At 35.6% G+C, this 72,089-nt stretch overlaps 1 protein-coding gene across 1 annotated transcript; it reads right to left on the bottom strand.

The window, feature by feature from the left end:
- Window positions 1-46,800: 46,800 nt before the first annotated feature.
- Window positions 46,801-69,277, bottom strand: LOC149572863 (putative protein phosphatase 2C 58). The gene is made up of 5 exons (XM_089813938.1): window positions 68,913-69,277; window positions 64,590-64,841; window positions 48,300-48,576; window positions 47,989-48,143; window positions 46,801-47,524 (listed from the first exon to the last, which is right to left on the bottom strand). The coding sequence occupies exons 1-5, from the start codon at window positions 68,985-68,987 to the stop codon at window positions 47,384-47,386; spliced, it is 900 nt and encodes a 299-aa protein (XP_089670064.1). The 5' UTR covers window positions 68,988-69,277; the 3' UTR covers window positions 46,801-47,383.
- Between the last annotated feature and the right edge of the window lie 2,812 nt (window positions 69,278-72,089).

Below are 72,089 nucleotides of genomic sequence, written 5' to 3'. Positions count from 1 at the left end.
TGTAGATCGTCTGCCACCTGCAGATCTTAGATAGTTTGTTGGATCGAGGATGCCTCCTATGATTCCTACACATGCACCTATTGCAGATAGAGTCGTCATTGCTTCCCAGAGGGAAGCAATTGACACTATTGGGCACATTGCATCTGCGGTGGCTAGTATCACATCAGATTCTATTGGTCATTATCTTCATAGTCGACGTCCTCATCCACTTGGTCAACCATCTTCACAAGCATCTAGTAGCACTTCAAGTGCCTCCTCTGATGATGCATATAGAGTTGTTGGGCTACCACTTCCAAGCGATATTCGTGGTCTTTCAGGACAGCAGACACATATGGATATGGCACTGTATTTTTTGGAGGATATGTTGCACTTTATTAGCTATATTTTTGATACACAGAGGATTCTAGTACACGTGGTGATGGATGTTGTTAGACAGCATCAGAGCCCCAACACAGTTCCATAGACACAGGTCGTCACACCAATGATAGATGATACACCTGTGCGTAGCTCACAGCATTCGGCACCAGACTCACGACACTCTACATATGACTTGAGCATACGAGTTGGAGATGTCCATATCACAGCTGAGGGCCTTGATGATTTTGGTGAGCAGTTGCGAGGCCTATCTGAGATTGATACTAGTTCGACCCTGGGTATTTCATCATACATGGACCTGTTATTCGGACTTGGCAGCACTGATTCTACACCAAATGTACCCAGGTAGTTACACAGTCTACTTCACTCCAATTTACTAGCAGTTGTACATGGAGTTTCAGGCTCAGGTGCATCAGTAGATGATATGATGGAGTCTGCTGATCATCCTCCACCTTCAGAGACCTAGGTACATATATAATTTATTTTTAATTTTAAATATATATGAAATTAAAAAATATGTTCATTTATTGAAAAATTTAGTTCAGATATATATATGTAGATATTTAATTTAATCTTTAACTCGTAATAAATCATGTAGGCACAGGTCGCTGAGCACATGGTTACACATACTGTTAGTTCAGGTCATCATATACATGAGAGAGATGATTCTATTGAGGCACCTGGTAGTGCTCAGGTACTTGAGTTTTAAATAGTTTGTTTAAAGTTATTTAAATATTTTGAAAACTAGATATATATATATATATATATATATATATATATATATGCAAATTTGTATTTAATTTGAATGTATATGTACATGATGCACGTATGTATATATATATTTTAAAGATAGAACTCTAACACATGTATGTATATATGTATATATATATTTGCAGGGCTTGGTTGATGCGCCTCAGCAAGAGGATGTATAGGAGACTCGATCAGAGGGTCGTTCTGTTCGTATGCGTCTTGAGGGGTCCTTCTAGTAGTAGATCATATTTATATATTTTTTGATGCATATATATTGGAGGTCCAGTTTACATGTACACGTGTATTTCAGTTCCTTGATGACATGCATGTACTTTCACTATTTATTTGATTATTGAGTATTTCAGTGTTAGATATCATCACATGTACGTATATATGACTTTTTATATTTTGCTACATACGTATATTTATTCGATATTTACAGTTTGCATTTCAAATACATAGAGATATATTAGATTTGTAGATGTTTATTCTTGAGACGTGTATATGTGTACATATGTGTATTTTTTTGTGTTATAGCTATAGAACATGATCTTGAGACACGTGTGTACATGTATATCAATTATCAATTAGTAAGAAGTTAGAAAGATACATATTTCTTAAATTATCAATTACTAACGTGCTAAAGATAAATATTAGTTTTATGTGGATAAAAATATGTTAATTAGGTAAGCCAATACATTATTTTAGAGAACTTTTACAAAATATAATATTAAAAAAACATATTAATTTAAACTTTAAGAGTACATGACTGTAGATGTAATAAAGTAACATTAAAATATATACTTTTTTAATAAACTAACCTAAAGGATAACTATGAACTTATAATCTTACAATTTTAAAAACACATACTTTAATTTTCACTTATGAAATTCAATCTAGTTTGAAAAAAAGTTGATAAATGAATTTAAATTATTAAATTCATCCATGGTACAATTAATTTAAATTATTAAATTATATAATTTTTTAATAAACTAAATTTGATAATTAAGAACTTATGATCGTACAATTAAAAACACATTTTATTCAAGATGAAATTCAATAGTTTGAAAAAAAGTTGATATTTAAGAATTGTAACGTAGATAATGAAATTGTGTAAGTTCAAAATTGTAACATATATAATGAAAGTGTTGAAGTATGAAAAATAGATAAAGGGTATGCAAGACAAGCAAGCAATGTTTGAAGTATGTGATGCAATCCCTAATTTGTGTCCCAAGGAACTAATTGGTTTTGGAGTTCCTGGGAAACCTATTGGCCAGCATTCAAAGGAAATCAATGTGTTCATGCAAGGGCCACCTTTCTTCTACTATGAGAATGATGCTTTTGCATCGAAGGATATTTGGAAGACAATATCTGAACAATTTAATAGTGTTGAACCAAAGTTGGTGGACTCAATGTTCTTTTCAACTTCTAGAAGAGCAAGAGGTATGTGCATAACCTTCCAATAGAAAAGTGATTTCAAGCAGAACCTCTCCCCCCATGACTATTCAGGAAGCACTTCCGCAAATAAAAAAGTATTGGCCTTCATGGGATCAGATGACAAAAAAAAATTTCATAGACTCAAGACGATGTGGCATTGTCCTTATTGATCAACTGAGAGTTATGATTCAAAATGCATGAGGGCAACTGCAAGATAGTGCGCAGAAATATATACTTCAAAAGTGTGAAGAGTGGAATTTGGTATGGGTGGGGCCAGGTTACCTCGTCCCTCTAGAGCTCCATGAGATAGAGCTTATATTAAAATTTGATAGAGATCACACTCGTGGAACTTCTTGTCCGACTAACTGCTTGTGTTGTTTGGGTAATTCATTCCAAACAGATATAGTTGCATATCATTTATCAGTCTTGAAAGCATTATATCCTGATGGCGTCAGAGTACTTTCTCTATTTTCTGGTATTGGTGGAGTAGAAGTTTCTCTTCATTGATTTGGAATACATTTAAGTTGTGTTGTATCTGTTTTAAATTATGAGTTTCCTTGCATTTTGATGGAAGTGAGAGAAATAATGCACTCAAAAGCCTCAGCTAATAATTTTTCCTGATCAATGTGTAGGCTCATTTTTTTTGTAAATAACTCAATGTTAATAGACTACTTGAAAAATGGAAAAGGATTTTAACCAGAACAGAATGTTCTCTACTAATTTTAAATTATCAAATCAAAGGATTACATACCCTAACTAAGAATAGTAATTTTTTTTGTTTTCAAATTAATTTTATAAAGGTCTACAATCAGAAAAAAAAATTTTTTTTAATGAGAGTTCAATTTTCAGTTGTCCAACGAATTTCTTTGAACTGACTCTAAAGTGGTTTTTCGTGGTTATCGTAATAATAATGTTTCTGATCTTCTTTAATGGATGGTTTTTAATTATAACTTTTGGAGGACCTTCGTGGGCTTAGAAAGTATGTGTTCTATTTTACAATGATACAAAATCACCATATTTATTGTTTGCAACTACTTGAATTTCCTTGGAACTTTTTAAGGTGTAGTATTATTAAATTCATCCATGGTACAATTAATTTAAATTATTAAATTATATAATTTTTTAATAAATTAATGAAAATTAAGAACTTATGATCGTACAATTAATCTAAACACATTTAATTCAAGATGAAATTCAATAGTTTGAAAAGAAGTTGATATTTAAGAATTGTAACATAGATAATGAAATTGTGTAAGTTCGAACTAACTTCTAGCCTATTTATATTGAGTTGTTAAATTATTAAATTCATCCATAGTACAATTAATATTATAGTTTTTAAATAAACTAATGATAACTGAAACTCAGATATTCAGATTAAAAACACAATTTCACCAAAGTTGATATTCACAATTTCACCATAGTACAATTGAAAACACATTTCACCAAAGTTGATATTCAGATTATTATAAAATAAATCTCAAAGGTCTAATCAACCATGATGTACACTTATAACATGCAATATTTTTTCATGATCTTCGTTGTCTAGTCTCCACTTGTGACGTACACGCTTAAGTTTGACTAGATGCAGACAAAGCCCTGTAGCAACAACTAGGTGGTTGTATTGTAAAACTTTGTTGTCAGGTTGATAATCAACAAAGTGTATTCCATGTTGGACTATTTTCTCTTGCTTCAAATATGTTCCCTCTATCACAACAGAACCTGTACCACAAATTTAAGTGTTTTAAAATTTGACAGATATGAAGTTACCTAGATATATATATTTATTTAAATATATATGTGCATGTACATGTATATGTATAATTTACCTATGGGGAACAACATTCCATCACTTTCTTCAGGGTCATATAACTTTTTCCTCTCTGTAGTACATCGCAATAAATAATAACTGACACATTCATGATTTCCAGGCTCAGCAATCACTGCAAAGACATCTCCTGCATAACAAGTATACATGAATGCATGTATACAATATATATAAGATAGTTGAAATTGATAATTAAATAAAAATTTGAGATTAATTTTTATGATACTCACCCACTTTTACCAATCCAGAGATATGATTATAATCATCAGAAATCAATGGAATATCATCAAAATTTTCATCTTCTTTATCAAATGTATCGGTAACATCAAGTGGTACTGAAATCCATGCACCTGTATATCCATGTGTCTGATTGATGCATTCTTCATAGTTTTCATCAATGCAACTGTCACAAAAACATGAGTATTCTCTTGTCTTCAATGTCCAATTGCAATTATCTGTACTCATGACTGAATGTAAGGAACGTGTCTTTTCTATCCTCTTGCAACCATGCATGTTTTTTCTATTGACACCTGAAAGTTCGTTAAATTGAAAATATAGAAAAATTAAATTTTAACTTCAACGAATTCAAAAATAAAACTTAACAATAAAATTTTATAATTTAATTGCATAAAAGTTAAACAAACGTACACATCCATACCTGTTATCTCCCAAGAGACTCTATATGGTGCCTGTCGACTCATTGTTCATGATGTCCCGACCTCATCTAATGAAAAATGAGTCTTACACCATTCAACAACATCATGTGCATCATTTACACGAACTCCCTGATAATTCATTTGATACTTTCGCAAAGCACGTTTGATGCAAGCTCCAGCACCATCATGTTCACCTTTTCCATGGCCACTCTCAAAGAAATTCCATATGTGTTTTGTATTCTCATTGCGATGATATCTACACAATGCATAAAATGGTCTAGATGATTTAAACTATGCGGCACATCCATCAGACCAAACATAATGTTTATCAACATTTATGTTTCTTTCTTTCAAATAAGAAAAGAACATATTGAAGCAATGTTCTACATAGTGAATGTCATGTTCTTTATCATCACTTATATAAAAATGATATTCCTTTATAATTACTCGTGCTTGAACTGCACTCTGAACACCATCCAAATCTAACTGTGCATGTCTATAAAAAACATGTACCATAATAGTGACCTACTTATTAAAGTAATAATCTGATTGAATTGCTTTATGATGAACAAATGAATAGTTCTCTGCAAAATCAACAACTGATACAATTGTTCCAAGTGGAAAATTATCTCTCAGAGTTTGAAACTGTTGTGCTTGCCACTTTGCAAAAAATGCATGACAAATATAAGGTTGAATCAATTTCTTAAATCTGTCCATAAATGTTAGAACAGGAAACTCCTCTTCAACATATTCCAACCTTTTTGTTTCTTTCCCCAACTTTGTTTCATTCTTGACATACTTGTAACTTTTGCAATTTAATATTTTTGTTACATCAATATTTTTAGTTTTCAAAGGAAATAGAGCCAATTCACAACATGTTTCACATAATCCTTTGATGCAATTTATTTTACCAGTTGGATCATCTATGTTGTCACACAAAATGGATGATATAAACTCACTTCTCCTACTAGGAGGAGCAGCATGAAAACCATATGTTTCTTCTATAAACTTTCGAAATACCTAATAGTGGAGATCACACTCAATATGATGATGACAACAACAAGTTTCAAACACTTTGTTTGACCTCACAAAGTATGGCTTCAATTTTTCAAACAATGTTTGCCCAACTTTTACATTAGGATGTTCATTACAAAACGACACATATAACTCGTGCTGTGTTGTGTCCAACCAATGTTTTGTATGATGTTCATATTGACCAGGTGCAATCTTATGCCTGATAACATCTCTACTATTTGATGAAGGATGAGTGTTATCAATCCAAAATGATATGACTAAATTTTTTAATAACTCTTCAATTCTATCAGAACGAGGTGCTCTACACATGATTGCCTAGTTGCCCTCCATAGTACTGTCATCCACAATTAATCTTCTCTTAACATATTGTCTCATTGTTTTCCTACTAAAACCCATTTCAGACAAAATTGAAGATATTTGTCTATTTTGAGACATATTTTTACTTACAACAGACATCAACATCACTTTTCTTGCTAGAGACTTATCTTTAGTTCAAGAGTGTTTTCCTATGTTTCTCAAACCTTGTTTAACATTTTCAATCAAATCAGTTTGCATGCTAGAAAATCTTCTCTTCTTTGATGTAGTGTTTACACCTAACAATTTCAATTCCTCTTGCAACTTTTTTTGTGTAAGCAAAAGTGAAAGCAACTGAGCTTGTTCAAGTGTTTCAGTATTATCAAATTGAGTCATAATTTCTCTTATCTTCTTCTTCACTGACCTTCTCTTGGAAAAACTTAATGGTTGAACACTAGCTACAAGTTTTCTCAATTTATCTACATCCATTTTAAGTAAATGATCTAAATTCTTATGAGAAATACCATACTTTACAGATTGGACAATATTTAAGAGTTCATTCATACCAGTTCCTGCACCTGATCTCGACCCTTCTCTGATTTCTGTTACTAGAATTTCTATAGGGACCGATCTTGAGCCTTTTCCAACATCCATTGTTTGAGATTCAACAGGGAAAGATTCTGACCCTTCTCCGACTTCTGTTATTTGAACCTTTGTAGGGACTGATCTTGAACCTTCTTCAACATTCATTGTTTGAGATTTTGTAGGGAGTGTTCCTGACCTCTCTCCCATATGCACTACTTCTACTTCTGTTGAGCCTTCTTCAACATTTCCTTCACCTTGTTTAATTCGATGATAACATGCCACAGTCTTCTGAATATTTCTTTGTTCTGCTTCATCAGATCTTTTTCTTGCATATTTGTTCTGCCTTCCTTTCTTGTTTCCCATTATAAAATAAATAATAATAATAATTTATCCCTTGCCTCAAGATAAATTTTGCACAATAACCAGATAAAAAAATTATTGTATAGATTTGTCTATCATTGTTGGTACTTTTAAATTGTTTGATAGAAATCAATAGAATGTAGTCATCTGCAACAAAGCATAAATATTCTTCATTATAATATGACTAAAATTTGTGAGTCGCATTCTTTACAAGTGGCAATGCAACAAATCCTTCTTAAGCCATCATTGAATCACAAACAAATAACTTGGTATGAATACTAGAATGTTTCTCCTAAAAAATAAATTGCTTTTCATTTTATGAAAATATATCAATCTATTTTTTCAAGAATAAATTGTTGCATAAAAGAAAATGGCATCGGCTATCAAAAGAAGCAAACATAATGTTATAAATCCTCTCTTTCGTTTGTAGCTCTCATGTCCTTCTTTCTTCTCCAAATGATGTAGCTCCAAATGATGTGAGTCCTAAAATCAAGTCTTAACGTCCTTTTGGGATATTTAGGAATTGGTGGTATCTCGTCAAACAAGGGATTAACATTAATGTGTTCAAATGTACCTTAGATGATTTCGATGGTTGATTCTTGATGAGACCTTATAGGTGCCATTATTGCATTTGATAACTCCAAAGGTTGTGTCCTAGTGAGTGTTGGCATGATACCTCAAAATGCAGATGCAGTGGAGGGAAACTTAAATGAACTTTATGCCTCTCAAGTGCGTACCTAGACTACCAACTGCGCACTTGAAGTGTGCAGTTGATAAAAAAAGGTTGCAGTTGGTAAAATAGAGTTGCAGGGTGCCTAAAATGCAAATTTTGAGTGTTTTGAATAATTTAGAGTGTTTCCTAAGGTCTTGGGATGCAATGCAAGGTGTGAAAGTTCAGATTAGGGTTCTTGAACCTAGAATGAAACACCTAATTACCAAGTGCACCCTAAAACTACCAACTGTGCCCTGAAACTACCAACTTTGCCCATGAAGTGCAGTTGGTAAAAGAGGTCAAAACTTGATGATTAAGATGTGGGTATGCAAGATATGAGTGTTTTTGAGATTTTTAAGTGTTTAGAGATGTTATGCAATGTGAGGAAATGCTAAATGACATAGGGTTTTGATATGCAAAGTGCAAATGTCCTAGGGATGTTATGCAAGTGCAAATGCAAGGTGTCGTTTTGAAGGTATCCAAGATGAAGATTATGATATGCAAAATGAAAGTTAGGGTTATGTTTTGGACTTGGTAAAGATGCTAAAGGTAGGTGTACGCAAAGTGGACTATGCAAGGGATGGTTTCCTAGGGTTGATAATGACGTTTAGGCAATGTAAAATGAGGATAGGTGATCAAGAAGACAAATTGGTTGATGAACAATTTGATAGGGTTTGATAGTGAAAATGATGTTAGGGTTTGCACAATGCAATATGAGGGGGATATACCACTAGGGTAAGTCAAAAATGACATTTAGGAATATGATTATGCTAATGATAGAGGTATACATAAAGTTTTTTGAACTTAGGTGAAATCTTGACAAGGTTTTGACAATGTTTGATGTTTTGACAAGGTTTTGCAAGTTTCCAAGGTGTAAATTTGAATGTTAGCTTTTATCTTGATTATGTTTACACATACGCAAGACACATTAAGACAAGAATTGCTATTGTTAAAAGTGAACAATCACACCACAACCTAGGCTTTAGGACTGTATCCATTGAATTCCTACTTGAACCAAAGTTCAACCATGCTTATCCAGAGCAGACAACTTAGGACCTTGGCACCACAGGCTCCCCCTTGCAACGCACTCACTTCTTGGGGCTACCAAGATCCGCATCTCAAGGGGCATGACTTCCCAAGGGACTGTTGTCTCTACTAAGGACTACGAGAATGTAGGATGTCTTCATGGGCATGGGTGACCCCTTGAGCCAGTGGATAGAAAGGATTTTGGCCACTAAAAGATGGTTTTTAGTAAGGGCATTTCGTTCAACAAGTGAGTGATAAACTTCCTCAAAAGGTCTCCCAGCCTCGAGAATCGGGGTTTGACGCACCATAAGGGTACTGGAGGAGAGCTATCACTTAGCAATACCGCTGACATGACTTTCACTATAATCGAGTTTTATATAGCGGCTAGAACGTTGACCTAGCTTTTGGCCCGTTACTGCTCTGAGATCGTCCCCTAGCATACCCAATATCAAGTATCTTGGTCCAAGGCAGGCCTCCTATAAAAGTTACATGGATTTCTCTTACACCCAAGATCCATGAATGGCGAGGGGAGAGGATACGTCCAATGCAACTCTTAGGGATTTAAACACTGTAGACACACCAGATAGAAAATAAAAATTTCATCACCAAACGAAGTGTTATTTAATCTAATAAATCCACACACAATGGTCTTTGACAATGTCCTACAAAACAAGCATTAGTTGTTTGTTACGATCATGTCTTTATTCCACGATTGCCACATGCTGCAAGGAGACCATTAGTAACACAATAAGAATATAAATTTTTTAACACCATTAATATGTTACTAATTTTTAATTTAACTTCAATGCATCTGTCAAAAAACTTCACTAATGAAATAAATAAATAAATAATTTAAATGTACAATATTTTTACCAAATTGATGCTTTCGATTTTGCGAATGAAATTCATGGCAAAGACAAACAATGCATGTAGGTCAGGTTGATGGCAGATAGTTATACAAATGGCAACTTTTTTGGATTTTTTTGAGTGTTCGCACGAACACGTTGAATTACATATGTTTGGGCGAACATATGCCCAAATCTTTTCGGCAACCACAAAATTTGATGGCGCATGTTCGCGTGAACATACAAAATCACAAAAAAATTCACCTACATTTCAGATTTTTTTTTTTTTTCTCTTTTGACTTCCATAATTGCAGAAGAATGATCTCCTACTGTAAAATAAAAAATGTCAAAATGTGCTGCTCAGAGCAAGCTTTCCTACGACTATAATTTTAATACATAATTTAATCATTAAGACTTTCAAATATGATTTTAACTCATTATAGGTTCATTACCGATTAAACATCAACCTACTTTGACACCTCGGGAAAATTAGTAAACTAGGTCAAAAAAATTTTGAAAAATATGGAGGAATTGGGTTATTGAGATAGCTTTCTATTCAAAAAAAAAATGGTTTATGATAAATTGACTTCAAATTATCTGTGTCAAATGGAACATATGTCTAAATTATGATTGATGTCACTTCAAAACTTCATAAACTATACAATATTCAACCAAAATAAATCAAACCAAATGCATCCTCTAGAGATTGATTTTACTAGCTAACGTCGAAAGAATTACTTCATTATCATTTCTAGAAAAAAAGTTATGTGTGTCAAACGGACTGTCACTTTTTAAAATATTGAATTTTATTATGTACCACTTTTCGGAGGAGATAAAAAAAATTGACATAAATAAATTTTTTTTAGATTAAAAAATATGGTTACAAAGTAGGAATAAAGCACTCAAAATCACTAGTTTATGTCATCTTGAAATTATTTATAGTTTTGGAGATATAGTCACTTGAACGTGACGTTTGTTGCAAAAATATTGATTTCAGTGTCAAAATTGGTCAAAAAGTGGAACCCATTATTGTGGGATCACTCGACAAGAAGTTCTTCAAGCTTCTCAAGGTGAAAAAATTTATAAGCAAGTTAGGGAAGCACTACAAATCAACCCTATAGACCATATATATGATGGGTTCATAGTTGAACAAGATGGTTTGCTTAGATTTGAAGAAAGGATGTACATTTAGGACTCATCATAACTAAGAAATGTGGTTTGGAAGAAAATTCACTCTGCTCCCTACTTTGGACATCCTAGAGTAGCCAAACTCATAGTTGATCATAGACCCCTGTACTTTTGGAAGGCTATGAAAAGAGATGCAGCTATGTTTGTTGCTAATTGTCTCAAGTGTCGGATAGTTAAATTTGAGCACCAACACCCTGCAAAACTGTTATATCCCCACTTTGTTCTAGAATGGAAGTGGCAGGTGCTTAGTATGAAGTTTGTCCAAGGACTACCCATGTCACAGAATAAGCACAATGCTATCTTGGTGGCGGTAGATAAACTCACAAAAGTATCACACTTCAGGTCTAGTAATCTTACAAATGGCAGTGGCAATATCCCATAAATTTGTTCAAGAAATATTTGAACTTCATGGTGTTCCGAAGAAGATCTCTAATGGTTTCTGCGTTGATAAGATCTAGACTAGTTAATGTAGCATCACACCCAATTTCAATGCAGTCCTCAGAATTGGTGATGACACCAGCAGAGAAATATGTTCCTGAAGAAAGGGTCATGAAAAGAATAATTGGAGAGATCGTCTTGGATCTCTGACCTAACAATATAGAGAAGGTGTTCCATCTACCAAGGGCAAATCAATTTATCAGATTAACCTACCACCTGAGGAAGCCTTTGAAATCATGCATTTGTCATACCTCATTGAGAAGACTCCAATAGGGCAGAAGGTAGGAAAAGTGGATATGACACGAGGGTACATGAAGGAAGGCATTAGATATTCGATCATATTATTGAGTAGAGTCATGGGTTTGCTAGCATTGGGGCATTTGAACATCTGGATTGTGCATTTTATCTAGACCATCAAGACGTCAAAGATGCCACTTGATTGGGCCTCCATTCTTAGCGAGAACTTGGGTGAGTAGCTAGTGGTAGTGAAGAATAACAGAAGGTTTTACATGACATCATACTTGGTGTACTTGTTAGTTGCAAGGGCACCAAATTACCCTAGGCTCTATAAGAAGGGTAACATGCAGCATGCAAACGCATGGCTTTACATTGTATATCCTCAGCTGGTAAAGAAGAAGCTTTCAGAGCAAAGCAAGGAATATAGGATTGTAAATGATGCTTTCATATTTGCAATTTTCCAATTTATAGAGGGGATTTATGCGAAGAGGATATCAGTAGAGGCAACTGCAAAGATGTCAGAAATCAGAGCTTACTATATCCAATTTTGAAGATTTACATATTTGAGGGTAGTGGGTACAACTATCAACCCTAAGAAGCTCCCTAAGTATCCTAATGACAAACTTATTCTCCTGGAGATCTCTCGACAACTCTTGTCTGCATATGACAGAGTTAGAAAGCAACACAAAATATGTTGGATATGGCCTATGACTATAGGACCTTTCAGGGTGGATTGGAGGCAAGACATTCCATCTTTTGAGTGTGAATGGGATCAATATCCCTTGGATGAGTATAATTCCCCTCGGCCCTATTTTGATAACATCAGGAGAGTGCAATACTTAGAGAGTAAAACATTTCAGCATAAAGATGCCCTTGAAGATCACTAGATGAATGCAACAAATGACTATAATGTCTGCATAAGGGACTATTGTAGGATGACTCTATATCTATTAGAGAGTTCTTTGAAGATCAAGATTCCATTGAAGATTGTACAACAAGATACAAAAGATCTTCTTGATCCATTGTTCAATCGAGATAAGATTGGTGATAGACCTATAATGACTGTCGAGATTGACAAAGAAGAGAACTCGAACATTAATCACAGGGAAAAACACATCATCAAATTGAAAAACAATTGGATTAAGAGACCTTTCAAACTTGATCCCTAAAATAGTGGTCTTCCATGTTGAAGCCCGCCCAGCTAAAGGTTGAGGAGCAGAAGTCATAGTGCCTACATTTATAGCCAAGTCACCAATAAGACCATAAATAGTGCACCAACTTGATAGACCAGTTGGGTATTATCAAGCTTAGAAAGGTAAAGGTAAAGACAAAAGGAAGAGGAATTCTCCTCAACAAGCAGAGAAAGAAGAGGAAGCGACTTAGGAACCTCCATAGCAAGGAGAGGAAAATGTGTAAGGATCAAAGAATGTCAAAGTTGCACTAGCTCAAAATGATCCTCAAGTGTCACCGGCTGAACAAGGCCAAGGAGAAGTGGAAATTGAAGTAAAAGAAGTGCCTTCACAAGAGGTACAAGCCTCCCCTTCTACTCCTAAGAAAAGAAAGATCAAGACTCTAGTCAAAAGGAGAGAGAAAATTATTAGGAGAGTGATCCCTTTCCCATCAACCCCCGAACCAATCCCTGAAGAAGAAGAAGAAGAGGATGATAAGGATGAAGAGGGCAATCTACCTTTGAACTGAAGGCCTTGACTCACAAGAGCTACAAATTCAGAAAGGAGAAGAAGCTCCACAATCACACCATCATCTATCCTTGAGGAATCCATCCAAACTACAACCTCAAAAGATGAAATGCAACAGTGGATAGATGAGCAGGATGTGGAGGGCACTGATGTCTTTCAGATGTCAGATATTGATTTCATACCTGTGGGTATCGAATTGGTTGGAAATAAGATAAGAGATAGTCCAACCAATCAACCTCAACAAGAGGATTGGAGTCAGCAGCCACCCGAAGCACAAGGACTTGAGGTAGCACCATTTGTGAGGCCTCGCCCCGACCAATCGTAGCATAGTGATATTTTATTATTTTGATACTCATGAATCCATATGTCGAGACACTATCGGATACATTAAACATATTATATTATTTCATGTTGTGTGATGTTTTACTTTCAGATATTTGATTTCGTCATTTAATGCTTTATGAACATGTATACTGATGAAGTAAGTGAATGCAGAATTAGCACCTTGAGTTTGTAATTTTGATGATTAAGTATATGGGTAGAACGAGACTAACAATTGATTATTTAAAATTGGATGTTTTAATTTATGTGATTTCTCTAATACATTATATACATATATGCATGTGATTTTCTTGAGCTATTGATGTATGCAATGAGTGTGCAGGACATCTTAGTCGAGAAACCTAATGGAGAAACGAAACTAAACCCCATGTACCATTTGTGGAAACCTTGTTGTTTGTATTTTATTTGCATCATGAGCTGCATGAATGTATCTTCTGTAATCAGTAAATGTTAGTGTTTCGTAACAAGTGTTTTGATGGTCTTACTTGACACTCATGAATTGTTTATGCATTCTAGCATGCTAGTTAGGGTTAACCGACTAACCTATAGACCTAAGTCGGACTAAGTTAGTGCCTTTTTTGCTAATTAGTTTTTAATAAAAAAATATTTACCCCTAATATGGAATAGTGTTTAATCTGCATTTTGAAGGTTGTTAGATAGTCCAAATTTTCCTAGTATTTGTTAGGTCCCAAATTAATCCCTAAGGCTGAAAATCATGAAATCTTAATACCCAAGGGGTATGGGTATGGGTTGGGGGCATTTTCCACCCCCCTAGCCCCTTTTGTTCACTTTTATGATCATTCAAAAATCCAATTTTTGCTTTGTTGCGAAAATTGATTGGTCCCATCATAAGTTGGATGACCTTAACTCCACCTTGAGGTTAGCCTTAGGTCTAGTTGTGTTAGAAGCTTCTAGAACTTTTGGGCAAGTGGCAAAATTATTGCTTGTTTGAGGTGGTTGAGTTTAGGATCTTATTTAGAGGCAATTTTGAGGAGGTTTGGGTTGTTCACCCAACCTCTAGTTTTAGATGGATTTTCAAAAATGAAGGAGAAGGGGAGGAAAGCAAGCTCATCTCAAACTTGTTCATTTTCCATAACCTAATTTCTTGAAGGTAGGAATACTTCACCTCATTTTGGTTTCTTGTTGTGCTTCATATTTCAGTTTCATTGTTTAGGTATGTATGTGTGTGTGTTGAGTATGTTGGGAGGGATTGAAAACAAGTCTTCTTCAATGTCTTTTCTTTGTGTTTGTTTTTTAATTTTGAAGTTTTCTTTTATGGGTGTTTTGGCATTACTCACCCTCGAATAGGGAAGAAGTGGCCATTTTTGGGGAAAGGTCTTCAGTTGGACTCAACAATGTAGAGTCTCTTCTCAGCACGAGAAGAGGGAGAGAGGGTAGGGTGTTATGGGCCCCTACCTGTCAGCACAAACCACGTATGATTTTTAGCATGTAAGAATGGAAGAATGGAAGTTCTTGAGTTATAGCCCCAATTGGGCACCTGTTTTGGTGTTGTGTTTGACATCTCCTATTAGAAAAATCCACCTTCTCCCTAGTTTTGGTTTAATTTCGAACCTGTTGTGAAAACTTGGTATGGAAATGAATGTCTAATTTTGTCTCCTTATATTTGTTTGTCACCTGGTCAGTTTTTGTTCTCTCCATGATCTCAGCAATGTATTGCATAAAATGAAATGCATCCCTTGTTAAGGGCCATGAAGGAAATTTAAATTGATTGTTGAAATTCAGTTATGTTTGAGATTGAAATCCTGTGTAAAATGTATTTAGACTTTTTGTTGTAGTGGCAATGATGTCAGGTTTTCTTCCTGGTTCTTTCTCGGTGGAGCCTTTGAATCAGGTGGTCAATAAAATAATGTTTGAGTAATATCATTTCTTATGAGGTTTTCGTATTTTAAGTTATATGTACGTATATCAAAAATGAGATATGATGATGATGTTCAATTATGCAAATTTCAAGTTCAAACATGTTAAGGCAAAAATTATGTTATGTTGGGAACTTGATTCATTTTTGTGCTTAATAGGAGGTAAAATTGCTCTTACATTATGGTGATAACCTATTTATTGAACTCTATGTTTTAAACCCATCAAAAAATATATATATACCCCCTTGTTATAAAAGTAAATTGCGACAAAATAAGGACTTGAAAAAAAAATTTACTCTTACTAGAGCATAATGCTCACCACTTTTTGTATGGGAGAAAGATTTAATGCCTTCCCTACAACAAAGCATCTAAAAGATGTTGTTAATATTCTTTTGAACCTTTTTAATATTGATTCTTTAAATGAGAAGAAACAAAAATAAAATAAAAATAAACAATACTATTAATATATAAAAAGAAATATCCTAAATACTAATATCTTACCTCTACCAAACAAACTTTTGATATAACTACTTTATCACCTTCCTCCTTTAGTGGGTGCATGAATTTAAGGTTTGGGAAGCAAGTACCCACGTATCTTGACTTGTCTAACATTATTTATTTCAAATTATTCCTTGGCCTGCGAATAGTATACTTCCTTGGGCCACGTGGAAAGTAAGGAGACTTTGGGCGCAGCAAGTTTTAAGCTTGGGCAGCTTGTATGTAAATAGGTTCATCGTCTTATCTCAAACCTTTTTATCATAGTCCTTTTCCTTACCTTGGCCAGTGTGTTTTCCTCCATCCCTTTATCCTTGCATGTACGTGGGGTTAAGGAGGGGCATAACCTGCGCAATGGCAAGCTTGGGCAGCGCATTGTCCTTCTTAAAAGTGCTTGGTTGAAGGTGGGGGGGGGTTAATTAAATTTTGTTAGAATGTTAGTTTAGTTTTTATGTAGGTTAGTTGTATTAAATTTAGTTTAGTATATGTTTAAGTTAATTTTAAATGTAGTTAGTGTTTTAGTTTTATTTTTGTTTTGTAGTTTACTTTTAGTTTTTTTTTTAAATATTAATTAGTTTTCTATAGTTAGTATTTCTTTTTTTTAATGTGTTTTCTTTTTATATATAGTAGTAAGGTAAATTAACATGTTAATTAGCAATATTGTTATTTATATTTATTTTAATGTTAGTATCTTAATATTCTCTCTAGTTTTATGAGTTAGATTATTATTTTTATTTATTTGATTTTATTTTGTTTTATTATGTTAGTTAAATATGTTACGATAGAATAGACTCGTAGATTGAAGTATTTTCAGTTTAGGGTTTAATTGATGTTTTTTAGTATGTTTAGTAAATTGATGATTTACATTGGAATATTGAAAAAGTAAATTAAAATAATATGTTTTTTTAAATTAAATTATATATATATATATATATATATATATATATCTTTCATGAATAATATTGCTTAATAATACTTAATTGGTTCATGTAATATGTTTTAAATTAGTTGTGAGCTATGTTATGAGTGAGTTTGTTATATAAGCATATGAGCCCATTTATAGATATATTAATGCTTAGACTTTAAAGATTAAATTGCTTTTAATATTGTTAAAAAGATCGATTTGTTAACAAAATTTTAATTTTATGATAGATTCTTACACCTTGTTTTTAAACCTAAATGGAGAGTCAAGTTTTGATAGGAGAACCTATCCCGTCTTTAGTATACCTATTTTTTATGTGTTTTAAACTTATCAATTTTGCGTATTTAATTGTTAATCTTTTTTTTATTTAAAAAAATCGTGTGTTTTTGCCCTCGTATTTTGGGCATGACATTTTGGTATCAGAGCCCATGTTTCAACACTAGGAACCTTAAACCATTGTGCTTTTAAAACATAAACTAAACGTTAAATTGTGTAGGATGCCTCCCATTACACAAAGCAACCGACGAGGCAAAGGTTGTAGGGTGAGAGGTGGTAGAGCAGGCCAATAGGATTGACCACCACCACCACTGAACCCGAATCAGGACATTTTGGATGTCCTTCATACATTGATTGGTGTAGTCTAGCAAAGGGTACTACCTGTAGTACAACCAGAGTAGCAGATTCTTGTAGTGGAAGTAGAGGGACCAAAAGGAGACAGAGAGAGGAGTAGGAGTCCCCCACCGAGGTAGGCAAAGGGACAAGGAGAGCACAAGGGTGAGTCTATACATTAGAGAGGACCACCACTTGACAGGCCTCCTAGACATATAGGAGATGATATCAAGGAGTTGATACGACTCGGGCCACCATTCTTTATCGGTTCCACTGAGGGAATAGTAGCAGAGGCCTAGTTACAGAGCCTATAGCGGTGCTTTGGATTATGTCCTTATGGGAGTAATCTAAAGGCACGTCTAGCAGTCCATCAGCTGAGAGGAGATGCCTCCAATTGGTGGCATCAAGAGGAGACTATAGGAGGAGTGAGGATGGATACCCTCACATGGGAGTCATTCTTAGAGAGATTCTGAGAGAGGTACCTGTCAGAGCACTTCAGATAGAAGTAGATAGAGGAGTTTCATTCTCTATACCAGAGGCGTCTCACAGTAGCTCAGTACGAGAGTAGGTTTCTCGAGCTCCTTCCTTATGTTGAATACATGAAGGACGAGAAACTACGAGTACATCGCTTCATCATGGGCCTAAATTTTTCACTCCAGGGTCCAGTCCGTTTGGCCTTCCCTACCACCTTCAGACATGTAGTTGAGATAGCACTAGTTGCTGAGGATACTTGGGGTAAACAGGAGTCACGGGATCGGTCTTAGAACTGAAACTCCACCCAGCAAAAACCCCCTTGGAAAGGGAATCGAAACTATATAGCAGGGTCCTCTAAGGGCCGACAGTCTCAGCAGCAACAGCAGTAGAAACCCTCACAGGGTTATCAAGGCTCCAAGCCCAAGCAGTGGCAGTCGCAGGGTCCCAAGCAAGATCAAAAAGTACAGATCCCACAATCTCAGTCAGTGAAGACTCAATAGTCTTCCAAGGGTGGATACAATGGATCTAGCAGGTCAGGAGGCCCACAGCAGTCTGGATCACAGGGTGCACAATCTTATACCCAAGGACCATGCTACACTTATGGTGGCATGGACCATATAGCTAGAGAGTGTCTGCAAGGATAGTCATCCAGTGGTCAAAGAGGGGCTTTTTTAGAGCCGACAATTGGAGACATGGGCAGATCCCATAGAGTTTTTGCAGTGGTTGACAACTGCCAGGCTGAGCATCAGGCCACAGTTATCGAGGCTACAGGTATTATACAGGGTCGTATGGTTGCAATTTTAATTGATTCTGGAGCTACTGACTCTTTTATATCTCCATTTGTAGTGGAGCATTGCAGGCTAGTGGTAGTTAGGCAGGATGTCACTTGGGAAGTAGAGTTAGCCTCAGGAGCCAGAGTGTCATTTAGTTCCATGGTGCATAATTTCCAGATGCATATTGGAGACATGTCTAGGATGTCTAATCTATGCATTACCCCTCTAGGTTCTTACGATGTTTTTCTTAGCATGGATTGGCTTTATGCCCACAGCGCCAAGATGGATTGTCAAAAAAAGAGGGTGGAATGTGTGGATGAAGATGGTATCTCTAGAGAGATCTTCGAAGTGAAGAGACTAGTATCCCTTCGTATGATTTCTGCTATGCATCTTAGATGGTGCATGCGAAAGGGTTGTCAGTTGTTCGCTATCACCATTAGTGACAGAGAGGAATATTCAGAGGGGGAGCCATCCCTCGATAAATTTCCAATCCTATAAGAGTTTGCAAATGTGTTTCCTTCGGAGCTCCCTAGTATGCCTCCACCTAGAGCAATGGACTTTCATATAGATCTTGTGCTAGGAGTCGAGCCAGTTTCGAGAGCACCATACAAGATGACCACTCATGAGCTCAATGAACTAAAGACTCAGTTGGAGGAACTCTTAGAGAAGGAGCATATTCGACCTAGTGTGTCACCTTGGGGTGCACAAGTGATCTTCATAAAGAAGAAGGATGGGTCACTTAGGTTGTGTATTGATTATCGACAATTGAACAAAGTCACCATCAAGAACCAATATCCTCTTCCCAGAATCGATGATCTCTTTGACCAGTTGTAGGGTGACCAGGTATTTTCAAAGATTGATCTGAAGTTAGGTTATCATCAATTAAGGATTGTGCATAGTGATATCCCCAAAACTGCTTTTCGTACGAGGTATGGTCAGTACAAGTTCACCGTGGTACCATTTGGCCTCATGAATGCTCTAGCTGTATTCATGAGCCTCATGAATGGAGTATTTCGTACCTTTTTGGATAAGTTTGTGGTTGTTTTCCTTGATGACATTTTGATTTATTCTCGTGATGAGAAACGGCATGAGGAGCACCTAAGACAAGTATTGCAAAAGTTGAGAGAGAATCAATTGTTTGGCAGCTTGTCGAAGTGTGTGTTCTATAGGCCTGAGATACATTATTTGGGTCATGTCATATTAGGCGATGGTGTCTTAGTAGACCCATCGAAGATTAGGGCCATCATGGATTGGCCAGCACCCACCAGTGTCACTGAAGTGAGGAGCTTTATGGGACTAGTAGGATATTACCAACGCTTCATTGCAGGATTCTCTAGATTGGCACACCCTATCACATCTCTTTAGAAAAAGGGGAACAAGTATGAGTGGACAGAGAAGTGTGATAGAGCTTTTCAAGAACTCAAGAGAGCCCTCACGAGTGCACCCATTCTTGTAGTACCAGATCCTTCTACGGATTTTGTGGTGTGCACCGATGCATCTTTAGATGATCCTTATGCAGGATGGATGACCTATTTCCTTTGAGTCTACGAAGTTGAAGACTCATGAACTCAATTATCCTACTCATGATCTAAAACTTGTGGCAGTGGTTCATGCCTTGGTGAGGTGGTGACACTTCCTTCTAGGTCATAGATTTGAGCTTCATTCTAAGCACCAGAGCTTGCAGTACATATTTTCTCAGCCGAACCTTAATGCTAGGCAAAGAAGGTGGATGGAGTTTCTTTGTGAGTATGACTTTGATGTTCATTAAATCAAGGGAAAAGAGAATATGGTTGTAGATGCCTTAAGTAGAAGGTGCCATGAGCTTTTATTAGTGACTACTTGCACTGACTTGAGAGAGAGGATCCTTCAGCACTTACCAGCAGATGAGCTTTATGCAGAAGTTAGTCAAATAGTGCATTCTCAGAGACCCTTGGAAGGGAAGTATTAAGAGTATTCCTTAAAGTCCAATGGACTCTTGCATCATAGAGGATGTATGTATGTACCTTCGATTGGGGGTTTGCACAAGCTCATTGTACTTGAGGCTTACAGAGCACCTTATGTAGCGCACCCCAGTGTTAAGAAGTTGCATGCAGATTTGAGACCATTGTATCACTGGCCGGGCATGAGAGTTAGAGGATGAAGGCAGAGCATCGTCATCCCGGTGGGCTTCTTCAGCCTCCTGAGATTGCAGAGTGGAAGTGGGATGCTATATCCATGGATTTTATTGTTGGTCTCCCCATGTCATCTCGCCACCGTGATGCCATTTTGGTGACAGTTGACATGTTGACCAAGGTTGCCCACTTCTCACCTGTACATACTACATACACAGCACAAGACATAGCTCAGGTGTTCTTGTGGGACATTTTTAGACTTCATGGTGTTCCCCGTAAGATCATCTCTGATAGAGACTCACTGTTCACTTCATCGTTCTGGAGAGATCTGCAAGCAACTTTGGGCACTAGGCTCAATTTCAATATAGCATACCATCCTCAGATCGATGGTCAGACTAAGCGAGTGAATCAGGTTTTGGAGGACATGCTATGTATGTACATGATGGACCATCAGGTCAAATGGGAGGAATACCTACATCTTGTTGAGTTTGCCTATAACAATGGGCACCATTCTTCCATAGGTATGTCGCCTTATGAGGCCTTGTATGGAAGACCATGCAGGACGCCCTTGAGTTGGGATAGGATCGAGGATCGAGGATCGAGTATCTATTGGTCCCCAGTTAGTAAAGGAGATGGAACAACAGGTGACCCTGATTAGACAGTTCCTAAGAGAGGCATGGGATAGGAAGAAGTATGCAGATGTGAAGAGGATAGATCGAGAGTATCAGGTTGGAGATAGAGCTTTCTTGAGGGTTCGACTGCACAAGAGTTTGATTCGATTCGGAAAGGGCTCTAAATTGGCACCCTGGTTCGTTGGACCATTCGAGATCCTATAGAGGATAGGACCTGTTGCTTACTATTTAGCTTTGCCACCTAGCCTATCACGCATCCACTATGTGTTTCACATTGCAGTACTTAGAGGATACATTTATGATGAGTCTCATATTATAGATTGGGATGCTTTGCAGGTGGAGTCAGACGGGAAGCTAGCGCTGGAGCTTATCCATATTATTGCCCGATAGACACTAGCTCTTCAAGGCCGAGAGCTAGACTAGGTTAGGGTCCAGTGGGATTGTTACAATGAGGTCACGGCTTCATGGGAGGATGTAGCATGGATGTGATCTTAGTACCCTTATCTTTTTTATGAACTCCAGGAGGAAGTTCATGCCTGGTGGGGGAGGATGTGAGGCCTCACCCCGACCCATCGTAGCATAGTGATATTTTATTATTTTGATACTCATGATTGAACATATTATATTATTTCATGTTATGTGATGTTTTACTTTCAGATATTTGATTTCATCATTTAATGCTTTATGAACATGTATACTTATGAAGTAAGTGAATGTAGAATTAGCACCTTTAGTATGTAATTTTGATGATTAAGTATATGAGTAGAACGAGATTAACAATTAATTATTTAAAATTAGATGTTTTAATTTATGTGATTTCCCTAATACGTTATATACATATATGCATGTGATTTTCTTGAGCTATTGATGTATGCAATGAGTGTGCAAGACATCTTAGCTGAGAAACCTAATGGAGAAATGAAACTGAACCCCATGTACCATTTGTGAAAACCCTGCTTTTTGTATTTTATTTGCATCGTGAGTTGCATGAATGTATCTTTCTGTAATTAGTAAATGTTAATGTTTTGTAACAAGTGTTTTGATGCTGTCACTTGACACTCATGAATTGTTTATGCATTCTAGCATGCTAGTTAGGGTTAACCGAGTAACCTATAGACCTAAATCGGACTAAGTTAGTGCCCTTTTTTCTAATCACTTTTTAATCAAAATTATTTACCCCTAATCCGGATTAGTGTTTAATCTGCATTTTGAAAATTGTTCGGTAGTCCAAATTTTCCTAGTATTTGTTAGGTCCCAAATTAATCCCTATGGCTTAAAATCATGAAATCTTAATACCCAAGGGGTATGGGTATGGGTTGGGGGCATTTTCCACCCCCCTAGCCCCTTTTGTTGACTTGTATGGTCATTCAAAAATCCAATTTTTTCTTTGTTGTGAAAATTGATTGATCACATCATAAGTTGGATGACCTTAACTCCACCTTGAGGTTAGCCTTAGGTCTAGTTGTGTTAGAAGCCTCTAGAACTTTTGGGCAAGTGGCAAAGTTATTGCTTGTTTGAGGTGGTTGAGTTTAGGATCTTATTTAGAGGCAATTTTGAGGAGGTTTGGGTTGTTCACCCAACCTCTAGTTTTAGAGGGATTTCCAGAATTGAAGGAGAAGGGGAGGAAAGCAAGCTCATCTCAAACTTGTTCATTTGCCATAACCTGATTTCTTGAAGGTAGGAATACTTCACCTCATTTTGGTTTCTTGTTGTGCTTCATATTTCAGTTTCATTGTTTAGGTATGTGTGTGTGTGTGTGTTGAGTATGTTGGGAGGGATTGAAAGTAGGTCTTCTTCAATGTCTTTTCTTTGTGTTTGTTTTTGAAGTTTGAAGTTTTCTTTTATGGGTGTTTTGGCATTACTCACCCTCAGATAGGGCAAAAGTGGCCATTTTTCCAGGAAAGGTCTTCAGTTGGACTCCAACAATGTAGAGTCTCTTCTCAGGACGAGAAGAGGGAGAGAGGGTAGGGTTTTATGGGCCCCTACCTGTCAGCATAAACAACATATGAGTTTTGGCATGTAAGATTGGAAGAATGGAAGTTCTTGAGTTATAGCCCCAATTGGGCACTTGTTTTGGTGGTGTCTGACATCTCCTGTTGGAAAAATCCACCTTCTCCCTAGTTTTGGTTCAATGTCGAACCTGTTGTGAAAACCCGGTATGGAAATGAATGTCTGATTTTGTCTCCTTGTTATATTTGTTTGTCACCTGGTCAGATTTTGTTCTCTCCACGATCTCAGCAATGTATTGCAAAAATGAAATGGGTCCCTTGTTAAGGGCCATGAAGGAAATTTAAATTGATTGTTGAAATTCAGTTATGTTCGAGATTGAAATCCTGTGTAAAATGTATTTAAAATTTTTGTTGTAGTGGCAACGATGTCGGGTTTTCTTCCTAGTTCTTTCTCGGTGAAGCCTTTGAATCAGGTGGTCAATAAAATAATGTTTGAGTACTATCGTTTCTTATGAAGTTTTCGTATTTTCAGTTATATGTATGTATATCAAAAATGAGATAAGATGATGATGTTCAATTATGCAAATTTCAAGTTGAAACATGTCAAGGAAAAAATTATGTTATGTTGGGAACTTGATTCATTTTCGTGCTTAATAGGAGGTAAAATTGATCTTACATTATGGTGATAACCCATTTATTGAACTCTATGTTTTAAACCCATCAAAAAAAAAATATACCCCCTTGTTATAAAAGTAAATTGCTTGTAAAATTCTATACTTAGAAAAAATAAGGACTTGAAAAAAAAAATTACTCTTACTAGAGCATAATGCTCACTACTTTTTGTATGGGAGAAAGATTTAATTCCTTCCCTACAACAAAGCATCTAAAAGATGTTGTTAATATTCTTTTGAACCTTTTTAATGTTGATTCTTTAAATGAGAAGAAACAAAAATAAAATAAAAATAAACAATACTATTAATATATAAAAAGAAATATCCTAAATACTAATATCTTACCTCTACCAAACAAACTTTTGATATAACTACTTTATCACCTTCCTCCTTTAGTGGGCACATGAATTGAAGGTTTGGGAAGCAAGTACCCACGTATCTTGACTTGTCTGACATTATTTATTTCAAATTCTTCCTTGGCCTGCAAATAGTATACTTCCTTGGGCCACGTGGAAAGTAAGGAGACTTTGGGCGCAACAAGTTTTAAGCTTGGTCAGCTTGTATGTAAATAGGTTAATGGTCTTATCTCAAACCTTTTTATCATAGTCCTTTTCCTTACCTTGGCTAGCATGTTTGCCTCCATCCCTTTATCCTTGCATGTATGTGGGGTTAAGGAGGGGCAAAACCTGCGCAATGGCAGGCTTGGGCAACACGTTGTCCTTCTTAAAGCGCTTGGTTGAAGGTGGGGGGTTTTTGGGGTTAGATTTTAGGTTGGTTTAAAATTAAATTTTGTTAGAATGTTAGTTTAGTTTTTATGTAGGTTAGTTGTATTAAATTTAGTTCAGTATATGTTTAAGTTAATTTTAAATGTAGTTAGTGTTTTAGTTTTATTTTTGTTTTGTAGTTTACTTTTAGTTTTTTTTTTTTTAATATTAATTAGTTTTTTATAGTTAGTATTTCTTTTTTTTTATGTGTTTTTTTTATATATATAGTAGTAAGGTAAATTAACATGTTAATTAGCAATATTGTTATTTATATTTATTCTAATGTTAGTATCTTAATAAGCTCTCTAGTTTTATGAGTTAGATTATTATTTTTATTTATTTGATTTTATTTTGTTTTATTATGTTAGTTAAATATGTTACAATAGAATAAACTCGTAGATTGAAGTATTTTTAGTCTAGGGTTTAATTGATGTTTTCTAGTATGTTTAGTAAATTGATGATTTACATTGGAATATTGAAAAAGTAAATTAAAATAATATATAGTTTGAAATTAAATTAAATTTTATATATATATATATCATTCATGAATAATATTGCTTAATAATACTTAATTGGTTAATGTAATATGTTTTAAATTAGTTGTGAGCTATGTTATGAGTGCGTTCGTTATATAAGCATATGAGCCCATTTATAGATATGTTAATGCTTAGACTTTAAAGATTAAATTGCTTTTAATATTGTTAAAAAGATCAATTTGTTAACGAAATTTTAATTTTATGATCAATTCTTACACCTTGTTTTTAAACCTAAATGGAGAGTTTTGACAGGAGAACCTATCCCATCTTCAGTATACCTATGTTTTAACTATTTTAAACTTATCAATTTTGTGTATTTAATTGTTAATCTTTTTATTTTAAAAAAAAATCATGTGTTTTTGCCCTCATATTTTGGACATGACACCATTATTCCCAAAGCAAATCACATTTTGTGTAGATAAGGGATCGGCTACCCCTCTTCCTCCAGGCATAGAAGCAGAATAAGTCCAAAAAGAGCAAGAGGAAGAGCCGTGATAAACATCTACCGAGGAAGTGTCAGAGGAAGGGCAGATAAGTGAGCAGCCTTAGGAAACTTCCCAAGACATTGAGGTAAGGAATGTGGACTCTACAGACACAGAGACGCCCGATGCAAATCTCGTACAAAAGGAGAGGACTCCAAAGAGGGGAGATAAGGGAAAAGGCATAGTATATCAAACTCCTTCATCCTCAAAAGCCAAATCCCTAGTACAACATATTCCAAGATGGCTGAGAAAGAAAATGATAAGAAATAAGAGGCAGCAATTCACCACTGAAGAGGAGGATAGAATGGAATTGATTGAAGTGCTGACGAAACCTAATTCACCACCAAAGGATGCATAGGGATTAGCCTTTATCATGAGTGATCAGAGCGAGGACTTATTTGCTCACGTGGCTATCCCTCCTCTGCATTCAAATGTTGAAGAATTTACTCCAATGGGTTATCAGATAAAGGAGGTCATGCTTGGGAAACCAACCTTGGATACTGCTAAACTAATGGTTACAACATGGACCAAAGAAGTATTCAGGAGCTTGGAACAAGATGGCACAGAATTAATAGCACTTCGGCAACAAAATGAAATCCTAAAAGGATATCTAAGCAAAGTTGTTGGTCCTTAGACCCCACAAGCCCCAAGGAAACCTTGAACACGACAATCGAGAGAAGAGATAAGGGTGTGGTACAGTTGGATCCATTCTTGAGAGCTTGTCAGCAATGGCGAGAAGTTTTGAGGAGAAGGGTGTACAAATTATACAAGGAAACTTGAAGTTGTTACACATCATGCAGGAGAATGTGGATAGGCTAGTAGCCATTTTGAATCAAGATTTTGGTCTGATGGATGAGATACATACCTAGGGCAAGGATTTGTAAGCACTTCAATTTATCAAAGGACAAAGGAATCGAATGTTAATGGATGTATATACAGCTGAGGAATTAGACAAGATTGATGATTGGATTGAAAAGATTGTGGATGGCAATAAAGTAATGGAGACATTACATGTGGAGATTCATAGGCTCAAGGATCAAGCCCAAGAGCAAATTTTGGAAGCTGAGAAGCATTATAGTGATGCTTGTTTAGACATTTTTGAGGATGATACATGAGAGAAATTAATACCAGTAGAGGTAGTAGTCAAGAAATTCTGAAAAAACTTTTGAAGAGGCTACTAATGATGATGACATTAGGCAAGCATTTAGAATAGAGGAGGCATTGTTAGATCTGGATGTGAAATTAGGAGATTTTGCTAAGACTCGTATCGAGGTTGGAAACTACAGACAGAAGGTTAAAGACAAATATGAAGCCTTAGATTTTCCAGATGCGGCTCAAGTAACTAAGATAATCAAAAAATTCAAGGGCAAATACCCAGACATAGCTCTAGTATAAAAGGGAACAAAACCCAAAAGCTAGAATTTCAATTTTCACATTTAGTGACATTTTGCAATTTTTGGAACTTGCTTCTGAGGTGTGTTGGTGTGCCAAGTGTGCAGATGCGCTTATTCATTAGTGTTCTGGAAGATTTTGAAGAATTTAGAGGTGTGCCAACAATTAACTACCAGTTCTAAATTTAGAGCTTTCCATGCATCGAAAATGCATTCTATCAGCAGTTTAACTCCTATAAAGGCCTAGTGAAGAAGGAGCTCCTTTTTTTGCACATCCAGATATTTCTACATCAACTAAAGGCTTTTTTTCATATTTTATCATGCTTTCTTTGTTTTATGACATGTAAAGACTCATGCATCCAATCAATGATATAAATATGGATGGAGTCCTACTTAGCACCAATTAGATAGTCAGTTTGTACATAATTAGATTTGTTTTATTAGTTTAGAAGCATATGATTGCATAAAGATATCTCTCGCTCTCAACACAAATTTAGGAGAAAATTTCTTATAAATACGAAAATGTAATATGTATTCATGGCTGCCATTATTTCAATGCAATAATATATACTATTGGCGCTCGCATTTGGAGTGTACTGATTCTTGCCTGAATGTGTTCTATTTTTGTGAATGAATGTTCCTGGGATGTAATTGAGCCAAAAGTTTTATTGAATTGTTTTGGTTGTGCGATCTTTTAATTCTGGTGTTTGCTACCGGTCTACTAATTCCACTTATGTACTTAGTTTAAGAAGAGATCATCGTATTGTTCCTGCATAACTTTTCATCTCGCATGAGCACGCTTTCAATGACCTTGTGATTTGATGAAAAGTGAAACATCTTACGGTTATTGAATTCCCATCGATGATTGCATTAGTGGAATTAAGGAAGCGTTGCTCCTATTTTCATTGGTTACCTACCGATCTTTTCAAAGGTTTAACTCGCAAACATGTTGTTACCATAGCTTATGTCTGTTAGGATTTATTTTTCATGTTATTTGCTTAAATTTCTTGTTTCCTTACTTTCGTTATTTGCTTTACTACCTTGGTTAAATTAGAAATTCATATAGTTGCATTGTTAGATTGCATTCATCAAAAACAAAAAATACAAAAAATATATTTCTTTCTTGTGTAAGCAAATTCTATATCTTATCCGAATCATTTCAGAACCAGCAAAGGTCTCCTCATGAACATTCACATTTATCTTCAACTAAGCAAATTCCAGTAGGTCACAAGATCACCCAGAACCTTGGAGTTGATCTTTAGATTAACTTTTCAAGAAAGGAGTTTGAAAAAATTCCTATCGTTAAGCATCGTGCAAAACGACAGCTCAACAACTCACAAGGGAGAAAGTATATCACACTCCTCTAAGATTCTCTACATTATACAGTGGTTTTAAACACACACCCTAAATAGTTTAAGCTTTATATTAAGTAGTGGTTTTGTAAAATGTACCCTAAATGGTTTTATTTGGACCAAATAGTTTTGTAGGTTATGCCCTAAGCAATTTTTGGTTTATTTAAAGTTAACATTGATTTTGTGGATTATGCCCTAAGTGGATCTTGCATATGTTAATTTGTGATTTTGAAACATTGTAAATTGTAATGATGCTTAATAATGAACTTTATTTTATTTTATTTTTCTTTATGCATGATTATAAATTTATCATAATATGATAGCAAACTAACTAATATTGTGTGAAAAGTGGGTGTAAGATCAATGCAAACCCAAAGGGAGGGAAGTATCATCGAAGAGAAGGAACAAGACTTGGCAATGACGCTTAGAGGCCCTAGTATTGTAGAGAAAGATGAGTGTCATTGGGGATGTTGGCCACCTTGTCATATTGGATTTTTGGTAAGAATGGTAATGGATATGTTCATCATTATTTTGATAAATGGGATGACCCTAGATTCAAATCAATATTCTAACTCGCACCATTTAGGATTGGTCGACCATATTTAGTCTATAAGAGTTCCTAACAACGTTACTAAATATAACCCTAAGTGAAATTAATAAGTGTTAATTTACAATTTGTATGTTTTTGTATAGTCGCAATTTATACTTATAATTACATGTGTTTCATTAAAGATTGAATGCCATAATAGATTTAACCACACACGTAAATATATGTTATGTACATATTTCGACTATATGGAAGTACATGTTTTATACCACCACTTGCTAACACTTAAGACACCCAAAACTTTATAATATATACTACAACGTTTTAACTGATCCCTTTTGCATACTGTTAAACCCGTCACCTTCGGCTAATTCAACGAAACTTATTTTTGGGATCAATGTGTGATTGTCGGGCCAGCGTGGCTGCTTAATTTAGCAAATTTCGCGAAAACAATAGGTGAAGGAAGATATTGACGCGAGAATGTTGTGGAATTTGAAGAAGAAATCGGGAGAAATTATCCTTCCCCAGCGCATATCTTCTTGAAGCACGATGGGTAATGGCGGAAGAGGAGCGTCGACTCACCACTTTGGGTTTCGAGCATTTTATGAAAGTAAAAGATTTCATTTTGTGTGTAACGGTTGGGTAGCTTTTACTTGGAGGCCGGGGAGCGCTGAGATTGCAAGAAGAAAAGATACGTGCACGAATTCTGTGACGGTTCTTACTTGCACATAACAAGAGTAGGTGTCAGGATATCTAATGGTAGAACATTTCATTGTCAAACTTCAGGCACGTCATATCCCCATTCTATGAAACTTAGAAATTAAGGAACAATTAGTCGTCAGCTCTTTCTTCCTTATTTATGAATTGGTGTTTTCATATGGTTAAATGATTAGAAGCAATTGTTTATTATATCAAAGTATTCTAAAATGGGTCCGAAGTCTTTTCAGGCGGCTTAAACATCACACTAGGATTTCATTACTAGATTAAAAGTGTTAAATAGTCAAAATTGACTTTTTTTTTTCAAGCTCTTTTTTTTTTTTTTTGCCTTAGTATATCCATCATTTCAGGCAATAGCTAAGGCCCCGTTTGGTTACGGGAATACCGGGCGCGGAATAGGGTTTTCAGCGCCAAAATCGGGTTATGGAAGAAAATGGTGGCGTTTGGTTCATCAAACGCATAACCCGGTTTCGGGTTTCGTCTGCCAATTTCGCTCGAAAATTGGAAGAAATTTCTTCCAAGAAATAGGTGGAAGTTGAAATGAAAACCAGGTTTTGGGTTTTTATGAATGCGTTTGAATAAATCGTCGGGTCCGCCGAATCTGCCTTAGGTTTTTGGAAGAACAATGTCATGTCCCCAATTTTTAGGTGACAGTTCGATTTAATTAATTTAATTAATGGTTGTCCAAGGACGACTAATTAGTTAATTTAATTAAATAAATAAATATTAAAAGATGACCTTTATATTTAATAAAGTTACTTGGAGTATTTAATAAAGTCACTTGAGGGATAAGATCAAAAATGTTCTAGAAGTCTCTGGAGAGGATGGAGGAAAAAGAATAAATAGGCACCCCGGGGCTCCATTCGAATGAGGCAGTTGATTATTTCTCTTTGTATTTTCAGGTTGTGATTCAATCACAGGTGCATTGTGAAACCTAGGGTTTCGGCAATTGTCACAGTTGGCCATTGAGAACGATAACTCTCAATTGGTACGCGATTTTGAGGGTGTGAAATATCATCCGAATTATTGCAGATTGGAGGTGACATCCAGTCATTTCATCGGGGCAGAATTGGTGGCCTAAGGCCAAATTCGAAGGATTGGTATTTGAAGATTTTAGTTTTTGCAAGCGTCGTTGTATACCATTGAGATCATTCTCGTGAAGCATTGGAGAACCAGATTAAAATTCGTAGGTCACAGTCCAGCACTTCCATATAAGGTTTGGGCCAAATTCCATTTCCCTTGGACAGTCGGCATTATCATTGTGAGTTATAACATCTTACATCCAGTGCCGGCAATACCATGAGTTGTCTAGCATCCAAAGACGATTTGTCTTGCTTAACCTGCCAACGATGTGAGTAAGAGAAGACAGAGGTAAGGCGACTGGAGCGGACAAACTTTCAGCAGCATTTCCGTATTTGGCCGAAGCCTGAAGCTGTTCTTTTGGGCAAGCCGGATCGCAATACCACACCAGCGGCAATCTCATATTTGGAGTTTTTTTTAAAATTGGATTTGAGGGTTCTGAGCCTTGCAAATAGACGTCTTCAACAACCTTCCCGTCTCGTCCTAAAAACCAGTAAAAGATCACATGATATGGGGCCGGTGAAACAACTGCGGGTTCAGATCTGATCATTGTTCCGCAAGCCCTCGAAAGGGAGATTTGGGGGATGTGATTGAGCCACATCGCGTCTTGGCTGTTATAAATCCGCAGAGGGATACGTGGGCAGAGGTCAATATACGGCAAATGTCTTTCCAAGAGGACTGGCAGAGCTCGACCCGACTTGGATTCAACGTTGGAGGATTTCATAGCAACTGGTGGTGCTGATGGTAATGCTGTTGTTTTTGACCCCTCAGCGGGCCATATTCTTTCCACAATGTCCGGGTACAGCAAACGGTTGCTTTGTCATATCCAGGTTACCAGTGTAAGGATTGTTCCACGTGATGATCTCCTGCAGATAAGACTGTTCGGATATGTCAAGGAAATGAAGATGGAAGCTACAATTGCCGGCATACCTTGAAAGACCATTCAGCTGAGGATCAATGTTGTCACTGTTCATGCAACACATAATTACTTTGTCACAGCTTCAATGGACAAACCCTGGTGCTTTATGATCTTGCAACTGGTTCATGCCTACAACAGGTTAGTGATGCTTCCTTAGAGGATGGATACACATCTGTTTCTTTCCACCCTGATGGTCTCATCTTAGGAACGGGAATATATATATATATATGATTTGAGGAACAATTATGGATGGAGTCGAAGCAACTGTAAAACAAAGTCTCAATCAATATTTCAGTATCGATTCCTCTCTTGCCAGGTGCATCTAATTAACTATAGCATTTGTAAGTTGTTTAATTTAGCAAATAAAGTTGGCATTTGACAAATCGTTGTACCTCAGTTGGGGTAATTTTAGTAGTTCTTCAAATCAGAACCATTTACTAGTATCAGCGTTTGATTGCTAATTGTTTGACAAAATGTCAAACCTTTGAAGTTTTAAGTTTTTGGTGTTTAAGAGGCAAATATCCTGTCGGGGATATTTCAAACAAATTGGGTTTTTTGGAAGACGACGGTTGTATTGTTTTCGTGCTCTGTTGTGCGAAGGCGAGGGTTTTTGGTTTGCTGCGTTTGTTGGGCTTGTGGGTTTTCTGTGGCCGTGGTTTGCGAGGGTTTCTGGTTTGTGAGTTTCCTGTGGCCGTGGCGTGTGGCTGTGGCATTTTCTACGATTTCTCTTCTCCACTTTGAACAGCGGCGGCGGTAAACGGTTCTCCTCTCACACCCACCTTTGCATACTGGATTTTTTTAAATTTTTTTGGTTCATTCAAACGTAACTGTTTGTTTCAAATCTGTTTTTAAAATAGTCAATATATGTGGTAACTGTTTGTTTCAAATCTGTTTTTAAAATAGTCAATATGTGCTCACTAATAAATTCGAGTATAGTGTTGTGAGAGATCAATACCAGTGAAATGAAAAATTAAACTTTGTAACAATTTCTGGGTGTTTGTTTTAAATCTGTTTAGCAAAATAGTCAATATGTGCTCACTAATAAATTCCACTATAGTGCTGTGAGAGATCAATACCAGTGAAATGAACAACCAAACTTTGTAACAATTTCTTGCCAGTAATGAGTTCTAGTATGTTGTTGTGAGAGATGAATGAAATACCATTAAATAGAGCCAAGTCATAAACTTGTGCTCACTAATAAATTCCAGTATAGTGCTGTGAGATATCAATACCAGTGAAATGAATAACTAAACTTTCTAACTGTTTCTTGTCAGTAATGAGTTCCAGTATACTGCTGTGAGAGATGAATGCAATACCATTAAATAGAGTCAAGTCATAAACTATGTATGAATCAACTATGTATAGATCAATGTCAATCATGGCTTTTATCTATACATAATCAATATGTGCTCAATATGTGCTTAATAATGAATTCTAGTGTGTGCTCATGTGATTACCTGTATATATCATAGTGCCAATCAAGCAAAACATGGCAATCATGGCTTTTATCTATACATAGTTGACCTATACGTAGTTTATAATGGTTCAAATCTGTTTAGCAAAACAGTCCAATATATGCTGTAACAGTTTGTTTAGAATCTGTTTGACAAAATAGTCAATATATGCTCACTAATGACTTTCAGTATAGTGTTGTGAGAGATCAATACCAGTGAAATGAACAACTAAACTTTGTAACAGTTTCTTGCCAGTAATGAGTTCTAGTGTACTGCTGTGAGAGATGAATGCAATACCATTAAATAGAGCCAAATCATAAACTATGTATAGATCAATGGCAATCATGGCTTTTATCTATACATAATCAATATGTGCTCAATATGTGCTCAATAATGAATTCCAGTATGTGATCATGTGATTACCTGTATATATTATAGTGCCAATCATAATAGCAAAACATGGCAATCATGCTTTTATCTATACATAGTTGACCTATACATAGTTTATCATGGTTCAAATCTGTTTAGCAAAATAGTCCAATGAGTTCCAGTATAGTGATGTGAGAAATCAATGCAATACCATTAATCAAAGTGAATCATGCCAATGAAATGAACAACTAAACTATGGATATATCAAGTATGTATTGATCCATGCAAAATCATTCAACATACTTATGAGGTCATAAACTATGTATAGATAAAAGCCATGATTTCAAACTATGTATAGATCAATGCAGAAAGAAACTCTATTCCTATTGCCAACTATGTTTCTTTTCATCTTCTAAAAGATGAGCCTCAATTTCAGCGGACCCGACGATTTATTAAAACACATTCATAAAAGCCCAAATTCAAGTTATAGTTTGTACATGTGTATGTGTACATACATACATGTGTGTGTATGTACGTACACACATACATACTTGTGTGTGTACGTACATGCATGCATACATACATGTGTGTGTCTACCTACATGCATGCATACATGTGTGTGTGTGTACGTACATACATGCATACATACATACATACATTCATGTGTGTGTGTGTACATACACACATACATACATGTGTGTGTACGTACGTACATGCATACATACATGTGTGTGTGTGTACGTACATACATGCATACATACATGTGCGTGCACATACATATATACATACATGTGTATACATATAGACAAATGGAATCAATGTTATGCTTTCATTGGTATAGATAGATTACATGGAGTATAATGACACATTGTAATTTGTTCTTTATGGGCTTATGATCCTCGGTAGTTGGTACTCCTTGTTGTATTTGAATAAATAATTGACTTCTTAATGCAATGAGGCTAGCAAATAATCATGTTGTATCTCGATAGGTGATAGTTGATATTTCATAACTGATAGTGTTTAAATTGTCCACATTTCAGGTCACTAATGGATCCTATGGAGAGTATAGAGGTCCAAGGAAGCATAGTTAGGAAGACCACATACACCCGCATTCTCACAATTCTTTTTGCTTTTGTTGGCATAGCCAAAGTACTGGTAGCCCGAGAAGGTAGTCAAATGGGTAAACGAATAAGAAAAGGAAATTTCTTTTGTAGAGACATTATTCATTCGAATGAGGTGGATTGTCATGATCAGATTCAGATGAGTAGGGCAGCCTTCTTTTCTCTAGCTCGTATTCTGAGGCTGAAAGGAAGCTTGAGAGATACGATCCACTTGAAGTTAGAGGAACAACTAGTGATGTTCCTCCACACCCTTGGGCACAATCTAAGGAACCGCAAGATTGCCCATAACTTTGGGCACTCAGGAGAGACAGTCAGTCGGTACTTCCACAAGGTTTTGATGGCTATCTTAGCCCTTCACAGAGATTACTTCATACCACCTAGTCCAGGCACTCCTCCTGAAATTAGTGGGAAGGATCGTTTTGAACCATTCTTCAAGGTAAATCACACATTATTACAAGTTTATTGTCTAGAATGTTGTCCTTATCTTATTATTACTTGAGCATACATTTGATCAGTGTATCATATCCCACAGGATTGCATTGGAGCCATCGACGGTACCCATATTCCAGTGCGAGTTGATGTCGACATACAGGGTAAATATCGTGATAGAAAAGGGAACCTATCGCAAAATGTTATGGGTGTCTGCTCCTTTGATTGTAAGTTTCAGTATTGCCTTGCTGGTTGGGAAGGCTCTGCTGCAGATAGCCGTGTTCTAGCCTCAGCTCTATCCAGATCAGATCCACTTGTAGTTCCCCCTGGTAAGCCAAATCACATTTTAATATACTCAAGGTTATGCTAAATGGTTCAAGTATTGACAATATACTTTCTTTATATAGGAAAATATTATCTCGTGGATGCTGGATATCCAAATGCACCTGGATTTCTTGCTCCTTATCGGTGTACACGCTACCACTTGAAAGAGTGGTCAAGAGAAAACCCAATAAACTCTGCACATGAGTTGTTCAACCATCGACACTCCTCTCTTAGAAATGCAGTAGAACGTACATTTGGTATTCTGAAGCAGCGTTTTCCAATCTTAAGACATGCAACGTCTTATGATATCATGACACAATCCTATATTGTTTTAGCATGTTGCATACTTCACAATTTCATTACAATAGAGGATGGCCTTCCATCGGAAGAAGCTATTGAAGAGGAAGATGATCGTGATGGGATAGAGGTGCCACTACTTGAGACATATGGGTTGTCTCAGGAGGATAGAAATGAGTGGGTCCAATTTCGAGAAGATATAGCAAATAGGATGTGGGAAGATTATAGATCTCGAGAATAAATGATTTATTAGAAGGCAATGTGCTTTATATGATTAAATTGATGTATGCATATACAATGATGGTGTTTGATTTCGTTATTCTGATATCAGTCTTTTCTACATTCTAATTAAATAAAAAGAACATTAACTTTCAATTTCACACCTACATTATGTACAAAAATTGTTGATCATATCTGCAATACACAATTCAACTTGAAATATAGATTACATTGATTTAAATGCAAGAAAGCACAATTATTATACATCTTTGCATTGAGAAAGTACAATAACATGCTTCATAATGGGGCTCATGACTATTTACTTGCCATTGATATCACCATTTTGTCTTACTGGTAGTTTTTTTTATGTTGATGTGTTATCATCAATTATTGCTTAAAATGTGTATCATCTTCAGTTAAATTCTTTCAAGTTTATTAAATGTTAGCCTCATTGCATTAGGATGTATTAAAAAATGATATTTAAAGTTTATCATCTTCAATTTTAAATGAAATACAGCAAGGAGTACCAAATGATGAAGATCATAAGCCCACATGTAAGAAGAGAACAACGAATTCGTTGAAAATCCTATTTTTCTGATGTTACTGCTTGCTGCATTCTATTTAAATTTAAAGAGCAATAACTTTCAATTTCAGTCGTATGATTACTTTAAATCGTAATACGTTTACCTATTCAATATGTTAGCCTTGTTCCATTATGACGTATTACAAATTGATAGTTAAAGATTTTCTATGTCAAATTTAAATGAAATACAGGAAGGAGTACACAATGGCATATACCGAGCTCATGATGAGCATGGATGGATCTGATCATGTGAAACAGATGTGTTCTCCCATTACTTTGAGTGATATAGATGGATCCCTCGCTGTGAGCAACAAATATTCTTCTTCAAAGAAGAAAATGTGGACAAAATCGATGGAACGCAAGTTTTTAGACTTGCTCCTTGAACAAGTCCATCTCAGACGGAAAGGTGAAGGTGGGTTTAAAAAAGAGGCATGGACTGCGATAGAGAGGACATTCAATTCAGCGATGAACTCGAATCTGTCACGAGATCATTTTAAGAATAAGCTAAAAACATGGAAAGTAGGATATAAAGTAATGAAGGACTTGAAAAATACAAGTGGGTTAGCTTGGAATGAAGAAACTCAAACTGTGGATGCTGAGGATTCAGTGTGGGATGACCTTTTGAAGGTAGGATCATCTTTGTACTCTTTTCATTGAAGAAAATTTTTCTTCTTATTTTAATAATGAAAAACTTACAACCTAATCCATCTATTAATGCTTATATGTAGAGGAGAGAATTCAAAAATGCAAAAATGTATAAGAGGTCACCTTTCCAATATTTCAATGAGTTGGCTGTAATTGTTGGTAATGACATTGCTGAAGGGTTCGCATCTACAACACCCCTTGATGCTGAAGAAGGGCACCCTATGAACGATGCATTTAATGTGCTTGATGAGGATGATACCAATTGTGGTACACCTCTTGACAGCCAACCAGATATTGATGAAGAGTTATATCATTCCAATCAGTCGAGTGCAAGTGTTAGAGGGACTCCTCCACCATCATCATCAAGGAGGGGAAAGAGGAAGAAGACATCTTTGGCTGCATCATTGGATGTGATATGCGAAACTATGAAGGAACTGAAAGATGGCCTCATTAAGCCTCAGATTGTAAAAGTGGATAAATCTGAAGATGATAATATTTTGACTGCTGCATATATTGCTCTCAAAGCTGTCCCTGAACTGAGTCGAGCAATTTTCGTGAAAGCACATGATACCTTCGTGCTTCAACGTGAAAGAGCCAAAGGGTTCTTGATGATGGATGAGGTGGAGAGAGTGGAGTGGATTGCAATGACATTTGGTACCATTTAGCTATTTCAGCTACTGACTGGATTGCAATGACTTATGCTGCATGATTACTCTATTCAATGGTTTTGCATTAATCTCTAATAGCACTAAACTAAAACTATATTAATCTCACATCACTATATTGGAACTCATTATTGAGCACATTTTGACTATTTAATTAGTGATCTCTCACAGCACTATACTGGAAGTCATTAGTGAGCATATATTTACTATTTTGTTAAACAGATTCTAAACAAATTGTTACAGCATGTATTGGACTGTTTTGCTAAACAAATTTGAACCATGATAAATTATGTATAGATAAAACCCATGATTGTCATTGATCTTCCATGTATCCATACATAGTTTATGTGTTGGCTATGTTTAATGGTATTGCATTGATTTGTACATAGTTTATGACGTCATAAGTATGTTGAATGATTTTGCATGGATCTATACATACTTGATATATCCATAGTTTAGTTGTTCATTTCATTGGCATGATTCACTTTGATTAATGGTATTGCATTGATCTCTCACAGCACTATACTGGAAGTCATTAGTGAGCATATATTTACTATTTTGTTAAACAAATTCTAAACAATCTGTTACAGCATGTATTGGACTGTTTTGCTAAACAGATTTGAACCATGATAAATTATGTATATGTCAACTATGTATAGATAAAAGCCATGATTGTCATTGATCTTCCATGTATCCATACATAGTTTATGAGTTGGCTGCGTTTAATGGTATTGCATTGATTTGTACATAGTTTATGACGTCATAAGTATGTTGAGTGATTTTGCATGGATCTATACATACTTGATATATCCATAGTTTAGTTGTTCATTTCATTGGCATGATTCACTTTGATTAATGGTATTGCATTGATCTCTCGCAATACTATACTGGGAGTCATTAGTGAGCATATATTTACTATTTTGTTAAATAGATTCTAAACAAACTGTTACAACATGTATTGGATTGTTTTGCTAAACAGATTTGAACCATGATAAACTATGTATATGTCAACTATGTATAGATAAAAGCCATGATTGTCATTGATCTTCCATGTATCCATACATAGTTTATGAGTTGACTGCGTTTAATGGTATTGCATTGATCTGTACATAGTTTATGACATCATAAGTATGTTGAATGATTTTACATGGATCTATACATACTTGATATATCCATAGTTTAGTTGTTCATTTCATTGGCATGATTCACTTTGATTAATGGTATTGCATTGATCTCTCACAACACTATACTGGAAGTCATTAGTGAGCATATATTTACTATTTTGTTAAACAGATTCTAAACAAACTGTTACAGCATATATTGGACTGTTTTGCTAAACAGATTTGAACCATGATAAACTATGTATAGGTCAACTATGTATAGATAAAAGCATAATTGCCATGTTTTGCTATTATGATTGGCATTATGATATATACAAGTAATCACGTGAGCACATACTGGAATTCATTATTGAGTACATATTGACTATTTTGCTAAACAGATTTGACACAAACAGCCAGACACTGTTACAAAGTTTAATTGTTCATTTCACTGGTATTGATCTCTCATAGCACCATACTAGAATTTATTAGTGAGCACATATTGACTATTTTGCTAAATAGATTTGAAACAAATAGTTACCACATCTATTGACTATGTTAAGCAAATAGCAGATAGAAATAGAACTATGATAAACTATGTATAGGTCAGCTATGTATAGATAAAAGCTAGTGATATACTTGTAAATTTCATTATTGAGCACATATTGAGCACATATTGATTATGTCTAGATAAAAGCCATGATTGCCATTGATCTATACATAGCTTATAAATTGGCTCTATTTATATGGTATTGCATTCATCTCTCACAGCACTATACTAGAACTCATTACTGGCAAGAAATTGTTACAAAGTTTAGTTGTCCATTTCAGTGGTATTGATCTGTCACAGCACTATATTGAAATTCATTAGTGAGCACATATTGACTATTTTGCTAAACAGATTTGAAACAAACAATATGTATGTACACACATGTATGTATGTACGTACATATGTATGTATTATGTGCATATGTATGTACACACATGTATGTATACATACTTGATCTATGCATTGCATTGATCTCTCACAACACTATACTGGAACTCATTACTGAGCACATTTTTACTATTTTGCTAAGCATGTATGTATGTATATGCGTATGTATGTATGTACACACATGTATGTACGTATGCATGTATGTATGTGCATATGTATGTACACACATGTATGTACGAATGTATACAAACTTGATCTATGCATAGTTTAGTCATCCATTTTATTGACATGATTGGCATTGGTCAATATGCAGGATAGTTGTTCATTTCATTGGCATTCGCACGATTGGCATGTGAAGTCATTCCAGATGGTTAATTGGCTTTGTGTAATGGTATTGCATTGATCTGTCACAACACTATATTGGAAATCATTACTGAGCACTTTTTTTCTATTTTGCTAAGCATGTATGTATGTATGTGTGTATGTATGTGCGTATGTATGTATGTAGGTGCGTATGTATGTACACATGTATGTACATGTGTATGTATGTATGTATGTGCGTATATATGTATGTCTGTGCATATGTATGTTCACGCATGTATGTACGTATGTATACATACTTGATATATGCATAGTTTAGTCATTCATTTCATTGACATGATTGGCATTGGTCAGTACATAGTTTAGTTGTTCATTTCATTGGCATTCACACGATTGGCATGTGAAATAATTCCAGAGGGTTAGTTGGCTTTGTTTAATGGTATTGCATTGATCTCTCACAACACGTAGTTTATGATCTCGTAAACGTTTGGTATAGTTGTTCATTGCATTGTTAATTAGAGTTATATTTGAACCATACATACGTGGAATACACAAGGAGTGGCAAATGATGAATGCTCAATTGTAGAACTTGAAAGCATATAGAAATGTGATTTGCTAGATGATTGTATAGTTCATGATTCTGTCCTATGTTATATCTATAGTCCTAATTTTCTTGCATATGTTTTTATTTTTTTGTCTTTTTGTCCCTATTTGATTTCCTATGTATGTTTTCGTTGACAAGATTATCAAAAGTATTAAGGATTTTTGGTAGATGATTGTACAGTCATGATTATGTCCCATGTTATATGTATATTCCTAATTTGCTTGGATATTTTTTAAATTTCTTATTTTTTTTTCCACAGTTTGGTTTCCTATGTACGTGCTTCTTGACAAGATTGTCAACGGTATTGATAAAGTGTCTTTCTCTTGTATTTTTTTATTGCTCTTGATTTGCTAATATTGCAAGACCACACATGCTGATAAAAAATGAGCTATCGGATGATTGTTTATTGTGTTTGTAAACGATCAATATTTCTGATGCCACTCCTTGGTGTATTCCATTAAAAAAAAAATCAAGTTTTAATTTTTCAATCATGTTTAGTTCATATATGCAGGATTGACCATCTAACAACACAAACAGTAATGGGAAGATTGAGCAGCATGAGAGGGTTGCCGTCGAATGTGGGGCATAAGGGCATACATCGTGGATTTCTCAGTGTTTTCGTATGTAACGGTGTGTCGTCGAATGTGGGGCATAAAGGCATACATCGTGGATTTCTCAGTGTTTTCGTGTTTAACGGTGTGTTTTCACACCACCATCAAATCATGGATATTGTTCTATCAAGTTAGCAAGTTTTCATATTGTAGTAATTATGTGAAATTCATTATTAGAATTTCATGATGTTAAAATATGATTTATATGATTAATGATTTTCATGATCTTTTTTTTTAAATTGCATGTAAAATCTATGTTGCCAAAATTCCACATTTTTTAAGAGCAATTATTAACAAAGCATCATTTTTCTTGTTAAAGTTCTCATCAAATGTTTAATGTATGTGAATGTAAAATGGTATATTTTTTCCTATATAATATTTCACGTAAAATTTAGTTGCATATTTTGTTGAATAATTAACTAACTTAATAAATTTATTAAAAGGGAGAGATACATAGAGGGGCAGAGAGTGCGGGATAAGAAGGGGGGACGGAGGGACAGAGGGAGAGAGTGAGAGAGAGAGAGAGGAGCTTGTGTGTTCCTGCATCTGTAGAAAGGTGTCTGTTGATGTGTGTTTTATGACTCACCAAACAGTAGAACGAAATACTGAAATATCTTATCCTCTCTTGAATATATATCTGTCTATGACCTCATCAAGATCTTCAAATGTCTCCTCCCCAATTGAAAGTATTTTCCAAGTCGAAGATAGCTAGCAAAATCCTTTTGGTCTTTTCCTCCCTCCACAATATCCTTGTGTGCATAAACTCCATTGAAAATGTTCAGTGTTAGAATCAAGTGAGTAGGCCCTTTCAAGCATGGACGGATAATACTCTCCCCTGGCTCTTTATCTGTTAGGAACTTAATGGTTTCATTCTCTTGTTCACTTCATGAAATGGAATCCTCTTCCGCAAAATATGGATCCTTAACCTCCTTATCCTTATCCTATGCACCCTGATAGTTATCATTCTTTAGTGAACTCTCTTTGCAAGTTAACTCAACTAGGTACTTCACTTTTGTCATAGTTTTCACCCAACAGGTAAGGATGCTGCCTTCTGCAATTTTTTCTAAAGGATCTATATCTAGATCATCAGAAAGCTCCTCTTTCAATATTATTCATGTCAAGCTTGATTCCAGATCACAAATTATACGATGATTTTGGACTCTACGGGGACAATTTTTTCCATTAACAGGGTCTCTTCATTTTCTCCAGTCAGCAGATAAAATTCCTCATCCTGGGATGGCTCTTTATATGGCGATCTCAAATCCTGAAATCCATGTAACAATTCACTCTTTATGTCAGCAAGGGTTTCCTGCTTTTTATTGGATGTCCATTGCTCCAAACTTCTAGCATATTCATCAATATCAAGGGCATTTAACAGATCAGGATATTTTTGACATGCTCAACAACCATTTCTTGTGTTTCCTCATCCATATCATCTATATCATGTCCAGCTTCTTCACAATATATGTCCTTAGCCATTTTCTTGGCAAATTCATATGACTTTGGATGAATTCTAGTATCATCCAATGGATCCATAACATGGTTTTCGGATGCTGCTTGTCCATTCCCTCTAACCCATAAAAAAACCAATAGCATTTATAAAGACAAGTGGCTTCATAGCCTCTACAGTTGGTTGTTGTAACTATTACCTGCTCAACAGCTTCATACTTTTCATCTGGAGTAAGGAAATGTTCCAGTGAATGAAGCTTCAATGATAATATTTCTTTGCCAAGACTATATAATGTTGCAACCATGGCCAATGGATTCTGAAGATACCGACCAAGAGCCACAACACGCCTCACAATCCCTCTCTGTGTCGGCAACTAGTCTTAAGAGATGCGAGAATTCTCATATAGTGTAGGCAATAATTCATCTGCATAAACAACATTTATTGTGTCCAATCCTTCTGCCAAATCACATGGATGAACACAAACATAGGGAGGGATAGAGAGAGGACACAAACACACATATTTAGCGGCTAAGTCACAAGGTTCAAGTTTCAATTCGAGTTCGACAATTATGAAGTTCGGATGAACTTGACAATAAATTCAATTCGACGATAAATTTGTCTTACACAATTTTTCAAAAATATATAATATATATGATCACAATTTCCAACAATGGGACAAAAAATAACTTCGTACAAATGATTGCATGTATGATTATTTTTAACTTTTCTTTGCTAATAAATAGAATTAAAATAAAAAATAATAATCATTTTATTTATTATTGACTAACAAAATAAAACTGTGAATATTCAAGAATAAATAATAATAATGTAGTCTAATTATAAATAAATTAAATCATAAATATTAATACTTTACTCATTCTAATCCTTGTGTTTCACTAATTAAATAAGATTAAAAAAATTTACAAATTCCAATTCCAATTAGAAAATGAACAACCAAACGCAACAAAAAGATATTCCTAGTCATATTCTGTTCCAATTCCAATTTCTAAATTGGCAACCAAACGCAGAATATGGATTTGAAAATTCATCTTCCGTGTCAACCAAACGGTCCAACTATCTTCCTAAAATACATAACCAGGTTTTCGAAAACCTGGTTATCAGATAACCTGGTTATGAGGAAAATTCATCTTCCCCAACCAAACGGGGCCTAATAGTTATGTGCAATGTGTAGATGTATATGTAGTTGGGTTTCGAGTCTTCCCTTCTTTCACATTATTAATGATAAGAGAGTTTGTTGTTTCATGATATTGAGAAAAGAATTGAGAAAGAAACTAAATGCACACGTAATAAGCTGATAGGAGTTTTAATATATCTGGTATATAAAGAGGCTCGCCATACCTACCTATGTTTTTTAATAGAAAGAAGGAAATATTCAGCGTTTGCCTTTCCTATATTTGTCTAGGAAAGAACCTGTAGTTGTCAGTTATAAGCACGCACTTATACTATTCCATTTTCTTAACCGGAAGGTAACTTACGAACTCTCTGCAAGAGGAAAACATGCTCATAGAAAATACAACAGACCTGCATAATATCGTTTCATCACGAAGTCTCTAATTAACACTGAGTCCAGAGATAACAGCCAGTGATGGCAAATTGTTATAATATGAATGTGGTTGTCAATGTGCTGCAACACTTATATCTTGAATTAAACTCTTCAGAAAACTATAATATGAATTATCACAGTCAAGAACGCTTGAATTACTACTGTTTTGCCATGCTCGGTATACCTTTCACTAGGCTTGAGCGTTGTTGAATTTACTATTCAGCTAGATTAGAAAATACGAAACAAAATGTGCACTATGGACCTTAAGTCCAAAGAAGTCTTATTCTCGTTGTCTTTTGAAACTGTTTGATGCCACTAGTAGTCTGGAAAGGAAGTTTAAGCTTCAGTTGAACACTTTAGACCAGATAACTGGAAACATAGTAGAATAAAGAATCAATCAATGGGTTGTTAAGAGACCAATACGGGCTAGCCAATCCCTTTTAGTAAAGATAAATACAGTTGCATTGTAAGACCTCAACAGAGGATACCTATAAGTATTAGCTAAGGTAACCTCGATCCTTCTTGCCCCCATGTAGTTACACATACCTGATTGCTTACCTTGAAATACCTAGGCGGTGCAAGTCGGATAGGGTGTGGATTGACTTCATGATTACCATGACTATGAATCATTGGCCAAGTTACACCAGAATTAGTTGGTGATGCAACTTGATCAGGAGTTACGCCAAGTTACCAGAAGTTGTAGGGCATGACCAATTAAGATTGTAGGGTAACACCAGTTCTAGATGATTAGATTCTTTACCAAGTACATTATCCCTTGCAGAGGGTCGGACCCACTTCAGAAGGAAGTGTGTGCAAGGGAGGATCAGAAGTGATCTATGGTTGGGTGGATAAATGCCTCAATGATACATTTCCCCATTCATGTTAAAGACAAGACACTCGTGGCTGCCTCCTCTCTTCTCCTTAGTGCTCTGTAATTTCTCTTTGTATTTTTCATTTTGTATCAATATAAATGCTTACATAGTTATGAAAATCCCAAAGGCAAATAGATTTACTTTCCTATATTAGAATTCTGTCAGTGTACTCTTTCTATGTGATTGCTTCTTTTAATTGTTTAAAAATATATATATATGCAAACACATTTATGGTATCTAGATTAGTTTTATTTTCTGAAACTAGTATACAACTTATTCCTGGATTTCAAAAAAAAAAAAAAAAACTAGCCATTGTTTTCTTGTCAAGACTATTGGCTTGTTGCAATACATATGCCATCTCAATGACAAAGGAAGTTTGCAGTGGCTCATATAACGAGTCCAAGCCACACCAGACACATCCTGCACCACACTTATATCTGAGAATGTTATTCCTCTGTCCAGCTCCAGATTCCTCTCCATCCCCTGAGATTTTTGTTGGACTCGATAGAGTTTGGTTTTAATTGTCTCCAACCCTTTGTGTTTGTATGTAACTCCATATTGCAATGTGGCAAAATTGGGTGATGCAGTACTGTGCTGTGTCAGAAATCAATATATCCAAAATTTATTCTAACATCAAAATCGGGTGATGCAGTACTGTGTTGTGTCAGAAATCAATATATCTAAAATTTATTCTAACATTTTCAACATATACAGGTTTAGGTTTGTTTCTCAACATGATCATGTAAATCGTTTCTGTACAGCATCACACAATACATCATTTCTCTGTACTTTCTCAAAAACGAGATCTCATAAATCACTTCCCTTAAGCATCACATGATACATTTTCTCTATTTTTTAAAAAAAATGTTATACAATGTGCTGTGAACATCTTGGCAGGTTTGCATGCTTGTTTAGGTGGATTGGCAATTTGTAGTTTATCGTGGCTTGGTCATGGGTAGGAAACTCAAAGCATATGTACTTTGAATGATTTATATTTATTAAAATAAATAAAATTTCTTTCTTCCAACAATTGGAATCTCCTGATACAAAATGGAGTTGCTGGCTAGACCATTACCTAAAAACCACATTCACTATCTTTTTGATATAATATATTCACTTGAATCGATGATGATTGCATGTAAATTTGAGCATGTTTAGTCATATACTATTAACAATGTATTGTCTTATATGATGAAGCTTGGTTTATTGACCAAGTTCCATCACATATGTCACATCCACCCAAAAAATTATTCCCACTCAAATGGCCTGGCCATTAGAGTATTATTACATAGATAGTTGTAGTACCATGTTAGAATCATGTTTCCCATATGCATGTCAGCTTGCACATAACAATTCAGCGTAAATATTTAACTGGAAATTGTGTTCCTGTTTATAGCACTTGCAAGCATTGACACGCCACCGCCTGCTGACATCAACATTTTTACATATATCAATGCTTCTGTGAAGCATTTAAATATTCTCCTATTTCAAAATTAAATTCTCGATGGTTGACAACTTCAAAAAAGAAACAAGCCCTTCCCATTTCCTTTATAACATAGGTAACATTCCAATAGGCATAACAAAAGAACTTGAGAATATTTGATTAAATTGAAGGGGTGCCATGCCACCTTTCAAGCATGGGGTGATCTTGGCATACTTATTGACTGCCCCTGGAGTAATCCATACATCAAAGAGCTCGCATAAATGCAAATCCACTAGCTCTGGAAGCGAACAACAATGCATGAAATATCATCTTTGCTCTTTCTCGATACTGCTTGCTCAGTCAGGCACTTGGCTGCAACTTGAGGATCCTTTATCTTTCTAACCAAGTCAACAGCCTCTTGATTCTTCATGACCTGACCGTAGCAGCACAATAAAGGCATACTTCAACAGACAGAATTATATTTTGTGGGGAAGAAAATCAAATAAACAGATGGATAAGGCAATCAATAGTGTCACTCTGATAACAGAGATATGTTAAGGAAAGGAAAATAAAATTAATTAATCCAAATTGGGGCTACAATTTTAAGTTTTGTTTTGTTTTGAACTAAAGCTTCAACAATAGTTCGAGTATTAACAGTTTCTATGTTGTGTTAAATCTGGCCTCTCGCAATCCCTTCAATAGCTCCCCTGACACATGCTTAGTCTCCAAATAACTAATACGTAGGCCATGAGCTAGAACCAGATGTACCTAGCTTTCAACTTAAACCAAGTATATTTACTGTATTCAGATTCATTTGTTTCATGCTAGGTTTATATCAAATTAGCACATTTATAACAATTAATAAATTGATTCAACTTAAACTAAAGACTGTCTCACCTTCCATAATCCATCACTAGCCAAGATGAGAAATTCTGTAGCTGTATCTACATTCCTTTGTATTACATCAGGTTCTGAGCTTAAATGTTGTTTTAGGCTTCCATCACCAAATGCACGAGCTACAGCAAGTTGACCATTAACTCTAGGGACATCTCCTGAAAGAATAATAGAGGACATCAATAGGAATACAGTTCATCCCTTTTATCAATTGAGATGCACTTTGACCTAGAAAAGAAAAGCATCAAACTTACCTAAAAACATAAAACTAAATCACATTAAGCTTTTATTGAGAACAGCTTATGCAATGGTACCTGGTAAATTTGTCACAAAGCCACCCTTCTTCTCAATATTTTGCCGTTCAGTGCTTGGTTCATGGTCAACAGTCAACTGAATAGCAGTGCCACCTTGACATAGAACAGCCCTAGAATCCCCAACATTTGCTACAAAAAGTTTCTTCCCGTCAATTAGAATAGCAGTAACTGCTGTTGAGCCGCCAGGCCCTAAATCAGCTGTTTGAGCCAAAATCCTTCCATCAGTTCGGCGATATGCACTTTTTATAGCCTTCTCTGGCTCTGTCCAGAACCCAGGCTGCATTGATATATAATAAAACTTTGTCAGTGTTAAACTACATTTCTTACACAAAGTGCCTAGCAACTTCAGGACAATTTTAAACAGAATGCTCCACACATCAAATTGTGAACAGATGTTTTAAGATGAGCATCTCAGGCATTACCAAACATTTAAATTTTCTTCAATTATCTTTTGGACAGACAAGCATAAAGAGGCATCTAAGACAAATACTAGTTGTAAGCCCTCCCAACATCAAAGGATCAGTGTCCTTTGCATCTCTTTTGGAGAGTAAGATAGAACAACAATCACAAACTTTTTCCCACTTCTTTTAAAAATTATTTTACTAATATAGTATAACCTAGGTAGTCTCACACATTGGGGCCCACTCATATTGGGCTGTACAAAATTACATTTGTAGGTTTAAACTTATGTGTAGTTAGAACATTAGTGGCTTCTGCGATCACTGACTAATCATTACACTGAATGTATACTTAAGTTCTTCGATCTAAGCCACTGTCGATTCGATAGCATTGCATGTTTATTTCTTTACTGTTACAAAACAACATAATTCCTTGTTTCAGATTTACCAGATTTTTCATTCAATTTATGATCCTTTCCCCTCTTTATTTGTGTTTTCTATATTTAGGTAATTATATACAATGTAACACCAGTACTCGGGTACGTCGGGAAGACAGGATGCCGGGACGCATTTCTGGGATGGGGGGAAATGGACCTCATTTTCGGGACGGTGGGGGGCGGCCAAGGCACAGCGGCAAGGAGAGGATGGGACAGGGATGGGTGTTGTATAGTATGCATATAGAACTTGAAATGCTTGTTATGAAATGATGTTTCAGTACAACATACCAAATTAAAATATTTGAACATAGCAAAACTGCAACATGAATTCGAACCATTGAGCATTCAACATAGTAACATATTACATACCCAATAGTAACATTCAAAAATCAAAATTCAAATAGAAATCCAAGTACCCATCCCAGTGGCAAAATGGTTGCGGAATAGCAGAGGTGGGGGTACTTGGGTTGGCAAGTACCCGGTGCGGGGACAAGTACTTTGAGGTTGGGGGGGGGGGGGGGGGGGGAGTCCCCGTGTTACACTGATTATATATTATTAACTACAAAAGATAATTAACCTTTTGAGCATAGTGTAATGGCCAATGCGTTGTCCTTACCAAGTATACTTAAATTTTGGAGTTGCCAACGATATTTCCTTCGAGCCTCTCAATCTCATGCTACATTTCGTATAATAAAGTTATTAATTTACACTTACTGCACTCTCTTCTTAGCCACCTAAAAGTACATGATAAATTGGCTAGCAAACATAATCAAGATCTATTGTGAGGAAAACAAAAAGCTACTGCAAGGGCTTGCCACTCTTCCCCTTCTATGGGCTTCTATTTTTTACTCTTATGGCTTGTCAGGATATATTTAATTACTTGACTTCTTGGGAACCCATAAAAGGTTCACAACGCACATCCTTACTCTATTTTGTGCTTGTTGATTATGAAAACTTAGTGGGATGATACTTTTATTGGAAAGACTAAAAGATGTTTTGTTACTATTAAACCCTTTTTAGGGCTCAAATATAATGCTACAAGCAGATTGCACATGCCGTGTTGTAACTATGGATCAAAGAGAATCTTTTGTCTCTATTTATTTACCTTCATAGAAATTTAAGCTTCCAAGAAAGGTGAACTTCAAAGCCCCATGTGAAAAGAATAAGTGGTGCAAAGTTTAAGCTGCCTTGGAATTCCTAGTTGATCTTTTACTAAGAGGTCAGGAAAGGGGGAGATTAGTTGAAGCTAAGCCATCACCTCTTTCTTGGAGGACGTTCATAAAGCTCATCTCTACCAATGGGTTTGTTTTCTCCTTCACAAATTTGTATCTTAATGGACCAATATATAAAACCAAGTTAACATGGTAATATATGTTGTGTTCAACACAGAGGAGATTTTCTGACAAAGCAAGAGAGTCATAGATTACTCAAGTGTGGAGTGTTATGGAATTTAGACTTTCTAGCAAACATAGAGAATATATTATTCAAAGGTACAATTTTCATCATATTGGAAGTGTTTTCACCTTGTTGGCATTTTCTCTCTATTGCACAATTTCATCTCTAATTGTCAACATTTTCATCCTATCAACTTGAAAGAGGTAGGCGGTATTAGATTACAAGGTATAGAGGCAGAACAGTCAGCTTGATTTGATCATGAGATACACTGTTGATGATAAATCATCATTAGATAAATATTCTTATATATATATATATATATATGGTTATTTATATAATTAATTATACATATATTATACTTATGGTTATTTATATAATTAATATATTAACTAATGATGATTAACTATAGAGACATGTCTCTTCATTTCCTCTCATATTTATAAGCCTTAAAATCTGCATTTAGAAGACATCAATTACAATGGTCATGTTATTACATTTGCCGAAGACGATCCAAGTTACTTCAACATGGTATCAGAGCAGGCTGCAAATGTTTGGTGGAACTAGTGTTGGACGACTTGAATAAGTATTAATTTTAAGTCAAATATTGAAGGCAAATATAATTCTAGAGACCCAGTCAAATTCAGAATCATTTTCAAAGTATGTCAGAGTACATGTGTATACAAAGCAATCTTATAATGATCTTACGTGTAAGAGGTCTATTGTTATAGTTATGTCACAATCTGCGAACCCCAAAAGACAGACAGACCCAATCTCTGTGCGGCATGCATATCAATTTAATCATCCAAGATGTAAGATGTTCAGGCAGGACAAGGTGTCTGCAGTCAAGTTATGGTGGATGGGGCCAAACTCTGCGGTGGAACACATTGAAGACAAGATTGCCAAAGTGTTCGGCAAACTTAGAATGAGTTGGTGTTTGATCTTTGTGAATATGTTAAGTTCTAAGTTTTCCATATAGCCGGGTGCGGCCTCCCTACCAAAATATATCATTATTGTGAAAAGAATTATAAAGGAACATTTCTCAGAGCATATTCATAGCAGAAAAAAAGAAAATTGAAGTTTACATACAGCAAAGTGACTCATATCCATTATAATCTCAATGATCATATCTATATACTCAGATCGAATTCAACGAGATTTTTTGCTTTGGGTATATACTCTACAGAATGAAGCACATTCAGTACTTGTATTCAGCGACATATATATTCTCGTCAATCTTCATTCAGTGATATATTTGTCTAAATATTCACAAATATAGACTTCTGGAGCAGATCAATATTACAATCAGAGACAATAATATACAGCAGAGTGACCTATATATAAAAGTTGATATTCATTGTGCAAAGGGAAAGAGCAGAGCATATAACTGATAAGGATACTCTCGGGAGTTTGAACCTGCAGCGATTATGTGACATCCACGTAATATAATAGAGATTATCAATAAGACATAACAAGTATGAGAAGGCTACTTAAATATCTAAACTTATGGGTTTATGGGTTGCCCATTCTTGTTCGTCACAAAGATCAGATGAAGGACTGCAGAATAATGTCACACAATGGGACGGATAGACATTGTCTGTGCTCAGATTAAGACTATATGTCCTGTTGGATGCAGGCTGAGTGAGTTACAATGACATTATACTTGAGATTTGAGGTTTTGATGCCTTCTTTCCGACCCAGATGCACGTAGATTCAATGCAATGTAGGAGCAGTGTTTAAATGTGTACTTGACATTAATGAAAAAATCAGTCCCAATGCCACTGCATACCAGATAGAAAATTGTTGGATTCATTGATAAAGTGTGAATGCCATTAAAAATTTGATCTACCGAGCCATGTAGAAACTTAGAAAAATTCAGACCTCTTGTGCATCATTATAATGACTTTAGGATAAATATGCGAGCTGGATTCCTATCTGTGTGGAACATGTTGTCTTGGAATCTCAGAATCCTCAACCTACATATTAAAAATCCTGATGAAAACCATAATCAACATCCTACTCATCAATGGATTGGAACAGGACAAAGAAGCAATCTATCTCATTTATATGGAAGAAAATAGATTACAGAATATAGTGGGCACATATGACTTACTCAAGAATCTATCAATGCCTCAGTAACAATGCACCATGACATGGCAAAGAAATGGTGATTGTAGAATTGAAGGCTACTGCATAATCTTTTAGCCATGGATAGAATGTTATTATTATTATAAGGAGTATGGACTGACTAATAATTATCAAAGCAAGACTAAAATAAAAATGTTAGAAGGAATATAGGGAATTATGTATATATATATTACAAGAAAACATATATAAAGAAATAAGACTCTGGACAGTACTCCGAAATTATATTGGAAACTACAAAGGGCTGTAAGAAAGCGATAAGAACATCATCATATTAAATGGGCAATAACCCTCATTCGACCCGACTACTATGGCCATAAATAATGCCACTGGCAAGAAAGTGTCCACATAAGAAACATCTAAGAATACACAAGGGAAAGTGATTCATTATTGCCGTAACCCTCTGAAGCAGATAACTTAATTATATCACTGAAAGTCAAAGGGATGAAAGGAGCACCGAAAACAGTAGGATGATGTGGAAACACCTTTGATACCTTAGGCATAGTAAATAAGCGATTGCCCCGCCTATCATGTATGACTAACTCATAGCGGGACTCGATTGCTGACTTAGAAGTGGCTCATCATGCCATCAAAACTTGCAACACTGGATTACTTATGAAAACAAGGATTGCATCCTCAACAGATATGGAAATCAAGTCACTGGTAGGATTAAAGAAGAGGCTCAAACTTAACAAAGTAAAATTATCTACCTCTTGGCTGAAGTGAAACCCAAGGCGGTCTTAAGGTGATAAATGCATCAATTCCATTGATCTCATTAAAAGGTAAGTATTGAGGTAAGTCAATTGTGTTAATTAATTTGCATTTGCAAAATGGTAATAATTTATTATTTATATGTATATTAACATATAAATATTATTGAAAGTTTGAATATATATACATGTATTTATATATGGATAATTACATTTAATGATATTTAATAAGTTGATATAATGATTGTGTGATTTAATATGGGAGTATGAAAGATTAAGTTCTTACGACAATATAATATAAATACAACAATCATTTATGTTATTTTTAGTAATAGGCAGTGTTAAATTTCTAATAGCCAAATTAACATTCTTATTTGTATTTTTATACATCCTACCAAAAGCTATATACCTTGATATTCTCCTTTGAGAATGTTCTTGCAAGAAAAAGAGAAAGATTGAAATTCAGAGGCAAGCTAACATTTGAGGCAACCTTAAAAAAGAGGAAGCATATAGAGGATATGATTCAATCAACCTTTGGTGATCTTTGATCATATTAATTCAGAGGTAGTAAACCAGGTTGTGATGGATTCACCAACGATATAAATTTGGAATACACAGATTACAAGATGTGCATAATATAGGTTTAATCAAAAGATCAAACAAATACCTTTGCATGAACAAAGGAAATTGAGTTGTTGTGAGACGTTAATGAAGCTTTTAAGAATTCATTTGAAGCATCTGTGATTCTCTCTTTGATGAATGAAACTCGACGTATGAGTTGTAGATTCATTCATGTGGCACAATCATACTCAATCAAGACATTGGCGTATTGTGGACGAGTTTGAGAAAATGAAGGACATGTTTGCTTCTACTGTTAAGCTTAATGAATGTTTGGACCTTCAACGGATAAAAAGATCAAGTTGGAACTTAGAAAGAAGTCGTCATATTTGATGTGATGCAAAAGTGTTCAAAGATATAAGAGTGGGAATTTTACATTGTGGGGGAGGCTAATAACCAATGTTTCATTCCCACTTGAACCATCTTTAGAAAGGAGATGTTCCACGACCCTCATGGGCAGATAAGTACTCATATCTTTTACATTTGTCTATTCAATTATTTATAATCCTATACATACTATAAGAATTATTTGCCTATTATAGGATGCTCTCGCAGGAAAAGAAGGTTGCTACTTTACACATGCTACCAAATATTGTGCAGACTCAATCTTAACATATTAGTTTTAAAGATGTTGATGATCAAGATGGATAAAGTGAGCCTCTTGAAACAAATATCTTTGATGATTGAGATTATGAGATCCTTCTACATTAAGAGGGAATATGAAACTTCTTCTAAGGCAATGCGAGAGCTTAGAAGATTGATACTCAAAGGGATTCTAGAAATACATGTGTGTGACTGCATGATTTTGATGGGCCTACTCCTATGTATATCATGAGGAAGTAATGACTTATCAACAAAAAATCAGAAAATTGATATCAAATTTAGAAGGAGTCTGACACGCATCCTTGGGCAAAGAGAGCCTCTCAATAAGTAACTATGGGACCTAACTTCCTAGGATCATTGTTCAGAGGGATAATTTTGAGGTGCAATCCTTTGTGAATGATATCTTCTCTATCAGGAGAAGTTCTAAGTGAAATTCCTTGTAATGCATTCTTTTCTATGAGAGAGAATTGAGGTGAAAACTTTTGTACCACCCTCTGACTTGGTTCATGGTGGTTACTATTTCGCATATGATATGTAATGAAAGGTGACGATCTTTCATTGACATATATAAAAAGAAGGTAACCATTATAAGGTGACAATATTATAAATGGTAGACTTGTTATCATGATCAGAGAGTAACCATTGCAAGGTGACAATCTTATAAATGGTAGACATGTTATCATGATCAGACAAAAGGTAACCATTGTAAGGTGACAATCTTATAAATGGTAGACCTGATATCATGACAGACTTCATTAAGTTGTTGTTCCAGAGTGCTTGAAGTCATGATAATGAATGTATCATGATCAAACTTCATTAAGTTGTTGTCACGAAGTGCCGAAGACCATGATACTTGTCATGATAGAGACAATGACATTGTGATTTCTTGTTATCTGATAGACTATATTAAATTGTAGTCCCAAAGTACCGGAAATTAGATAACTCATATCCTCCTAGATATAACATATTCTTTTGATAGGCATCAAGAATTTGATACATGTACGCATATCAAAATAATATACGTATGATGAATATCTTGTTGAATCATACTTCAGATTATATTGAAATATAACATCTAAGTTGATGGATTTATGTCGATATCCTTAATATGTCATTCCAAGAATATCATATTGAGATGATCTCTTCATATACTCAAGAGCATAATGTGTTCTATATCAATCCTCCCTAACTAAGAGGGACTGTTAAGTTTGTAGTTGCAGTTAGATTGATTCGATCATGAGATACATTTTTGATGATAAATCATATCATTAGATAAATATTCTTTATATATATTAGACATATGGTTATTTATATAATTAATATATTAACTAATGATGATTAACTATAGAGATATGTTTCTTCATGAGACATGTCTCCTCCTCTCATATTTATAAGTCTTCATATCTACATTTGGAAGACATCAATTACAATGGTCATGTTATTACATTTGCCAAAAACGATCCATGTTACTTCAACAAGAAAGTACGCAATCTGATTAGATTCCAGACCTGTTGCTGCTATTAGATGATGGTTACGTTGTGTTTAATATTAGTAGTTTAGTCTAATTTATTTGCAAATAAAACTACATACTGTCATGTCTATACATTGTACTATACATTCACTATGCACAATCTATATGGATACACCCACCTTATTGCCTAGATCCAAGAGTTGAAAAGGAGCATTGCAATATTGCATGTTACATATTATTACGATGTAATTGGTAAAATACTTGCTTGATATTAACATAGACCAAGACATCAATATATACAAAAGAATGAGATGATGTTTCCATAGGAAATGATCGTAAAAAATAAAAACTTTATATTCTAGCTTAAAGAAAACAAACAGTTATCTACAACCTAACTAAATATTAGAAGCATTCTAATATTTACAGTAGATTACAAATATATAGCCATTAACTAATAATAGAAGGTATCTATTATCGGCATACCCTCTCTTAATGGTTAATCTATCGACAACACCAAGCAATCCTCTAAATTTGATAAATTTATCAGAACCCAGAGGCTTGGTGAGAATGTCTATAGTCTAATCCATGGTAGGAACATACTGTAAGTCTATTGTTCTATCTTCAAGTAGCTGTCGTATGTAGTGACCATCCATATGCTTGGTTCATTCATGGAAGAGTGGATTTCATGCTAATTTGATACCAACAAACAAAGTGGTCAATCTTGTTGGCGACATCTGCATATCCCCAAACATCCAACGAAGCCAAACAACTTCACAACCTGCCTTGATTGTCCCTTTGTATTCAGCCTCTATATAAGAGAGAGAAATTGTTTGTTGTTTCTTACTGGTCCATATGACAACACCGGATCCCAAACTAAACACATTTCCAGAAATTGACTTTTTATCGTCAATGGAGCATGCCCAATCTGAATCTATGAATCCATTGAGTCTAGGATTACAACTCCGAGAGTAAAGAAGTCCATAATATGAAGTGCCCTTCACATAACGAAGCACACTCTTTGCTACCATCCAATCATTAGCCTTGGGAGTTGTCATAAAGCGGGAGATGTAACTGACTACGAAGCTGATATGAGACTGCCCACTAGTTGCCAGTATGTAGTATCATCAATGGGAGGAGAATCAGACTTGGCTGATAACTTGAGACCTGCTCCATGGGTGTAGATGCAGGCTTGCAATCTTGCATATGAAATTTGTCTAACAGAGCCTTCGCATATTTGGGCTAAGAGATAAATATACCAAAAGATTGTTGCCAAACCTCAACACCTAGGCAATAGTGTATGAGCTCAAGGTCAATCATATCAAAAGACTGGCATAAACTCTATTTGATTCCTTAAATCAAAGATGTCGAACTGCTAGTGATGATCAAATCATCCACATAAATAACCAAAAGGATGATGTTCCTATCAGTAGTCTTGATGTACAAATTTGAGTCTGAAGAACTCCTCTAGGAGCCTTGATCACTCAAGTACTTATGAATTTTCATATCAATTTTCATGTACCATGCCCTAGGGACCTCCTTCTATAGAGAGCTTTCACCAATCTGAGAACCTAATGGTCGTTAACAACAACCTTGAAACCAAGTGGCTATGTCATGTAGACCTCTTCATGGAGATCACCATTCAAGAAAGCACTCTTGACGTCCATTTGATAGACCTTCTAGCTAAATTGTGCTACCATGGCTAGGACTAATCTAATTGTGCTCATCTTTGCAGTAGGAGCAAAGGTCCCCTCATAATCAATGCCCTAACACTGAGAAAAGCCCTTTGCAACTAAATGAGCTCTGTACTTATCCAAAGTACCATCAAATTTGTATTTGATCTTGTAAACCCATTTGCAAACAATGTGTTTCTTCCCTAGTGAAAGATCAAAAAGGACCCAAGTGTTATTCTTTAGCAAGCTCTAGTGTTTAGATGTCACAGCCTGTTCCCACTCTGGAATTCTTTTAGCCTTGGAATGTATTTGAGGTTCAAATGCACTGTGAATGTTGGCCATGGGAGCATAATTAACAGACTTCGTAGGTTTTCTCTTTTTCCGAGCAGTTATCTTATCAATGAGGTCATCATCACAAAGATCAACAAGTGTCTTAGCCCACCAGTTAGGCCGAAGAGGACAATGACTAACATTAGTATTAGGAAATGCTCTATGATCAAGTTCCTCATCAGAAGAACCTAGATCAAACTCAAGTGAAGCATCAACAAATGTGGCTGATCTTGTAGGACAAGCTAGAGGTGTCTGCATAGGGATCACTGGTATAAGTGGAATTGCAAGAGCTACTGGAACCCTCCCATCAGATTGACCTAATGGAAGCCTAACTCCCAAATCATGAGCCTTCATAGGCTAGTCTGTTAGATCAGGAACAGGAGAAACAAGCATGAATAAGAGACTAGATGTCTCAGTGTCGATCAAGCGGTAGGCTTTGTAAAGACTACTGTATCCAGCAAGCATAAGTTTCTGACTCTTGGCATCCAACTTGGTGCGTAATGCAACAGGAATCCAAACAAAAGCAAGGGAGCCAAAAACTTTTAGGTGATTGATTCTAGGCTTACAGCCTAACCAAGCCTCTTCTGGAATCTTACCTTTGACTGCCACTGTGGGTGACCAATTCAAAAGATAATTTGTAGTGTTAACTGCTTCTACCTAGAACTTCTTTGGAACATGTCTGTGTTTGAACATTGATCGAACCATCTTGGTGATTGTTATGTTCCAACGTTCAACTACACTGTTTTGTTGTGGTGTATGGGGTGTGGTTAACTGGCATTTGATGCCATGAGTATCCAAGAAGCTAGAGAATTCATTAGAACAAAAATTCCCCCATTGTCTGACCTAAGAGTAATACTAGATATCAACTAAAGGTTTAAACTTCTAAAATACAAGAAATGCATTTGATTTCTTTTCAAGAAAATATACCCACACTTTTCTACTAAAATCATCAACAAACAATAGAAAATACCTAGACCTAAGAATAGAAGGAATGGCCATAGGGTCGCAAATGTCGGCATGAACAAGTTGAAGTACTTTTGAAGCTCGCCATGAATCCCCACTGGTGAAAGGTGTGCGATGTTGTTCCCTAACTTAGTATGCATCACAAACTCCAAGTTGTTGAGTCTGAATCTCTGGCAAATCGATGGCAAACTCTTCCCGAGCAGGCTGAAAGAGATAATGCACATTTAAGTGCCCATACTGTTGATGCCAAAGTGTGCTATCAAAAGATCGTCGAGCAGCCATAGCTAAGTCTCGAGATTTACTAGAACCAATAAGTCAAAAAAAGACCATGATCCTCAAGACCCACTACAAAATAGACCGAGTTGCCCTATCAACGCTAGTACACTGATGTGAATTGAAGGTGACATCCAATTGTGGAGAATTTTGCATCAACTGACTGATTGAGAGTAGATTTAGTTCCATGCCTGAAATGTAGTATACATCGAGGGAAATGAGATTCCTCCCAGCAAACTGAATTTGAATGTTGCATTTGCCAACAACGATGTACTCTTCTCTGCCACCAAAATAATAGAATCTTAATAAGGCTGGTAGTCAGTGAACCAGTCTCTATAGTGCGTGAAATGACAAGAGGCACCTAAATCAATGTACCAAGTAAACGACTTCACATAATTTGCAAGTCTTTTAGCCATGAAGGCATAAAAAGCAGATTTTGTCTGCTCAATGTGCTCTGCACTATTCGCTTTGGGTTGCGAACCTAATTGCTTAGAGGGGCAGCCAAGCGTTTTCGACATTCAACCTTCATGTAACCAAACTTGTGGCAATAGTTGCATTGAATGTTCTTCTTTCGGGAGCCTTCTAAAGTTGGAGCAAAGGACTTCTATTGAGAAGACTGCTGAGACTTGCCTTTATCCTTTTGAAAGAATTTAGCAACAAAGGCTTGCTCTGTGGAGTTGGAGCTAGAACTGCAACCGAACTGTTGTTTCCACCAATCTTGTTGAAGCAGGAGTGTGCAGAGATCTGTGAATTTCATATCAACACCAAAAGAAGTGATGTTGAGAGTCTTGATAAAATGTTCATAGAACTTGGGTAAACCCCTAAGAGTGATGACCACAATGTCCTCTTCCTCCATCTTGCGACCAATGACAAGCAACTGATCACAGATTTCCTAAATCCTATTTAGGTTAGCTAGAGCGATGTTCGCTAATCCATGATAATAAAAAACGGAGTGTTCTTCAAAAAGAGAGCTCTCCTTTTGTCAAAAGTCTCATGAAGATTCTTGAGATGTGCCCATATCTCGGCAATTGTCTTGTCGGATGGAATCTGAGAGAGCTCATCAGTTACGAATAATTTGAGAAGCATAACTGCCTCCCAATTATTCAGATCCCAAGTATTTTGATTAGCACCAAGGGCAATCAGACGTTGTGTAACACTCAAAACAATCTGATCAGTATTCTGATATTCAAAAATTGCTATTATTTGCTGCTTCCAAGTGCCAAATTTTGACCGTTGAATTTTGAATTGCTCTCGAGCAAATATATTAGTTAGAGATGACATAGCACGTTTTTCAAGCATGGAATTCTATAAAGATGCGTACTTTGAGGCAAAAAAACAGAAGACCGAGAAAAATTGAAGGGGTACCTAGAAGAGAGCTCGAAAAACCCAGCAAGAATATGTTGTCGGTTTCTAGATCCATTGGCTCGAAAATTGAAGCACCCAAAAAAATTGACTACAACCCACTTGAGCTCTCAAAAAACCCACCAATAATTTGTAATCAGAAAAATTTCGAGCCCAAAAATTAGGGTTTTTGAACAAAACCCTAGTCGACAACCATGGAGGAAAAAGTTGCAAGAAAAAATGGCAATTACAGACAAAAAGATGTTTGTTTTTCCAAGAAAGGGGGTGTTCTTGCTAAGATGACACAAAAGATGAAGAGTTGACACAAAAAAATAAAGATGACAGACGCGCGACCTCAAAAAAAAAAAAATCTGAAAAAAAAAAACAACCTCAAAAAATGTCAATGGATGTCACAATTTGTCAATTAAAACGAGCCCCAACACTACAATGCGAGCATACAAGTCGACTCTGGGAACCTGCGATTTCTGAGATTGATATCAAAGTCGCGAATTGCAAACCAAATATCGCAATTTGTAGAAGATTTTCCAGTTTCGGTTTGAAAAACAAATCTCATTTTCCAGACACTCTAAAAACCCTAGCCAAAACTAGGTATTTTGAAGCAAGGATGTTAGGAAAAAATTAATTTTGATAATAACGATCCGAAAATTTCAATTAAGAAATTATTATTTTTTAATATGCTTTGTTACCATATTACGATGTAATTGGTAAAATACTTGCTTGATATTAATAAAGACCAAGAGGTCAATATATACAGAAGAATGAGACAATGATTCCTTAGGAAACGATCGTAAATAATAGAAACTTTCTATTCTAGCTGAAAGAAAACAAACAATTATCTCCAGCGTAACTAAACATTAGAAACATTATAATATTTACAATAGATTACAAATAGATAACCATTAACTAATAATAGAAGCTATCTATTAGCGTAATACATATTGTAAGTGATAACTATTGATTTCTGCCTTTAAGAAGGGATTCCAATGATCTTGAAGAAATGCCTAGAGAAATCAACAATCGATATACTATAGTAACCCAAAAAGTTGGTATGTTGGTTGTTGGTTGTCTGCTAGTTTTTGGGTCTGTCTCCAACAGTGTTTTGCCGTGGGGGTTCTAATGCTTAATCTTTTGTAAAAAAGGTAAAAGTCTAAATATAAAAAACAACTAAAATGTGAAGATAATTATAATGTGAAGATAATTATAAAAGGTAAAAGTCTAAATATAAAAAACAACTAAAATGTGAAGATAATTATAAAATTAATTTGTACATGATCCCATCAAATTGGTAGTGGAAAAGTTATACCAAACAAAACATAAATAACAAAGTACAAAAGAACAAAGATCATAGTCATATAAAGTAGATGAAAATTGCATGTATTAATGTTATACTAGATTGGGGTACATAATGTTACAGATTGGTGTAGTGGGTTGTAGGCTCCCCCAAATGAGTATTGAGAGATAATGTAATGCAATTTAGAAGCGTACAAGCGCCAAGGTATATATGTAGAATCCCCACACTTGAATGCTAAGTAGAGGTGCCTTTAATGAGTAAAACACAGGGACTCACACCCCCTCCTAAACCTTCAAGTACCCGTCCCCTAACATCATCGAGATGTACTTGCACAGGGTACTTGTAAGTATCAGAGCACCCCATCTTGGTCATTCTGCAACCACGCCACCACTGGGATGGGTACTTGAATTTCTATTTGAGTTTTGATTTTTGAATGTTATTATTGGGTATGTACTATGTTATTTAGTTGAATGTTCAACGGTTCTAGTTCGTGTATTTTAATTTATTATATTATACTAAAACATCATTTCACAATAACTAGCATTTCAACTTCTATATGTATAGTATACAACACCCCTCCCTACCCTGTCCTCCCCTCGCTAATGTCCCCCTACCGTCCCATAATGGAGGCCCATTGTTCACCCATCCCGACATACCCCCGTACTAGTGTCACACTACCTGTAACCCATATCTGTTTTTGCAGACCGAAACAATATTAGCTAAGAGCCATAAAAGAATATACCAACAAAGAGACGTTGCACAATAACAACCAGTATGACATAACTACAATATTCTGATTCATCAATGACAACTTTCCAACAATATCCCCCTTAGTCATTGATGGCAACATGCTAAAAAAAAGATTACAGAAAATAAAACTGTTCAATTTTTTTTTTGTATAAGCTAAAAAGCTCCCCTTTGAACCATTATACTATGCCATACGTTCAACTGTACTCCCCTTAGTGCCATATTCCTTTCTCTACTATTCTCCCTCTTTGCTGTGAAGGACAAAAGGTATCAGAAAAGAAACAAAAAATGTAAACAAAACTTCAATTACCTTCAAGGGAAAACTTCCTTGTACTTCACCTTGAGTTCCAAGTGGAAGGATTTCTAATGATTAAAGGCAGTTAGAAGCATCTCAATCTGAATATTGCACTGCACCAGTAGAACAATAACAATAGCTCTGTCATCCAGATCTAATATAACTCAATTCTTCTTTCTCTGCCTCTTCTAGTACCGTGACTAAATGATTCAGTTTAGCTTCTACTATTTCATTGACTTTCCAGAAAGATCTGACTCTGACATAATCATCTCTTTGCATCTGGATCCAAATGAGATCTAACTGAAGTCAATTAACCCTCTCCTTTCTACACCATCCTTGTCTATGGAAATATCAAATGATAAAGACAACTTATTCAATTCCGACTCAATGGATTCAAACTATTCCATGTATTTGTCAGTGGCAATCCGAGAAAATATTTGTATATATTTGCCATAGCACTGATGCAAGTTCTCATTCCTAGATATAATCAACCAACATCCCCTGTTTAGAACCATATTTCTCCTTCAAATTTTGAGCAGAATTTCCTTCTGTGGGTTTCTTGGTTAAGTGTTCATTTTCATGTTAAAGAAGGGAATGGCAATATATATACATACATACATACATGGAGAGAGAGAGAGAGATTCTACTAGTCAATGAACTGCAATATAACTGTTAACATGACAATGTTAAATTGATGTGAAACAATTCTTGTGCTTCTCACACGATATCACACTCTACCAAACTATGGCAAATATAGCTTTAATACCATATCAAGAATCTTGAATTTAGCAACTTTTTTACCAAAGAAATCAGAAATCATAATTAATGGCAATAGTGTTAACTGTTATATAACTTAAATCATCAACTATGAATTTGAACCATGATATATTCATTGTTGTTATATGACTGATTGTCATCACTGCTACCATGATTAACTTAATTGCTCTTATAATGCTGTCATGATCTTTTATTGATGCTGCTAAAATGACATAATGATATATTTAAAAGTCATTTTTTGATTGATATGGACAGTTTTTTCAAAACAATATTAAAAATTGCTTTTTTTGTAGGGACATCTAGCTGCCCCCAAGATGGTAATGGGAAGTCTGAGACATTCGAACTGCCTTGGGGACAGCTAGGCATCCCCTGAATGTTTTCTTGCTGTCCCTGAAGCTGGGGACGTGTTCCAGGGTGTTTCCAGGGGGTATGCATGCCTGAAACACCTCAATGGATAGGGACAGGGATTTAAAGGGAGGCATGTAACACAGATTATAATTTGACAGGAGGTCCTGTCTCACATGCTATCCATTTTTGCCCTTTCCCCTAAAAGATAAATAGAAAAATAAACACATAAATAGCATTAGAATGGCCAAAATGCAAGGTGTAACATTAGATTTAGATTTACTTTTGCCAATGTCATGTAATATTTTCAAATGAGGAATACATTCTCTCAATCAAAAGAAAAGTATTGAATTTACTCTAGGCCGATCCAGCCAAAAAAAGTCAAACCTTAATTACGTTAGCAATCCAATAAAAAAGTAAAGAAAGGTCAGGGTTACCACACAAACAAGTATTTCATATTTACCTCGTTCAAAATATTGTCAAAAAGATTGGATTGCAAGTAACTGGGGACCTTGTGTCCTAAATGTCCATCAAAGATGGCAAAAAGGCCCAAATCATGATCTTTTAAACGTTTAAGTTCTGCAACATAGTAATCCTCCATATCATGCCTTGATTTACCCTTTACTAAATAAAATCCATGAATAACTCCTTTCTTTGACAGCTTTGATCGACCTTTTCCCTTATCGGATGATGATGGAGTAAAGCCAGCTGCCATCTTTAAAAGAAGAAAATGTGAAGACATTAGTACTAATTTTGCTTGAGCAAGAAATCCATCCAAACCATGAAAATAAATTAATAAGCAAATAACTTAAAACCATGATCATACCTTGAGATAAATATCATGCAACTATCAAGTACGATGAAGCAGACAAAAATGTTAGTTTGTTTCCAAATATTGGCACGATTTCTATTTTGTTAAAACACGTGCCTCTATGGTGTTATTGTTACTATTTCAGAATAAAACAAGCAGTCATCTGTGTAGTTCTATATTAGATACCATGTCAAATAATGAATTAATTGTTAAAAGGAATTTGCCAACAGGAAATACAAAGTCAATTTGGTAGTTAACCAAAGCATCAAAAGTAGACCAACCCCAAAAGCAAACAGCAAAAAATTTCCATGTTTTCCTTTTGCACTATATTCCTCTTCGGCCTTTGATACACTGAACCTGAACATTTTTTTCTCATCACTTAGATTAATAAGTCCAACCTAACTATTGTATATAATCTGGAACAACACTTGATCAATCGGGCCTGGACATGGACTAGCACAAAATGAAACCTAGCTTAAGTTTCTCCTTCGAATTAAATAAGTGCCAGATACACCAACCTGACAGGAAAAGATACGAACAAGCTATCATGCAAATACAAAATATGATTCACACTTAAACAAACAGTCACCACAAATTCAACCATGTAGAATAAGGATAGCTCAATCCAAGAGACAAACATGTAACCAGTCAAAATAATACAAGCATTGCAAGCTGAATTTGGGCAACATTAAATTAGATTCGTTGCCCTTTACCTAGTGATGCATATGATAAAATATTGTGGTGTTTACAGCATCCATCAAAATGTTATTGACAATAAAACTTAATCCTATTAATTTACTACAGTAGCTCATGACAAACAAAACCTATGAAATAACTTTAGAATTGTTCCAGATGATTACCTTCAATCAAGGCGTTCTTAAAAAGAAATCTCTAGACATCACTTTGGAGCCCCCAGTCGACACATGGTAGAAAACAAACACGAATTATGTCTTTGGAGGTAACCCAAGGGCTTAAAAGGGCCAAGCAGTGCATCAGTATTCCCAACTTCAATCATAGAATGTTATCTTGGTCTAGACTCTTGCCTCAAAACCATCATATGCAATGAGAAGATAAATCAGTTTATTTGTGGCATCCATAGCCTTCTAACATGGCTCTAGGGCAATTAGATCTGTAATATGCAATGAGAAAAGAATAAGGTCACTAATGCTTTGGCGAAGCATGCCTTTCTTTGCACAATGTCCCAAGAAAGGAAAGGGCAATCAAAGCCAGTAAGCTTCCTCGTTCCAAGATTAGATCACACTTTACAACTATCATCAACCAAGAATGTATGAACCAAACATAAAAGGGCTGGTCTCACCTCAAGTTGGAACTCTCACATGCCTGTGGCAGGAAAAGATATAATGATTCAAATTGACTATAAAAACGGTGGCATGCAATCTAGTTGCCCACAAAACTTGTAGTCTGCTCACCCCTTTCACCCAAGGTGGTAAACCCTTATACCATCCCCACCATCATTACCATGACAGGCAACTCTTTAACATGAAAAAAAGCAACGATAGGACAGCTATTATCCCATACACAGGATGTGTTAAACAGATGTTATTAATACCTGAAGGTGGAACTCTTTGCTCAAACCCTTTCAGTTTCCATTCCATGCTTGGTTGTGCATTTTGGTTCCCTTATTTCCAGCCTATTCTCAACTCTATTTTTCTCTACATCACTTTCAAAGGCGGCAGATAAAGTTGGTGGCAGTTTTAAGCAGATATTTCAAGCTTGAGGATGGGGTTTAAAGACACAAACTTACCAAGAAAAGTTAGTGGCCTACACAGCACAAGGTCTTTCTGACATTACTTCATATGTTCAATTCTTTTTTACTTGGTAGTTACATGATCAATCCCTTCTCTTTCTACTTGCCTCTCCTTCTGATCTTCCAGGCAATAATACACCATGACTATGCTTAATTCCTCCACCCCAGTAGTTACAAGAAAATAACTGCCAAGCTATCCACACAAGCCACCAAATGCCCCAACCCTTTGAAGCTTAAAATGTCTACCAAAACATGCTCAAACCACAGCCAACGACTTCCAAACTTGTTAGCTAACTGCCATTTTAGTTTCGAGCATCAACATCCTGTAAAATGGGGGTTTGCTCTATGCTTACCAAAGATTCCAACATTCTTGTCATCTCAAAGCACCCTTATCCTCATTCAATTCTCTTTTAACCTTAAGAACCTACTCCAAGCATTCCAAGCTCAACAGTGTCATTGCCATTTAAAAACTTCACCAACCTTGGATCACTGACTAAAAAGTGTTCATGAAATTTCCTTGAACTCTCTTTTTTCATGCTGCAGTTTAATTCTGTTTTGAATTAGAAGACAGAAGGCCCTTTTGACCATCTGAAGTTAAATACTGGATTTTTTTATTCTAATTTTGGTGCTTCAGTTCAGTTAGTTCAAAAAACATATATCTATTTCACTCATTAACGACTATATTTACCATTGTGTTTCTATCACCATGAATATCTCCTAGACAGACGGTCCTTTTGAAGGGCCACTAGGCTTTCAATGAAAACCCATAGCTTCATCTCTGCTTAAGACTGGAAGCCTGATAACTTCATTATCAAAATTAATCAAAATAATTATATTTTCTCCTTTGGTAGTTTTTAATATAGTTCAGCAGCTTTTCCACTGTCAAAAACAAATAGAAGATGATTACTTCGGAATTACTAAAATTTCTCGGTTAGCGGTTATTATCATGTTTCGGCAACTTTTCACCTTGCAAAAAAAGAATAGCAGATAACTACAAAAACTAAAGTTTGAAGAATCATATTCTGAATTCAGTATAACAGAATCTCGGGCTCACTTTTGCAGCTTCACAATAACTAAATTTAGGCCAGTGAAGGCATGGAGCAATATTAGATAGCCCTAACTGGATATTGTAAATTTTTTCATCATTCGACTGCTTGAGTTAAAAAAAACTCAGATCATTTCACAGAAGAGATGAGGAACACAAACTAAACACCCTATGGTGAGTAAAACCGAGAGTCCAAATCTATCAGGCCATATGGCTCGCTCAGCTTGTCAGAACATTAGGATTCCACACACTGGCAAAGAACTTCACCCTAATAAAAACTTTCCAAACTAAGACAATTTGAGCAGAACAAGGTAACATTTGTACACCAGTATTCAGCAGGGACGAAAGCTAAACATCCAAATTTCACAACAAAAGAAGCTATTTTGTATTGATTAACTTTATTTAATTCGGTTAGCAAAGTCATTTCTACTGCTGGTGTACTTCTGGAGCAGATGAATTGGCAAGGTGCACCCCTATTCCCAAACCTGGCCACTAAGACGAAATTAACCGAGCACCAAATTTAAACAAGATAAAACGAAAAAGTCCCCCTTTTTCCAACGAGTTCCGTCATTTGTCCAAAAGACAAGCAGAGCAGGTTGTGACTTAAAAAACCACCGTCCCCTTACCTTTTACCTTTTTTGTAGCCTACTGTATCTTTTGAGACCTGTCCAGGCACTTTGATCCTCCGGATCTCAATACAATTTTCAGCCTTCCTTTCTATAATATAAACAATCAGATTCCCACATCCTCTTAAGTATCAAGTCAATTTTAGAAATATTTATAAAAAGGGGACAAAACCCACTTAACTAGTTTCTATTCCACGAGTTTCCAAGAGCTTTTACAAGCATATGATATCCATAAACATATAAATCTGCATCCAGATGGACCAAGATTAGCTAAACCCAACAAATAAACTCATTTGGTCCAATTACTTGACATATCATAAACAATCAGAAGTCCTCCTTTTCACTGCACGGTTCGTCATGTTATAATAGTAGCAGACCAAACCCTCAGAATCCCTCTACAACAAAAAGCATGATGAATTCGCGGAGGAGAACAACTGGGCCAAAGGAAGCCGACATAATTATCCCCCAATTTATTAAACCATGATCTATCATCACCCAAGTCAAAAGTAGAAGTGTCAACAGCGAAGGCAGAATACCTTAATCCTGGAAAGAAACTCTTTCTTGCCCTTAGACTTGGAGGATGCTTCCTCCTCCTCCACTTTGGATGTCATGGCACCTTCACGCCTTCTATCTTCAGCACTATAGTCTCAAACCTTCAAACAGAGGTTTCCTGCCGGTGTTGCTCCTGCTATTGCTGTTGCAATTCCCTTATTGGGTAAGCTGAATCTCTTCCCAATTTGAAGAGGAAGAAGTATTTGGAGATAAGAGCAAATGCCTGAGTTAGCTGCTTATCTTTGTTTGATTGAGGAAGCTTCCTTGCAAAGCAAAGATGAGAGTCCGACTATAAGAGTAAATGAAAATGGGAGTAATTAATGCCTCCCTTCTGCGCACCCCACACGCTGCACACTGGTCAAACCTTTGCAATATTTATTTGTTTCATTTCAAAATATGGGGTACATACATCGCTATTCTTCACCAAGTGGGCGTGCTTTTTTTCAAAAGCTGCGGAGGTGAATCACCTAAATTTCCATTGGCGGTAAACAGTGTTTGTATCGACGGGTCGTGCGGATATAAAAGCAGGGGTTCCCCTGTTTCCAGTTTGTCTTTGACTGCATGTGAGCCTACACCGGTGTTCCTCTTAAAAAGTCAGGTGGAATCCGCGTATGATTTATTTTATAATTCAACTCTTCTGATGCTCTTCTTTTAATCATATAAACAACTCTCGTCTTTTCCTCTCTTGTTTGCCCTGTCTAATCTTTTGAGTTTGCCACCACATTTTTAAATAAAATTACAGAGGAAAGTACCCATATGCAATGTCATTTTTATTCTCTTGTCATGTATCCATTGCCTTGATATTGTACTTATTTGTTATTTCACCAATTATTTAAATAGGAAGTCAACATCTATTAGTCTATTTAAATTTTCAATAGTTTCTACCAATTATTATTAAATTTATTATTACATGTCAAATCATATGGAAGCGCAATGAAGTAGTATAAACAATCTATATGTCTCTCTATATATTTTCTCACATTCAATTGAGCTAAAAAGGACATGGTCATTTTCATTTTCCTTTTAGCTTCTCTCATTATGATGATGGATCACTGAGTGTGATTCGAAATGTTGATGTTAAAAATACACACACAATCAAATTCCAAAAATTATATGTCATTATTTATGAATTGTGGAAATCTACATGCAAAAATAGAATGATAAATTTAAAGGATGAATGAAGAGGCTAATAAGCTAATGGATTCAAAACTCAAAATGGCATTATAAGGATACAATGGTAATGGATTCTAAGCACAAACTAGCATTGCGATATTAGTTTGAGAGTTACTAGATATTGAATCGGAGAAGGCTCTATTTCATGGAATTTTTAGAATAAATGGATGGTTGGCATTGAATGTTAATAGAGCGTTGGGATTCCATGAAAGGAAGTGAGGTGAATTGAGCTAATAGCCTTGTGATAAGTGGCAATGCATTAGGACAAGTTGATCATGTGAGAGGTATAGGTTTTCTCACACAAGTGTGAGAAACTTTGGGAAGGGATGGAAAGTGACAAGTGGGGAGGTGCATGAAAGTCATACAAGGTGTGCCAAGGTGTGTAAGAGGAACAAATGAAAGATTAGGGTGGCTACACACTAAGTGACAAAAGGCATGAAGGTAGTAGGAACCATTTAAAATTAGAAAAATGTTATCAAATGTATGAGAAAATGTTTAATTGGGGAAAAAGGCTAATGAAGATAAGAATGATGAAATTGGCCTTAAAAGGGTAATGAAGATATGAATGGTGAAATTAGCCTAATTAATCAAGGATCAATTAGTGGATATGATTTAGTAAGAAATGAGGGTATTAGGTCATAAGTTAGGTTTAATTAATTAGGACTAATTAAACTTTGGGATAAGGGGGTGTGACACACCAATTAAATTAAGCAAATTTTAGAGGAAGGGTGGGGAATATAATTAATTATTCAAATAATTGACACAAATTTATAAATTCATATGAGAAATTTTAGGATGTCCTCATTTTTCCCCTCTTTAATGTGGCGCCTGAATGGCATTGCTTCAAAGACGAGAAAGATGCATCAAACAAATGTGAAGGATAAAGATCAGCTAGGTCGTAGGAAAGTGATGATGGTGCGATCACGAATAGAGGGACCCCAATGAGATATGTCCAATTATATAGCAAGAGTCACACAACATGAACAAACAAGAACAAGGAGCAACAAGAAACAAAGAGAATGCAACAATATTCCAAATTCATGAAATAACGTATAATTGGCGAGCAACATGAAGCCTTACATTCCAAGCATATAAGCTTGATTACGAATATAAATCCAAACTTATTCATCCTATGAACCCTCAACTATTACTCTTCTTAAATATTACTATCTAAGGAATAATTGCATGAATTTATACAGCTTCGCAAGAATCAAGTTGACCAAAGAAGTTTACATTCCCCAAGGTGAAGAAAATGTATTATAAAATACAAGTCAGCACCCAAATAATAAGTATTTTTCTCAATATTATGTGATATGAAGTGTAATCCCACAAATAGGTTGGCCATGGGCATAGGAAAATCAAATGATGCACTTTGAGGCTTCATCAATCAGAAAATTGCTTCACAAGATTGGAAAACTCCAACTAGCCATAAAACATGAAGAACAAATAGGTCTCACCAAGAATCCACAAGATCTCACCTAAGAAAAAAATTATATCAAGATATAAACCAAGAGAAAGGTAAAACATGATATCTAGAATGTGCCATGAGGTTAGAAATAGCCAACAAGCCAACTTGAAGAAACATCACTACAAACATACAAACTAACTAACATGAACAAACTAAAAACAAGTATATTCTTGGCTGATGCAAGATTGCCAAGAACCCAAGGTGTTTATGCATTAGACACCTGGGGTAATTTGAAAAGTGAACCTCACACTTTGATGTTAAAGGAAAACCAAGAAGGTCTATTTAAACCTAAGAAATCTGTGAAGAATCATCAATTAGTTTGTGCTTCCACTTCACAAGTTACTCATAGTATTGTCTATCTCTCATGCTTATACCAATTATGTGATCCACTATCTCTTTAGTCTTATTCATTTTCTTCTAAGGAAATTGCTTCTCCATTAATCCACTAAAACCATCACTAAATTTTGCCTCATAATATTCATATAGATCTATAATATTGAGTATAGGAGATGTAATAAAT

Source organism: Cupressus sempervirens, chromosome 2 (assembly GCF_028749045.1).
Source record: "Cupressus sempervirens isolate cs-2001-9-10 chromosome 2, ASM2874904v1, whole genome shotgun sequence".
NCBI classification, from domain to species: domain Eukaryota; kingdom Viridiplantae; phylum Streptophyta; class Pinopsida; order Cupressales; family Cupressaceae; genus Cupressus; species Cupressus sempervirens.
This window is presented reverse-complemented; position numbering and strand designations above follow the sequence as displayed.

Coding starts and splice junctions, on each gene's coding strand:
- LOC149572863 (XM_089813938.1), bottom strand. CDS start 68,987: ATGACATCCAAAGTGGAGGAGGAGGAAGCATCCTCCAAGTCTAAGGGC. Junction 48,144..48,299: donor CTTTGTGACAAATTTACCAG/GTACCATTGCAT, acceptor TTATTCTTTCAG/GAGATGTCCCTAGAGTTAAT. Junction 47,525..47,988: donor CTAGTGATGGATTATGGAAG/GTGAGACAGTCT, acceptor TGCTACGGTCAG/GTCATGAAGAATCAAGAGGC.